At 36.2% G+C, this 72,089-nt stretch overlaps 3 protein-coding genes across 3 annotated transcripts; all 3 read right to left on the reverse strand.

The window, feature by feature from the left end:
• Positions 1-9,781: 9,781 nt before the first annotated feature.
• On the reverse strand, positions 9,782-35,428 carry LOC142342290 (retinol dehydrogenase 12-like). Its single transcript, XM_075393576.1, has 3 exons — positions 35,109-35,428; positions 10,449-11,195; positions 9,782-10,125 (listed from the first exon to the last, which is right to left on the reverse strand). Exons 1-3 carry the CDS (start codon positions 35,227-35,229, stop codon positions 9,947-9,949), a joined length of 1,047 nt encoding a protein of 348 aa, XP_075249691.1. The 5' UTR covers positions 35,230-35,428; the 3' UTR covers positions 9,782-9,946.
• Positions 35,429-38,557: 3,129 nt separating this feature from the next.
• On the reverse strand, positions 38,558-40,254 carry LOC142342291 (uncharacterized). The gene has a single exon (XM_075393577.1). It carries the CDS (start codon positions 40,146-40,148, stop codon positions 38,571-38,573), a length of 1,578 nt encoding a protein of 525 aa, XP_075249692.1. The 5' UTR covers positions 40,149-40,254; the 3' UTR covers positions 38,558-38,570.
• An 18,211-nt stretch (positions 40,255-58,465) lies between these two features.
• LOC142342872 (protein Wnt-7b-like) lies at positions 58,466-64,262 on the reverse strand. Its single transcript, XM_075394509.1, has one exon. The coding sequence runs from the start codon at positions 60,918-60,920 to the stop codon at positions 59,643-59,645; it is 1,278 nt and encodes a 425-aa protein (XP_075250624.1). The 5' UTR covers positions 60,921-64,262; the 3' UTR covers positions 58,466-59,642.
• Between the last annotated feature and the right edge of the window lie 7,827 nt (positions 64,263-72,089).

Consider the following 72,089-nt stretch of genomic DNA (forward strand, 5'->3'; position numbering starts at 1 on the left):
GCGTCGGTTCAGCGTCGGTACGTACTCTTTGATCCAACGGGACCAGATCGCGTTAGCGTACGACTGCGCACGGGCGTAACGTTTACAATGGTCGAACTCATTATTGCCGACAACAGGCGGAATACCGGTAGAGTGTTCTCCTAAAAGAAAGTGGTTGGGCGTTAAAGCGTTCAAATCGCAAGGATCAGCGCTTACGGGTGTTAAAGGACGCGAATTGAGAGCATTCTCCACGAGACAAAAGGTAGTATGCAGTACCTCATCCGTGAGGCGACGCGTGCCAAGAATAGTATACAACACGCGCTTGAAGCTGCGTACCAACCTCTCCCAGATACCACCTTGATGTGGTGCGCTGGGTGGATTGAATCTCCACTTAATACCTTTGTGAGCGAGCTCAGCTGCAATGTTGACAACGTTCCACTTTTCAATACTTTCTCGGAGTTCTTTCTCTGCTCCAATAAAGTTAGTGCCATTGTCCGACCAAATCATGGCAGGTGTACCCCTACGTGACACAAACCGCTCAACTCCCATAACACAAGAACTGGTGTCCATGGATGTAACTATCTCGACATGGACAGCGCGAGTAGTGAGACAGGTGAAGAGGAAGCCCCACCTTTTCTCAGTAGTACGGCGGACAGTAACATAGAATGGCCCAAAGTAGTCAACGCCAGTGTTCGTGAAGGGAGGAGACTGGTAAGCAAGTCTCTCCTTAGGTAAGTCAGACATGATTGGTTGCATAGTTACAGCTTGGAATTCTCGGCATCTCAGGCAGTGTGCTTTGATGGAACGCAAAGATGATCTTAGTTTCAGTACTGTGTAGTGTTCCTGCACAATTGATCTTAGGTATTCAACGCCCTGATGATAATGCTTTACGTGCGTGTGTTCAAGGAACAGTTTTACAAACGGATGACGTGCATCTAAAATGATTGGGTACTTTACATTAAACCCAACTTCAGTTAACCGCTTGATGCGGCCCGTGGAACGGATTAGCCCATTTGGACTAATAAACGGTGAGTGTGGAGCAATTCGGCTACTCCGTTTAACGAAATTATTGTCAAGAAGATCTTTTCTTTCGGCTTCAAAAGACTCTCCTTGCACCAAGTACTGTAGATGACGCTCGGCTTCGTCAAGCTCAGTAGGGTCAGTAATGCTACCATCGGGGTTACGGTAGCCGGCATGTTTCGGCAGAAGCCGGAGAACGTATGCGGCAATGCGCAAGTACTTTTGGTAAGAACTAAACTTATCAAATGGGAATAACGACGGAACGGGAATTGTCTGTTTTTCAACAGATGTAGCGAGAGAGACAGTGTCTTCTATGATGACTGCTTGGTTGACGCCAAGTTTGATGTTATTAATGACGTCTTTGTTCGGTACGAACGGGAAACTTGAGTTAGATAAGAAATGTGGACCATTGACCCAACTGCTTAGTTGCAAAACCTCAGCGGACATTCCACGCGTGCCAGCGTCAGCTGGATTATCCTTAGTTAAGACGTGGTTCCATTGGTCAACGCTGGTATACTCCAAAATTTCACAAACGCGGTTTGCAACAAAGATTGGTTGCTTTTCATTAGAGTTTATCCACTGAAGAACGGTCGTGCTGTCTGTCCACATGAATACTTGGTTAACAGTTACAGTAAGTGCCTGAATAATTTCGTTCTTCAGCCGAGCGGCAAGTAGAGCTGCTTGCAATTCCAGTTTAGGGACAGTCATTACTTTCATTGGCGCCACGCGCGCTTTCCCCAAAACAAACGCAAGCTCTGTTTTTATCTTGCCCGTAGGGGTTGTTACTCGGGCTCGAAGAAATGCGACGGCACTAAAAATATCCTGGGAACTGTCACCGAACATATGCAACTCTGTATTATCAAAGGGTCCACTAAAGTAACTTCGAGGAATTTTGATGTTTTCAAGCTTTGGTAAGTCCGCACTCCAGACCAAAAATCTTTGAACCATGTCCTGTGGGAGCTCGTCATCCCATTGTTGTCCTGTGACACGCCAGATGTCTTTTAAGAGCATTCGCGCACCGACGGTAAACGGTGCGACAAGACCAATGGGGTCAAAGACTTTCGAGACAAGACTTAGGACCAAGCGTTGCGTGAGGGACTTGGTGATAGCGCAGCTTGTACCCCGACTCACAACTAAAGTGTCATTAGTGTGATCCCACTTTAACCCAAGCACATGCGATGAATCCTCCTGACATGAAACAATAACCTTGGGCTCAGTAGATTGAGGAGAACCATCAATTCGATCAGCTAGATCTGGCACATTGCTTACAAACTTTGTAAGCTTGAACCCACCGAGATGGAGAAGATGTACCAATTCCTTCGATCTATTGATGGCTTTCTCAGGAGACTCCACCGAGTCAAGGTAATCGTCCATGTAAAAGTTTTCAAGGACGGCTTTTGCAGCTTCGGGGTAAAACTTAGCATTGTCTCTCGCAGTGCGTTGTAATGCATAGTTGGCGCATGTGGGCGAGTCTTTAGCCCCGAATATATGGCGCGTATATTGATACACTACAACGTTAGTTGTGGGGTCCTCCCGCCACAGAAAGCGAAGTGATGGTTGATCTGATGGTAATACACCAACCTGTAGAAACATTCCCTCGATGTCGGCAGAGACGGCATATGGATGTTGTCGGAAGCGAAGAAGTACGTAGATAAGGTTTTGGAGCAGATCAGGGCCAGTGAGCAAAGATTTATTCAGTGAGGCGCCATGAAATTTTGCTGCTCCATTGAGCACCCTACGCACCTTACCCGGTTTGTTCGGGTTTAAAACCGGATGGTGGGGTAGGTACCACTCTTTATCGGACCGCTTCTCAACCTTGTGAGCGTCCGGAACCTCAATTACATACCCCTTGTTTAGGTCTTCCTTGATGGTACTAGTATACTTCTCTCTAAGGTCTTCATCCTTAGCCAATCGTTTTTCGAGAGATTTTAGTTGCACAAGGGATGAGAAGTAATTATTTGGGAGCTTGGTGTTATCTGCTGCCCACAGCATTCCGACATCGTATCTCAGGCCATTGTGTATGGTGGTACTCTCAAGGATTTCGTGAGCCCTTGCGTCTGCTGCAGATCTTGAGTCGACCTGCTTGTTTGCCCCGAATGATTCAATGTCGTACCATGACTTTACTTGACTTGCTAACTCATTGTCTTGTTCGATATTCACTTTAAAGCACGTTGAGGTAATAGACGAACTTGATGGTAACGGACCGCTTAAGACCCAACCTATGGGCAAGCGTACGGCAACGGGTGAACGCTTCTCATCGGCAGAGAAGTATTCTAACGGGCGGATGGCATGATAGACATCTTGTCCGAGTATCATCTCAATGTCTTTATAGGAATATGTTACGGGATCAAGGACTGCTAAGTGTGGGTAAGTCTCTTGCAGGGCCTGTACATTAATTATATCTGAGCCGACGTTCAGACTCTCTTTAACGAAAGGGTTGACGGTGAATTGTTCGAAATCTTGTTGTTCTCTTGGTTTCAAAGTAACTTCAACAACCCTAGTATCAACTACTTCTTCGGTATTAATACCCTTGACAGTTAGCTTTAGTGCTTTACCGTGCAAACCGAGTCTATCTGCGAGACTACCGGCCACCCAAGAGTTACTGCAGGCGGTATCACACAAAACTAAAGCCTTGGTATCTAAACCGGACGAATTGACCAACTGCAATTCAGTCACCTGAAGGAGCCCCTTAACATCAGTAACAGATGACATTGTTGTGGTCTTATTAGGCTGGAGTTGACTAGAAGTTGCTTTACTTTGACCTGTGTTGCCAGAAGGTTGAATGGTATTGGAATTTGTCGACTGTTTTGTTGGGAAAACCCTATCTGCTCCATGCAATAGTGAGTTATGCGAACTATTACACCCTTCTGCTCGGCACTTTCTTGGTTGAGGACACTGGCGGAATGTGTGCTTATCACGTAAGCACGAAAAGCAAAGTTTATTATCGGCCACCAACTTAGCTCTCTGGGTTGGGGTCTTTTCTTTGAAAACTCGACACTCCCATAGCCGGTGGTTACTTTTGCATACAATGCACCGAGAGTAATTGTTTGTGAAAGAAGATGGCATTTGCTTCTTTGTTTCCCTTTGTTGCGAATTCGATGCAAACACTTTTGAGGCTGTTTTGGTCTTTGTTACTGAAGTGATGTTCTCTTCAGGTTTGGCCTTGGTTGCGCTTTGTTTCATAAGATCATGGGCCTCAGCCTTTTCTTTAAGCCAATCGTTAAAATCAAGGAGGGTAGGCTTAACCCAGTGCTTCTTAACCGTAAAGAGTGACCATGACTCTTTCATGTTTGGTGGTAACTTCTGTACCGCTTGGTTAAGTAGGGAAGCGCTCTTCAAATCAGCATCATATGATAGTGACTTGAAAACCCCAACGAGGCTGGATATGGCTGCAGAATAGTTAATAATGTTATCACTATTGTGCATTTTAAGAGGTGGAAAATTGCTTAGTTTATCCAAGTGTGCACTTACGACTGCCTGTGGCTGGCCAAATTTACGTTCCAAAGTCCTTAGTGCATCCTTGTACATTAAACCACAGTAAGCAAACTCGGCGATTGCAATCTTTGCTTTACCGGTGACGAGGGTTTTGAGGTATGTCAATTTAACGTCATCAGTTAGCGATTGCGAGTCAATCGCGCTTTTGAATTGACCATACCACTCGTGCCATTGTAATGGATCGCCATTATACTGAGCAAGTTTCCATTCTGGCAAGGGGTCATTTTTCTTGCTGGTTATTGCATCAGCTAATTCCCTAATCAATGACGCATTGTCCGGTATCGGAGGGGCAGGTGCAGACACCTGCGGACCACTCCAACTCAACGGGGTGGGCCCAACATAAGGGTATGTTGGCTGAAAGACCGGAGTGGCCAGACCAGGTACAATATTACTTGTAGTTGCAATCGGGTTTTCCTGATGTGTGCCGGATGGTGATTGCATATCAATCAAAATGGGCGAATTCGAATATATTTGTTGTGGAAAATTCGTAACTGATGGTGCGATGTGTGCCTGTACATTTGGAGCAACATTATTTACGGTGGTAGCGTCTTGGTTGACTAATGACGGTCTGTGCTGTGGAAAACGCCAATGATTCATGTTTGGCACAAAACTTTGGCCGAGAGGGATATTGGGCATATTTGGGACAGGAGCAGCAACGGAACGTACAGCTTTGTGTACTGGGTTATTATTATTCTGGAAAGTGTTGTTGACAAGAGGAGGATTAATCAAAGGGGCGCGTGGGATGGGAGCAGTGAGGTTAGGTGCGAAGACTGGGTTGAATGGGAAGGACGTTAGGATGAGTGGGTTCGGAGTTGTGCTGTTGAATGTTCGGACTTGGTGGGGCGCTTGGGTGCAGGGGAACGTTTATTGCGGGGGCTGGATGATTTGTTGTCGGAAAAGGAGGAAGAGTGGCGTTTGGCGCTCGGGGTACAAAATTAATTTGTTGTCGGGAGCATATTTGCTGGGCCGAATTATTCTTGGGCAGACTTGATGTTTCAGGTCCCCTGGATTGTGTAATTAGAAGTTGTGCGTTTGGAAATAACTCTGTTGCATTATTCTGATTTTCTTGCGGTGCGAACGGCTGTGGTGGAATGGGCTGTTGAATGGGTGGTGAAGAAGCCCCTGGGGCGTGTACAGAAGGCGGCTGACTATCCGCGGTTCCTTGATTAGTTATGCTTGGATGCGCCATGCCTTGCTGGCCTGTTTGATCCATTTGCGCTCTTAGGTGCGCCTGGTACAACGCCTGTGTGTTAGCAGCAGCCAAAAAATTTTCAGGTGGAGTATAATAGGGGTCGAGTTGCTGCAAGGTCTCATTGCTTAAAATGTAATTGCCTCGACAATTTTTTGGAATAGAATGCCTTGAAATTTCAGTGTTCTGATCTTCCACTGTTTTGCCGTTGTTGTGAATAGGACATTCTGGAGGGTCAATCGTAACCTCTGGTTCACAAGTTTTCTCCTCACTGTGAAAACTTAAAGCAAGTGAGGTGTTGATCCAGTCTTGGACAGCCTTTTCACTTCTCATTGAGCTTCTAGCACTTGCAGTTGTTTCAGATTGGCTACCTTTAGAAACGGCGTCCAGCAATTCAAATTCTTGCAGAGTTGCCTCTGCCAACCGTTTTCTGTTGTTTTTCTCCAGTTCATCTAATTCCATTTGCTTTTTCTGTTTAGCAAGGCGAATGGCTGCCTCATTCTGTTTTTCAATTTCTTCACGCTTCATCTTAGCAATTACATAATCATGTTTACGCTGACTGGATGTTTTTGACGATGTCATAATTGAGGGAAGTCTAGAACGAATGGAAGCCCTTGGTTCCTGGAACTCACTCACTTTATCATCAGCAGAGTTGATGTAGTTTCGTGCTGAAGCGAGGATCTTGTCGTTCTTAGTTGTCATTGCCTCCAAGTAAGACTCTAAGGAAGGAACAAGTGCACTTGGATCCTCCGTTTTTCCAGCAAGTGCAATCAGGTCCTCATTTTTGTCTACAACAGTCATAAATGCTTCGTTGCTCTTTGTTACTAGGCGTTCAACTTTCACTCGCCTACTCTGAATATTTATACAATGAAGGATATCTTCATGTATAGCATGCAAATCAGCTTGACGCTTTGACCTGGCAGCGTACAACTTTTTGACTTTTTGATCAAGACTATTAGACATCACGATGTTATTATTTCCAAAGACCAGCAAACCTACCACTGCACACTGTTAATTATTATATGCACACTCCAAATAAATCGAACCCACGCAAAACAAACCCAACGAAAAAGACACCAAACGCAGCACACTGTTGACAGTCTGTAAAACAAACCGCCCAAAGAGCAAAGAAGGTCGTCGAGCACACTGTGCCCGACAAAACAGAAGTGGAGCGCTGAACGCTATGCGCTCAACGCGGAGGGAGGCAAAGGACACACGGGAAGTCGAGCGAACAACGCGCGACGAAACGGAGACGTTACGAACGGGAAGTCGAGCGAGCAACGCGCGACGTGACGGAAACGGGACAGACGAGAAGTCGGGCGAGCAGTGCGCGACGGAACGGAAACGGGACGTGCGGGAAAGCGGGTGGAAAACGCGCTACGCAACGAAACGGGACGGTGGGAGAGAACGGGCGGGAATGAGGTTGGATAGAACTATGTTAGCAGACCACAGCAAAAACTCAAGCAAACAACCTAGCCGTAACTCCAGAACAAACTTAAGTCACACCCTAGGAAGAAGGAGAGAAGCTACTGCAAGACAATCTAATATAGTTCATAATGGGTCTATAACGACAAATTTAACGACAAACTAATTTAAGGCAATGCAGTAGTACACTAAAAGGATGTAAAGGTCAAGAAACTTACTAGCCGTAACTCCAGAATAAACTTAAGTCACATCCTAGCAAACCCCAACCACAACAAACAATCAGCATACTAACGGTATTAAACAAACTACAGCAAAAGTGAATAAACTACAATAGTGTGTTTGTAGACTAAGACAGTTGGAAAAGTCAAGAGACAACCCAGCCGTAACTCGAGAATAAACTTAAGTCACACCCTAGCATGCAACAAGACCAAACCAACTAGCAATCATACAGTTACACACAAACATACAACAGCAAAATCAATATACTACAACAGGGAGGCCTGTAAACTAGTAAAGTTGAAAAGTCAAAGGACAATCCAGCCTTAACTCGAGAATAAACTTAAGTCACACCCTAGAAAGCTATAAGACTTAAACAACAAACCAGCATACTAGCATACTCAAAATACTACAGCAAAACAACAACATACTTTATCACATATGACATACTACACTGAAATTCAGAAAAGTAGACGGAGAAAACGAAAAGCGAAGTTTTGGGAGAGCGACGTTATTGAAAACGGGAATACGGAGAACTGAAAATTTAAAGGACAAAAAGGACGCGCACGAAACGGTACATAAACGAGCGACGAGAAAAATTATAGGGATTCAATCGTTTTTTTTTGTGGGCCGGAGGTTGTGAAAATTTTCACAACTTTTTCTGTGTTAATTGAGTTTCACTCAATTATCGAGCCTTCTTGTTGGAGAAATTGATTTTTTGACGACCTTGTCAAAATTTTATGCTTTTGTCCAATTTTTTCTATTTTTGGTCAATTTTTTGCAATTTTTTGAATACGGAACGGTAAACCAGTAAATTGGACGGTTTCATGCCTGAAAGTACGGTTTTTTCAATATTCCATATTGATATTCTATGTTTTTTTTTGCCTCAAAATTGACCAAAAATTTTCAAAATTGGACAAATTAGCATAATGTTTTCTCGATTTTCTCTATATCAGAGGTAATTTTTTGATATACGATCCGACTTGGTCACTTTTTACCAATTTTCCACAGTTCGACCAAAAATTTTCAAAATCGATGTTTTTCGTCTCAAAAATTATGTTTTTCAAGGTTAATGGTGACCGATTATCTATAAATTACCCACCGTGAAGCCTGTCTAGTGTTAAAGCAATTGTTGGTGAAGGAAAAAAACCGTTGGGAATTTTGTTAGGGTTGGGTCCTTGCCGTCTAATTTAGTTTTTTTAAATCAATTTACTGCAAAAAATTAATTTTAAAATTTCGGTTCTGTCTTACAGTTTTTTGAAAATCCTTGTTCGAGTTCGTCAGAAGCTGATTTTGTGGCCAACTTCCGAACAACTGAGCAGCTGGAGGTCCGCTCTCGAAACCGGATTCCTCTGAAGTTGGAGCAGTCAGATCCTCGGACGGTTTGGTCTGCTGATAACTTCTCCCTCTTCTCAAAGCCCAAAACCAGCACATGGTGTCTCCTGCTTCCGGCCACCATCTCGTGTGCCAGATACAATGTGGAGGATCCGGTTGTTTAATTTTTGTTCACATTCATAGTTGTACGAGTAGTCAATCCCAGTTGTTAGAGACTCCTTGCACGTAGCAGGATCCATAACAGTATCCCCAAATGCCCTTCGTGATTGTGATTGGACCCTGTTCGTTACTTTTTCAGTATAATCAAAATAAGAACATTCAGAGACAAGAATAATGATCGCGGTAGACAAATTGGGAATGCAATCGAGACGGCGAATTATCTGTTTAACCAGTGTATCACAGCAATTAGTAACAGTGTTCGTTAAACGGGCGCGGCATCAATATTAACTCTGATAAAGAACAATCAGTAGTTCGAGGATTCAATTCGCTATAGTCAGTCTATAAGCTCTAAAACGTACAAATCATAGCATATAAAGCCACGTGTAAGCATTAAGACGTACAAAGCAACAAGTGAAAGCTTAGACGGCAAGGTTTTTTCGATGCTCTTTTACTGGTTTTTTGTCTGATGTTATTGACGTCAAATCCATTCGTATTCAATCGGCAATTGTCTAGAAAACCTAAAAATATTAAGCCGAAAACCAGCTTAATCGATACGTATAGTGGTTATATTTACTTAAAATTAGGTTAAATGAACTTTTTCGGAACTTTCTATGTATATTAGAACGTTTTACACGCATTTAAATTCAAATCTAAATACTCAATTCTGATTGGTTAATATTCTTTCATTTACTACGTAACAATAATTTCAGATTTTTGTTAAGCATCCACCTGGCTTTTGGAAACAAATATTGGGACAAGCTCAACTATTTTCAATTTGCAATTTCAAACTTCTGCAACCAGAAACTTTTTTCCACGTTTGGATAATAAAAATTATCGCTCTTCAAACTGACGAACGTTTCAGTAAAACTTTAAGAATTTAACTTCAATAAAGGTTTATCGATCAAAATCTCGCCATATAGCTCAATATCAATCTTCGTAGCTCAGCTAATGAACCAAAAAGTATCAATTTTTAACATTAACTTTTGAAAAAAATTATGGACTTTAAATATAGGGCGAAATATAATCTGATAATAAAAAGGGGGAAAATTCCGAGCAAGTTAGGATAAGCAATTCATTCAGCACCGGAAGCGATGAAGTATAGCGAGTCAAAAATATCTTGAAGTTTTTTCACCCATCAACTTTCCACTCAATTTCGAGTAACTCGGAGCTGATTTTCCACAACTTCTCCGCGGCTTTGGAGTCTTTGGCGACGTCTCCGGGTTCTACAGCCCTGCAATCTGCATAGTACAGGCCAGACTCTGTTCGGGTTCTGTCACTTGCAGCACAATAGATGGTTGTGAATGCACCTGTTAATGTATGAAAATCTATGGAGTCATATAGCATCTACGATATTGAAGGGATATTTATCAATTGTTATTTTAATTATTTATAATTATTTAAAGGTGCTTAACTTAAAACCACTTCCACTATGGAAACTTTCAGAATCCCTATTACTCAATTGAGCAGAACAATTTTTATCAGAGGTTACTTTTTGATGGTTAATACAAAAAACTATGATGATATCCTTCCATTAAAGAATACAAAATTAAAACCCCCATAATTCGTATATCAAGAACCCAAATGGAGACAGCTGATAGCCTGCTCCAAGTAGATACCGAAAGCAGTTTACCTTGACGCTCATTGATTAATATTGGAATCCAGGAGAACCATTTCACTCCAAAATAAAGGAAGGAATCATTTCTCACAATATCAGTGGCGATCAAACCGGGATGAACCGCATATGTGTTCAAACGACCGCGATATAACTCGTTCAGTTGTTTCGTGAACAAAACATTTGCTAACTTTGACTGTGCATAAGCTTTAAAGCCACCGTAGTTGTTGCAACCGTTCAAGTCGTTCCAATCCATTTCAGCACCAGCGTGTGCAACAGAGGAAATGTTGATAATCTTAGGCCCTCTTTCGGACGCCAAAACATTGTTAATAATCAAGCTAGTCAGTAAAAAATGACCCAGATGATTTGTCTGAAATGTTATTTCAAAGCCATCTTTTGTGAATTGCTGCGTCCCACCATAGTAAGCATATCCAGCATTGTTAATCAGAATATCAATTACAGGGAATTCTTTGCAAACTGTTTTAGCAAATGCTCTCACGCTTTCGAAGTCGACTAGATCCAAGCGGCGGATTTTGAACCTATCCTCCGGAAGTTTATCTTCGCCTTCTTCTAGGCGAAGTTGGGCTACAACTCTTTCTGATTTTTTGAGGTCTCGATTGGCCATAATGATGGTAGCCCCTCTCAGTGCAAGATCTCTAGCTGTCTCTTTTCCAATTCCTGAACTGGATCCAGTAATTAGAACTATGTAGCCATCAAGACGGAACTTCTCCCGGTCCAAAAATTCGGGATGTGGTCCAGACCTCTCTAAGCATTGTTACTAATAAGACACGACTTTTAAAAGTTATTCAAAGGGTTGGCTGTCATCTTTATCGAAAACTAATGCCGTAGTAAATCAAAAATATCAAGCGAATTAGTGCAACAGATGCCACTAAGTACAAAAGGAGGATCTGTTTATCTGCAGTAGTTATTTCTCCGACCCCTCTCACTTAATATTTGTCGGATTTATCTGGTCGAGTATAAAAAGAATTCCCAGATATCAAATCTCAACTGATTTTTTTTTATATTTCAGGTGCTTCGCAAATTTCATCAACCTAATTGACATAGCTTCAAAACGTCATGACACCATCTCAGGTAGTCAAATATTTTCTCTTCATCAAGATCAACTTCTCCATTTTCACGAGAAAAATTACTACTGTTTCCAACTCATGCATCGAAGTTGACGTTATAATCAAATAAATAAATTATTTTTTTTACAGATTTCCCAAAACCAGCTTGGATTTTTGGGGAAAAAAGAGTGACTCGTGAAAAATATTTTAGTTGCCATGAATTCTCAAATTGTGGATACTCTACACAATCTACAGTCTTGAACAATTCAGTCTTCAAGCAGTTTTGAAAACAAATTTCCATACCTTACAATTCTCATATTTTAAGGAAAAACAGCTCGATATATACCACATTGACAAGTTAATACACAAACGCTCTTGAAATTAATGAAATCTAAAAATTGAAATTCGATGCAATTTCCTTAAATTTGAAATCAACGGAAAACGAAGCAAAGAAAACAGCACAAGAGAGCCTGATTAAAGAGTCTCAGAAATAAGCATCCGAACTTAATCTTCCGAACCCGCTTATTCGAAAGTTTGGCTTAATTGCCTACCAAATGAGGAAAGCTTTCAAAACATCTCATTATTGATCAAAAATCATTGATGTATAAAAATAAAAAAAATGCTTCCAACTAAAATAAACTTTGTAAAGTAAATAATGCCAAATTAGTGGGCCGGTGACCCCAGCCATTATTAGGACTAAGCGACAAGACAAACAAAAATCAAATTACAAACATTTACATCCAAAACTCACTGTAATTTAAAAAAACAGTAAAAGAAAGAGTGTCAAGAAAAACCTACACTAAACAATCAATTTTGGTTTTTCACTAAAAAAACCTAAGACCAGTTCTTGGTGAGACCCGGTAAAAGGTAGACAAAAAAAACACAAAGTCGAAAGTATACGTTTTCTTTAAAACAAAAAATTTCCAATAATGAACATCATTAGATGTCAATCGGAACCTATGAATAGGTTTCTGTTCATTCATACTGCGAAATGAATGATTCGAGACAAGCTATTATCCATAACATGTCGTACGTCTACAAAATTAAAGACAAATGCAACATCCGTTAGTTAAAACCAAAACCTAATCCGGAAAAAATAATATTTTCAACAGCGGCATCTTTGAACACAAATAATGAGATATTATACTTCTGAATAAACAGACTAGGTAACACGTACTTTAATACATTTTTGGTCTAAAGAAGCTCATTCTGTGCCATTTTTGATGAAAAAAGGGCTCAATTGTCAAAAATTTAGCATAGATTTTAGCCAAAAAAATTGAATCAAACAGTTCAACAACAGTCTTTTGTCCTTAGAGGTAAAATCAACAAAACTAATTTTTACCAATTTTAATATATTTTTGGCAAACAAAATGCGTAAAACTAGGAAAATCTGAACACTCAGAATAAAATCAGTCAAATGTTCACAAAACTTTAAACCTCGATAACTCTGTGGAAAACACGAAATTCAATAAAACCTTTGTTACTTATATATTCTATGCTGAACGGGCTTTCTAATGGTACCACTCACACGTCTCTACAGTGAATATATAGATCGGCGAAAGTTGACGGAACAAAAAAACCGAGTATATAGTTTCTCCCCCACTGAAGAGGATCGAAACAAAAATCTACTCATTAATGTGAACATTATTTGCTTAGGTTCAAATTTCGTTTTCATTCAGGAGAGCAAAACGCAATTTTTGTATTGTAAGAGTCTTTGAGCAGTTCACTTAAAAAAATTGAATTTTAATCAGACAAAGATTCGCTAAGCAAGCACTGTTCGGAAAACTTTTAATTGCTGACTTCATATTGCAATGAAAGTGACATCTTTTTCTGATCACTCAACAAACATTATGTCCGGTTCAAGTAGTTGACTGACGGAAAATTAAAATAAGACCTCAAAGACAACAAAGTCCAATCATGTTTTGATGCGTGCACGTCGGATCAAAACACGACGCAGATTAAAAATGCTTTTTGAGAAATAAAAGAAACCCCCCCCCCCCAACAGCCAAAGAGTCCCCGATTTCAAGAAAATTCTCATATACCAAAAACAAAAAACCCAAAACAAAAAACTAACTATCCTAAAGCAAATAAGGAGCCATCCCTCCAATTCACAATAATTTTGTTGAAATTCAATATATACGATGAATTTTGAGAACCTGAAAACTCCTTAAAAAACCAGTTAGAGCGCTGAACTGTATAAGAAAGCACTTGAATTGTCAGGTAACTAGAGCATGAAGAAGATATCCCTTCTGTAACGCAAACTTTGAAGTTTAGTAGAGTTTCCTTAAAGCTCATTTTTAGCAATGCGAAAACAAAAAATCAGTCTAGCAAAAACCCTATGACTATACAAATTAAAAGAACCCAATCAAATCTTAGTACAGCTACCAATTCATTTTAAGTAACTTCCCTGGGCGACACTGGATGGTTATCTTGTAAGATCTTTCAAGATTCTTGCAATAAAATGTACATCTTATAAATTCTCCTAAGACGAATGTTTGTCTTGTAAGATTTTGTAAGACGACTGTTTATCTTGCAAGAATGTTGCAAATTTAAAGGACTGAGGAACTACTGTTTCTTAGTATCTAAGAAGGGCACCAATACCCTCAGAGTAGGACGGCACGCACGCACAAAAAGTGACGCACTAGAAACGACCGTTTTGCTACAGAAACCGAAATTCAAATACCAATCAGTCTTTTTTGCTTTATCAAGAAACATTCTTATTTAAATAGAAACATGCAAGCTCAAATGAGTTCTATCAGGAACAAATTGAATATGGAGTACACTTCGCTGCGCTACAAGCAAATATAATTGTGTTGAGTTCTTTCAGGAACAATTTGGATAAATAGTAAAATTCATTGAGATACAAGAAAACAATTTTATCTTCGATTAGAATTTCGTGGAAAAAATTTACAAAACCTTGTGGGTAGCTTCATCACAGCTCTGCCGTCGCCTATAAAATCAACACTAAACTACAACTTGCTTGGCATTGAACCTGGAAAGACACAAAATTTGGTATTTGGACAAACAGTAAAAGTAAAGCATGTGATCGAAGATGCATTTGCAAAATTAGTCTTATTTGAAAAAAAACAACAGCAATATTTTTCTTTATTTATCGTTATTTCTTTTAAATCTTCTGTTCTATCTCTTACCTCAGGGACAAAACTACCGTACTTAAGGGGTAAACACTTCTTCTGACTGATTCATTCTGCTTTTTGCCGACATTTTTTCTATCAATTGAATGATTTTTTCGCTTTAAACTTATCATCATTCTTATAAACTATATTGCCAGTTTCAACTGAATAGTAATTCATATAAATACTGTTTATTAGCATCATCAAACAAGGGCGTCAATACTCTCCGAGTACCACGGTACATTTGCACAAAAGCGATGGAAACCAAACCATTAGTCACTGATCTTACGTACAAAGATACGTGCACTGATACAGAAACCGCAATTCAAATACCAACCTTTGTTTTCTTGGTTTTTCAAGAAATCGGCCCATTGAAATAGAAAAAGCACGCACAATTGAGTTCATTCGGGAACAAATTGAATATATAGTAATATTCTCTGCGTTACAAGTAAAGATTAGATTTTCGTGGACAAAATTTGCAAAGCCATGTGGTTAGCCCTTTCACAGCTTTGCAGTTGCCTGGAAAGTCAACAATTACTTAGAAGTTGCTGTATTGAATTTGGAAAGTCATGAAAAGATTGCTATTTGGGCCAACGGTAAAAAATAAAGCATGTGGTCGAAGGTGCATTTATACAATCAGTTTTTTATTTGAAAAACTAACAGCAATATGTCTTCTGATCGCTTTTCTTTTTAATCAAAACAACTGGTCTATCTCTTACCTCTGCGATAAAACTACCGCACTTAGGGTATAAACACTTCTTCTGACTGACATGTTCTCAGCTGTTTGCTAATATTTTTTCAATCAATTTAATGATACTTTTTTGTATTAGATTTATCATCGTTCATATAATCTACTTTGCCATTTTCAGTTAATTAGTTTTTCAAATAAATGATGTTTCTTAGCTTCTAAGAAGGGCATCAAAACCCTGAGAAGTGGAGGGCACACACGCACAAAATGTGACGAAAGCGCACAGAAAGTGACGAAGTCCTTAGTCACTGATCTTAGGGACAGTTATCAAAATGCCGTTTTGCTACAGAAAACGAAATTCGACCACCAATCTTTCTTTTTCTTTGCTTTTTCAAGAAAATTTCTCATTGAAGAAGAAACAAGCAAGCAGGGTTGAGTTCTTTCAGGAGCAAATTGGTTAAATAGTAAACTTCACTGAGATACAAAAAGAATAATTAGAAATCCGTGGACAAAAATTACCAAGACTTGTGGTTAGCTCCTTGATTTTTGCCGTAGCACAAAAAATCAACAATAACTAACAACCTACTTTATATTGAACTAGGATAGACATGAAAAAGTTGCGATTTCGGCCAAAAGCAAAACCAAAGCATGTGATCGAAGATGGTCATAAAACTATTAAACTATTTAAAACAAATGCAAAATGTTCTCTGATCTTTTTCCGTTTCAATAAATAACAACTGCTCTGTCTCCTGCAAATGGGACAAAACTACCGCACTAAAAGTAAAAACACTTCTGTTTTTATCTGCTTTTTGCCGACATTTTTCAAATCGATTGAATGTTTTTTTAGTCTTTGATTTATCATCGTTCTAATAATCCATATTGCCAGTTTCAATTAAACAGTAATTCACATAAATACTGTTTGGTATTATCAAACAAGGGCGTCAATACTCACAGAGAAGCACGGTACATTTGCACAAAAGCGACGGAAACCAAACCATTAGTCACTGATCTTACGTACAGTGATACGTGCACTGATACAGAAACCGCAATTCAAATACCAACCTATGTTTTCTTGGTATCTCAAGAAACCTGCCCATTGAAATAGAAAAAGCACGCACAATTGAGTTCATTCGGGAACAAATTGAATATATAGTAATATTCTCTGCGTTACAAGTAAAGATTAGATTTTCGTGGACAAAATTTGCAAAGCCATGTGGTTAGCTCTTTCACAGCTTTGCCGTTGTCTGTAAAGTCAACAATTACTTAAAACTTGCTGTATTGAATTTGGAAAGTCATGAAAAGATTGCTATTTGGGCCAACGGTAAAAATAAAGCATGTGGTCGAAGGTGCATTTATACAATCAGTTTTTTATTTGAAAAACTAACAGCAATATGTCTTCTGATCGCTTTTCTTTTTAATCAAAACAACTGGTCTATCTCTTACCTCTGGGATAAAACTACCGCACTTAAGGTATAAACACTTCTTCTGACTGACATGTTCTCAGCTTTTTGCTAATATTTTTTCAATCAATTTAATGATACTTTTTCGTATTAGATTTATCATCGTTCATATAATCTACGTTGCCATTTTCAGTTAATTAGTTTTTCAAGTAAATGATGTTTCTTAGCTTCTAAGAAGGGCATCAAAACCCTGAGAAGTGGAGGGCACACACGCACAAAATGTGACGAAAGCGCACAGAAAGTGACGAAGTCCTTAGTCACTGAATTTACGGAAAGTTCTCAAAAGGCCGTTTTGCTACAGAAAATGAAATTCGAACACCAATCTTTCTTTTTCTTTGCATTTTCAAGAGAAATTCTCATTGAAGAAGAAACAAGCAAGCAGAGTTGAGTTCTTTCAGGAGCAAATTGGATAAATAGTAAACTCCACTGAGATAAAAAAAATTAGAAATCCGTGGACAAAAATTACCAAGACTTGTGGTTAGCTCCTTGATTTTTGCCGTAGCAAAAAAAATCAACAATAACTAACAACCTACTTTATTGAACTGGGATAGACATGAAAAAGTTGCGATTTCGGCCAAAAGCAAAACCAAAGCATGTCATCGAAGATGGTTATAAAACTATTAAACTATTTAAAACAAATGCAAAATGTTCTCTGATCTTTTTCCGTTTCCATTAATAACAACTGCTCTGCCTCCTGCAAATTGGACAAAACTACCGCTCTGAAATTAAAAACACTTCTGTTTTTATCTGCTTTTGCCGACATTTTTCAAATCGATTGAATGTTTTTTTAGTCTTTGGTTTATCACCGTTCTTATAATCCATATTGCCAGTTTCAACTAAACAGTAATTCATATAAACACTGTTTGGTATTATCAAACAAGGGCGTCACTACTCTCAGAGTAGCACCGTACACTTGCACAAAAGCGGAGGAAACCAAAATCATTAGTCATTGATCTTATGTAGTGATACCTGCACTGATAGAGAAACCACAATTCAAACACCAACCTGTGTTTTCTTGGTTTCTCAAGAAACCTGCCCATTGAAATAGAAAAGGCAAACACAATTGAGTTCATTCGGGAACAAATTGAATATATAGTAATATTCTCTGCGTTACAAGTAAAGATTAGATTTTCGTGGACAAAATTTGCAAAGCCATGTGGTTAGCTCTTTCACAGCTTTGCCGTTGCCTGTAAAGTCAACAATTACTTAAAACTTGTTGTATTGAATTTGGAAAGTCATGAAAAGATTGCTATTTGGGCCAACGGTAAAAATAAAACATGTGGTAAAAGGTGCATTTATACAATTAGTTTTTTGAAAAACTAACAGCAATATGTCTTCTGATCGCTTTTCTTTATAATCAAAACAACTGGTCTATCTCTTACCTCTGGGATAAAACTACTGCACTTAAGGTATAAACACTTCTTCTGACTGACATTTTCTCAAATTTTTGCTAATACTTTTCAATCAATTTAATGATACTTTTTCGTATTAGATTTATCATCGTTCATATAATCTATTTTGCCATTTTCAGTTAATTAGTTTTTCAAATAAATGATGTTTCTTAGCCTCTAAGAAGGGCATCAAATCCCTGAGAAGTGGAGGGCACACACGCACAAAATGTGACGAAAGCGCACAGAAAGTGACGAAGTCCTTAGTCACTGAATTTACGGACAGTTCTCAAAAGGCCGTTTTGCTACAGAAAACGAAATTCGAACACCAATCTTTCTTTTTCTTTGCATTTTCAAGAGAAATTCTCATTGAAGAAGAAACAAGCAAGCAGAGTTGAGTTCTTTCAGGAGCAAACTGGATAAATAGTAAACTCCACTGAGATACAAAAGAAATAATTAGAAATCCGTGGACAAAAATTACCAAGACTTGTGGTTAGCTCCTTGATTTTTGCCGTAGCAAATAAAATCAACAATAACTAACAACCTACTTTATATTGAACTAGGATAGATATGAAAAAGTTGCGATTTCGGCCCAAAGCAAAACCAAAGCATGTGATCGAAGATGGTTATAAAACTATTAAACTATTTAAAACAAATGCAAAATGTTCTCTGATCTTTTTCCGTTTCCATAAATAACAACTGCTCTGTCTCCTGCAAATGGGACAAAACTACCGCACTAAAAATAAAAACACTTCTGTTTTTATCTGCTTTTTGCCGACATTTTTCAAATCGATTGAATGTTTTTTGAGTCTTTGATTTATCATCGTTCTAATAATCCATATTGCCAGTTTCAATTAAACAGTCATTCACATAAATACTGTTTGGTATTATCAAACAAGGGCGTCAATACTCACAGAGAAGCACGGTACATTTGCACAAAAGCGACCGAAACCAAACCATTAGCCACTGATCTTACGTACAGTGATACGTGCACTGATACAGAAACCGCAATTCAAATACCAACCTATGTTTTCTTGGTATCTCAAGAAACCTGCCCATTGAAATAGAAAAAGCACGCACAATTGAGTTCATTCGGGAACAAATTGAATATATAGTAATATTCTCTGCGTTACAAGTAAAGATTAGATTTTCGTGGACCAAAATTTGCAAAGCCATGTGGTTAGCTCTTTCACAGCTTTGCCGTTGCCTATTAAGCCAACAATTACTTAAAACTTGCTGTATTGAATTTGAAAAGTCATGAAAAGATTGCTATTTGGGCCAACGGTAAAAATAAAGCATGTGGTCGAAGGTGCATTTATACAATCAGTTTTTTATTTGAAAAACTAACAGCAATATGCTTCTGATCGCTTTTCTTTTTAATCAAAGCAACTGGTCTATCTCTTACCTCTGGGATAAAACTACCGCACTTAAGGTATAAACACTTCTTCCGACTGACATTTTCTCAGCTTTTTGCTAATATTTTTTCAATCAATTTAATGATACTTTTTCGTATTAGATTTATCATCGTTCATATAATCTATTTTGCCATTTTCAGTTAATTAGTTTTTCAAATAAATGATGTTTCTTAGCATCTAAGAAGGGCATCAAAACCCTGAGAATTGGAGGGCACACACGCACAAAATGTGACGAAAGCGCAGAGAAAGTGACGAAGTCCTTAATCACTGATCTTACGGACAGTTATCAAAAAGCCATTTTGCTACAGAAAACGAAATTCGAACATCAATCTTTCTTTTTCTTTGCTTTTTCAAGAAAAATTCTCATTGAAGGAGAAACAAGCAAGCAGAGTTGAGTTCTTTCAGGAGCAAATTGGATAAATAGTAAACTTCACTGAGACACAAAAAAGTGGTTAGCTGAGACTTGTAGTTAGCTCCTTGATTTTTGCCGTAGCAAATAAAATCAACAATAACTAACAACCTACTTTATATTGATCTAGGATAGACCTGAAAAAGTTGCGATTTCGGCCAAAAGCAAAACTAAAGCATGTGATCGAAGATGGTTATAAAACTATTAAACTATTTAAAACAAATGCAAAATGTTCTCTGATCTTTTTCCGTTTCCATAAATAACAACTGCTCTGTCTCCTGCAAATGGGACAAAACTACCGCACTAAAAATAAAAACACTTCTGTTTTTATCTGCTTTTTGCCGACATTTTGAAAATCAATTGAATGATTTTTTAATCTTAGATTTATTATCGTTCTTATAATCTATATCGCCAGTTTTAACTAAACAGTAATTCATAAAAATACTGTTTGGTATTATCAAACAAGGGCGTCAATACTCACAGAGAAGCACGGTACATTTGCACAAAAGCGACGGAAACCAAACCATTAGCCACTGATCTTACGTACAGTGATACGTGCACTGATACGAAACCGCAATTCAAGTACCAACCTTTGTTTTCTTGGTTTCTCAAGAAACCTGCGCATTGAAATAGAAAAAGCACGCACAATTGAGTTCATTCGTGAACAAATTGAATATATAGTAATATTCTCTGCATTACAAGTAAAGATTAGATTTTCGTGGGTAAAATTTGCAAAGCCATGTGGTGAGCTCTTTCACAGCTTTGCCGTTGCCTGTAAAGTCAACAATTACTTCAAACTTGCTGTATTGAATTTGGAAAGCCATGAAAAGATTGCTATTTGGGCCAACGGTAAAAATAAAGCATGTGGTCAAAGGTGCATTTATACAATCAGTTTTTTTATTTGAAAAACTAACAGCAATATGTCTTCTGATCGCTTTTCTTTTTAATCAAAACAACTGGTCTATCTCTTACCTCTGGAATAAAACTACCGCACTTAAGGTATAAACACTTCTTCTCACTGACTTTTTCTCAGCTTTATGCTAATATTTTTCCAATCAATTTTTTCTTCACCTGCCGATAGTCAGTAAAACAGATTTCGACAATGCAAGCTTTTCTTGTGCTAATATAAAAACTCAAATTCAAAAAACACTTCTAAAAAGTACAAAATATGTATCGGCTTCCTGCAATAGTGAAGTCTCATTGAAAACAAATTGGGACTGTTTTTTTTTCAGGAAGTTCAGTTGGTTCTAAATATTGACAGTGCGCCTTCAAGTCACGTAAGTTCTGCCTGAGGCCAATTTCGGTTCAAGTTTTCAATCTACCACCTAAATTATGAGATGCCTTTTGTAATTTGGCCCTTTTAGGACTCTGGCATGATAAATCAAAACCGGATTTTGCAAAATTTACACCGCTGATGATTTTCAATCAAGAGTCTCTACGTGAATCAAAATTAAAAGATAAAAAGTTAAGAATATTGTGAATTCATGTCCGTTCCATTGTTGCTGTCATGACTGCAACTACTCAGCATGGTTCCATTTAAAGAAAACTCCTGTCCGCGCAGTCTAATGAAGGGGTTTGCTAAAAATCGGAGAATTTTTTCCCTTTCAAGAAATAACTGAAGTTGCGTGAAGCGAACAATTTTCAAGTTCTCTCTCTCCTTCCAATCTCTCTCCATCCCCGTTCCCTCTCTCTCCCTCTTTCTCGCTCGCTCGCTCGCTCCCTCCCTCCCTCTCTCTCTCCACTTTCTCTTTCCCCTCTTTCTTTGACTGATTTGTTTCTTCTGTTATAGCCAAATTCCACTTTCTGGACTGAAACTACATCAACTTTCATTATTGACTTCACCCCTCAGCAGAAAAATAAAACCAAGAGAATCAACTACATCAACGTTCATCATTGACTTCACCCCACAGCAGAAAAAATAAAATCAAGAGAATAACTTTAGAAATTTAGAAAATTTCGATTCAGATTGGGAGCTGAGCTCTGAAAGTTTGGGCTCTGCGGACTAGGAAATTGACAATTCTACTCCTCCTAAGGCTCGACGTTTTCGAAGATGAGATGTGAAATAATCCATTGGAACTCAATGATGATGATATTGCCAGGAAAACTCTATTTCAGGACAACGAAACACCGCTGTACGCTGGATCTTATTTCTCAACCGAGTCTTTCATGCATGAAATTAATTGCATTTATTTCAGACCAACATAAACTTTTAAGTTGCGCGTTGAATTTTTGAAATTTTTTGCAAAATTTTTATCTGTCTCCAATTATCAATTCGAAAATTATCAATTCTTCACCTGCCGATAGTCATTGGAAAAGAAGATTTCGACAATGCAAGCTTTTGTTGTGTTAGTATAAAAACTAAAATCCAAAAAACACTTTTAAAAAGTATAAAATATGTATCGGCTTCCTGCAATAGTGGAGTCTCATTGAAAACAAATTGGGACTGTTTTTTGTCAGGAAGTTCAGTTGGTTCTTAATATTGACAGTGCGCCTGTTTTCAAGTCACGTAAGTTCTGCCTGAGGCCAATTTTGGCTCACGTTTTTAATCTACCACCTAAATTATGAGATGCCTTTTGTAATTTGGCTCTTTTAGGACTCTGACATGATAAATCAAAACCGGAGTTTGCAAAATTACACCGCTGATGATTTTCAAACTAGAGTCTCTAATTAAATTATATATCAAAATTAAAAGATAAAAATTTAAGAATACTGTGATTTCGTGTCCGTTCCATTGTTGCTGTCATGACTGCAACTGCAAGTGTACTCAGCATGGTTCAATTTAATGAACACTCCTGTCCGCGCTGTCTAACGAAGGGGTTTGCCAAAAACGGGAGAATTTTTTTCCCTGTCAAGAAATAACTGAAGTTGCGTGACGCTAACGATTTTCAAGTTCTCTCTCTCCCTCTTTCTCGCTCGCTCGCTCCCTCCCTCTCTCCACTTTCTCTCTCCCCTCTTTCTTTGACTGATTTGTTTCTTCTGTTATAGCCAAATTCCACCTTCTGGACTGAAACCACATCAACTTTCATTATTGATTTCAACCCTCAGCAGAAAAAATAAAACCAAGAGAATCAACAACATCAACGTTCATCATTTGAATCACCCCACAGCAGAAAAAATAACATCAAGAGAATAACTACAATCAAGAGGACCAATTTCTTCTCACGAAATAGTCGTTTCTGAGGAGAGACGATAGAAGCCACGATTTACGATGTGGTTTCTTGCATGAATTTCTTGACGGTAAATATGGTATGAGTGAATGGATGAAGCTATGTACGAGCAGCCTACCACACTGAAAGTTAATTACTTTTATGTAATTTTCATGAAGTTGGATTGTTTACGAAGCAGAACATAGAAAAGGGTGAAACAACAAACGGCCTAATTGATTTTCTCGATGAAATAACTGATAATGAACTGTGAACCCATCTTGTAAATCAATCGTTGGATAAAACCAAAAACAAGACTCGTTTATTGTTTGACATAATGGAATATTAGGGTAGGAGAGGAACTGAGGGTTTTATTAAAAGCAATTTTTTGAAAAATTCAATGTTGACTGCTTGAGCCCATAATAAAACGGGCACAGTGACCCCACCCCTCGTGACCCGGAGCCATTAAAAAGCAAGCAACAGCATAATTTAGGCAACTTTTCAATTCCTCAAAGTAATGGAGAGATTTCTTGATGTCCCGGACTCCGGTAAGACTTTCCAGAACGCCTGCTCACAATGATGAAAATGATGCAGGACTGCTTCTGTCCTACGAGACAGCCTTTGGCGATATCAAACCAAATTGCTGTCCGCAGCGGGGAAATGTTTCGCAAAATTTAGAAAATTTCGATTCAGATTGGGAGCTGAGCTCTGAAAGTTTGGGCTCTGCGGACTAGGAAATTGACGATTCTACTCCTCCTAAGGCTCGATGTTTTCGCAGATGAGATGTGAAATAATCGATTGGAACTCAATGATGCTGATATTGCCAGGAAAACTCTATTTCAGGACAAAGAAACACCGCTGTACGCTGGATCTTATTCCTCAACCGAGTCTTTCATGCATGAAATTAATTGCATTTATTTCAGACCAGCATAAACTTTTAAGTTGCGTGTTGAATTTTTGAAATTTTTTGCAAAATTTTTATCTGTCCCCAATTATCTATTCGAAAATTATCAATTCTTCACCTGCCGATAGTCAGTAAAACAGATTTTGACACTGCAAGCTTTTGTTGTGTTAATATAAAAACTCAAATTCAAAAAACACTTTTAAAAGTACAAAATATGTATCGGCTTCCTGCAATAGTGAAGTCTCATTGAAAACAAATTGCGACTGACAGAGCGTAAGTTATGCCTGAGGCCAATTTCGGTTCAAGTTTTCAATCTACCACCTAAATTATGAGATGCCTTTTGTAATTTGGCTCTTTTAGGACTCTGACATGATAAATCAAAACCGGAGTTTGCAAAATTTACACCGCTGATGATTTTCAAACTAGAGTCTCTAATTGAATCAAAATTAAAAGATAAAAATTTAAGAACATTGTGATTTCGTGTCCGTTCCATTGTTGCTGTCATGACTGCAACTGCAAGTGTACTCAGCATGGTTCAATTTAATGAAAACTCCTGTCCGCGCTGTCTGATTAAGGGGTTTGCCAAAAACGGGAGAATTTTTTTTCCTGTCAAGAAAAAAACTGAACTTGCGTGAAGCGAACGATTTTCAAGTTCTCTCTATCCTTCTCTCCTCTCTCTCTCTCTCCATCCCCGTTCTCTCTTTCTCTCTCCCCACTCTCTGTCTCTATCCCTCTCTCTCTCTCTCTCTCTCTCTCTCTCTCTCTCTCTTTCTCGCTCGCTCGCTCCCTCCCTCTCTCCACGTTCTCTCTCCCCTCTTTCTTTGACTGATTTTTTCTTCTGTCAGAGCCAAGTTCCACCTTCTGGACTGAAACTACATCAACTTTCATCATTGACTTCACCCCTCAGCAGACACAATAAAATCAAGAGAATAACTACAATCAAGAGAGGACCAATTTCTTCTCACAAAATAGTCGTTTCTGATGAGAGAGACGATAGAAGCCACGATTTACGATGTGCTTTTTTGAATGATTTTCTTGACGGTAAATATGGTATGAGTAAGCTATTGATGAAGCTATGTACGAGTAGGCTGCCACACTGACAGTTACTCACCTTTAGGTAATTTTCATGACGTTGGATTGTTTGCGAAGCAGAACACAGAAAAGGGTGAAACTACAAACGGCCTAATTGCTCTTCTTGATGAAATAACTGATAACGATTTGTGAACCCATCTTGTAAATCAATCGTTGGATATAAGCAAAAAAATACTGGTTTATTGTGTGGCGTAAAGGAATATTAGGGTAGGAGAGGAACTGAGGGTTTTTTGAAAGCAATTCTTTGAAAAATTCAATGTTGACTGCTTGTGTCCACAAGAAAACCGGCACGGTGACCCCTTCCCTGCTGACCCTGGAGCCATTAAAAAGCAAGCAACAGCATAATTTTGGCAAATTTTCAACTGGTGCAGTAACTTTTCAAAGTAATGGAGAGCTTTCTTGACGTCCCGGACTTCGGTAAGACTCTCCGGAACGCCTGCTGACACTGATGAAAATTATACAGGACTGCTTCTGTCCTACGAACCAGCTTTTGGCGATATCGAACCAAATTGCTGTCGGCAGTTGGGAAACGTTTCGCAAAATTTAGAAAATTTCGATTCAGATTGGGAGCTGAGCTCTAAAAAATTGGGCTCTGCGGACTAGGAAATTGACGATTCTACTCCTCCTAAGGCTCGATGTTTTCGCAGATGAGATGTGAAATAATCGATTGGAACTCAATGATGCTGATATTGCCAGGAAAACTCTATTTCAGGACAACGAAAAACCGCTGTACGCTGGATCTTATTTCTCAACCGAGTCTTTCATGCTTAAACATTTAAGTTGCGTGTTGAATTTTTGAAATTTTCTAGCAAATTTTTATCTGTCCCCGATTATCTATTCGAAAATTATCAATTCTTCACCTGCCGATAGTCATTGGAAAAGATTTCGACAATGCAAGCTTTTGTTGTGTTAGTATAAAAACTAAAATTCAGAAAACACTTTTAAAAAGTACAAAATATGTATCGGCTTTCTGCAATAGTGAAGTCTCATTGAAAACAAATTGGGACTGTTTTTTGTCAGGAAGTTCAGTTGGTTCTAAATATTGACAGTGCGCCTGTTTTCAAGACGCGTAAGTTCTGCCTGAGGCCAATTTTGGCTCAAGTTTTCAATCTACCACCTAAATTATGAGATGCCTTTTGTAATTTGGCTCTTTTAGGACTCTGATATGATAAATCAAAACCGTAGTTTGCAAAATTTACACCGCTGATATTTTCAAACTAAAGTCTCTAATTGAATCAAAATTAAAAGAAAAATTTAAGAATATTGTGATTTCGTGTCCGTTCCATTGTTGCTGTCATGACTGCAACTGCAAGTGTACTCAACATGGTTCAATTTAATGAAAACTCCTGTCCGCGCTGTCTAATAAAGGGGTTTGTCAAAAATCGGGAGAATGTTTTCCCTGTCAGGAAATATAACTGAAGTTGCGTGAAGCCAACGATTTTCAAGTTCTCTCTATCCTTCTCTCCTCTCTCTCTCTCTCCAACCCCGTTCTCTCTCTCTCCCCACTCTCTCTCTCTCATTCTTTCTCGCTCGCTCCCTCCCTCCTTCTCTCCCCTTTCTCTCTCCTCTCTTTCTTCGACTGATTCTTTTCTTCTGTTATAGCCACGATCCACATTCTGGACTGAAACTACATCAACTTTCATCATTGACTTCACCCCTAAGCAGAAAAAATAAAACCAAGAGAATCACTACATCAACCTCCAACCTCGACTTCAACCCTCTGAGCAGAAAGGAAAAAATCAAGAAAAACTTTGAAAATCAACGAATAAAGATTGAAGATGGGAGGACTAATAAATAATTAAATTTGTATTTTTTTAAAAATTAATAATAATAATAATAATTTCAATTCAATATTTGAATAAGGATTGAAATATTGCGACCTATAGTTGTTTTTTCTCAAATCGAGGTCTTAAGTATAGCTTTCTAGGATTTAAGACGAACGGATACCTTATAAAATTCTTTTAAAAACGAAGAGTTATCTTGTAAGATTCTTTTAAGACAAACAGTTGTCTTGTAAGCTTCTTCTAAGACAAACGGTGATCTTGTAAGATTCGTTTAAGACAAATGGTGATCCTATAAGGTCTTGTTGTGCCAATGGCTATCTTCTAAGATTCTTGTAACACAAATTTTCATCTTGTAAGATTGTCCGAAAACCTTGTAAGACTATGCATCCTCTTGTAAGATTCTGTCAGAATCTTGCAAGATCTTATGAGATAATTATTCGGAGTTGTCCCGGGTTCATCTGATATTTGTAGTGTTTAACAAAAGCAAGAGGCTTCGCTTTCTCGCTGATCATGAGTTTGTGAAAATAATTTTTGATAGCTACGCTTGCTTTTTTGTTTCATGTAAAACTTATCTTATCGCTGCATTAAAAACATCCGATTTAGATAGAAAGAGCATTTTAATTGTTTTTGCCAAATATTTTTGTGGAGCTAATTGGTTCACTATCATGAGCAATTTTAACATTAGTCTTTGCGCCTTCTGCGGTTCCACTGTTTATAGCATTTGTTATGCAAAAAAATCAGTGGAAATTCAATTTTATTGTTCCGACCACATTTTAGTGGGGAAGGAGGAACTATATACTCCAATAGGTTTTTTTTGTTCAGCCAAATTGGGCCGATCAATATATTCATCTGAGAGTTGTGAGTGGTATCATTAAAAAGCACGTATTTCCTAGAATATGGAGATCAAACGAGATTTTCGAATTTCGTTTCCTACAGAGTTATCGAGGTTTGAACTATTGTGAATATTGGACAGTTTTTATTCACATTTCCCGTAATTTTTGCTGAAATTTGGCTCAAATTTGCTTGTATAAATCAAATTAAAATTGTCAACCGTAGAGTGTTATTGCTCCCCTTAGAGATAGATGAACGTTGTTGAAATGTTTGATTGAAGATTTTTTGGCTAAAAATTCTGAAAACAATTACAATATTCAGACTTCTTTCATTAAAAATTGCACAAAATATGCTTTTTTGGTACCATTTGTTTACGTTTGCCGAAAGTAGAGACCTACCAACAGCTAAACGATCTCCGTAAACTCCAAAAAAGAGCTTGCTGAAATCGGGCATCCGATAAAAGTCTTCTCGAGTTAAAATCTTGCCGTATTTTTTACAAATTTAACTCGACAATTATACAAAAAAATGTTTTTTGTTTTGAGATATGTCACTAAGCAATTGGTCAAATTCGCATTGATTTGAAACTCTTGTGTGGTTTGCTGGACGCGGGACAAAATCAGGGATAGGATTGGTACCATCATGGATTGTTATAATCAGATAGTTTTTAATTTTCATTTTGGTGCTGCCTTTTTTCAAATTATTTTGATTTTAGTTGTTTTTAATGTTAATTACTAACAAAAATTTCAATTCACGGGTCCATTAATGGCAGCTCCCATATATGCAAAACTGAGGCCAGTTGTAGATAGTATGTTTCAGCGAACCTAATGGTTTTTACGGCTTTGAAGAAGAGTTTTAGTTTGAGTTTCTTGTTTAGAAGAGTTTCTTGTTTTGCCTTCAATTGTTAATCTTTTTGCAGTCTGATTGCAGAGTCTAACCAATCAAAGATCCAAAAGACTTCTTCGAGGGTTTTAACTGAACCTGTACAAAGGCTTTTGGTTGTTATCTTATGTCTCTTATGACATTGAATATATTTGTTTTCAAAATAAATTTCAGTCATTTTTTGAACTTTCAATTTTTCTTCTCACTTCTGTCATCTTTTAGCTTATTCTCAGTAAATACAGGTCAAACTTTCTTTCATATAAGATTAAAACTAATCTTTGTGTCAGACTTCTTAATATCCTCGTTGCTTTTGGTGCTAAAAGTTTTAATACAAAAACTTGTAATTTTTGTGCATAACTGCCCGTTTTTGCTGTTCTTTTTGTTTCTATGGTAAAATATCACATTACTAAAAAATCTAACAACAAAAGCGTTGCGAAATTCGTATTTGAACATATTTATTGTGTTCATGACATAAGCTGTTAAGTGCGTTCTCTTGCCAAATTTGAGCTTCTATCTTCCTTTTTCTTTACATGACAAATTATCACATTAATGAGAGCTCCAAATGTTGTCTAAAGAAACAGGAATAGAACATATTTAATGCCCTTGGTGTTTTTTATTTCAACGGCTGCGACATCGTTCTCTCGCAAAACTTAGATTTTTTCCCAGTTAAAATTTTCCCAAGTATTTGTCGTCCTCTTGTAGTTGTTCAACATAATCAGTATAATGAAATATTGCCACGCCTTCCTCTAGTTGTATAGGGAAACCAATTTAATGAATTCAGTTGATTGTTAAAGGTTTCAAAGACTTAAGTTAAATAAAAGGATTTTTGAAACCACTCTTTTGGTTCTTGACTTTGTCATCATGCCATTTAGTCTTATTTTTGAGAAGTCTGATCGACTTTTTGCTAAGCCATGCCACAATTTTCTAATGGTTATGTTTCTTTGATAATGTAGTTGTCAAAGTCTCATAGTTTTCATGGTTTCAATGATGTAGTTTCGTAAAATTGTTTGTGAACTTATGAGGTCCGTCCGCATTTCTTTGCCCTTATGAGTTAGCTTCACTAATTACAAACCAGGTTGGCTTCCTAAGGAGTTGCAAGGTGATCCGTTTTTCACAGTTGAAAGCGTTCATTTTTTACGAATTCGAAGAAAATCTCTTGAAAAATCAATGAATATTTGAATTTTTCATCTTACTTCTGCCAATATTTAGCAAGTATTTGTAAAGACAGATCACATCCTCTTTCTAGCCAGCTAAAAGTCAACCTCCATAAGAGTTTTGTTTTCATATAATGATGTGTTGGCTTCCGTACTACGCATTTTCTTTTAAAAAAATGAAAATTCATTTAAAGCAATTTCTGGATATCCGCCCATTTGTGAGGTTGGTTTTTAGTTTCCTTGCAACAATATCACTCCAATGGGAAAGCCTTTTTGCGTTGAAAAAAGGAACTCGCAACTGAACCTAATCATTGTTCTCAGTGAATTGTTTATGGTTTTAACGGCTGCGACACCGTTTTGTTAAAAAATTTGATTTTTTAAATTCTAATGACTTTTTCGTTCTTTTCGTAGTCGTATGACATTTTGTTTATAATGAGATTTGACAATCGCTTCCTCAACAGGTATAAATGAAGAGCTCTCTATCGCTCCCGCAACTATACCTCAGGCGGAATAAATGAACATTTTTAATGATTTCAGTTGATACCTAACCGTTTTAATCACTCAATCACTTAGTAAATAATGACTTTCAATTATGGAACTTTTCTCGGGATGTTGATTTTTCTGCTGTTTTTCCCGAATTGTTACGGAGTCTCATTAAGGACAGGTCTCATGACTTTTTTGTGCAGCACAACTTAATTTGTATTGTATCCGTTTTATCTGATACCATTTTGATTTTGTTGTGTATTTTTTTAAATATAGACATCGATAGACTTCTGGGAGCAATTATGCCATGGTGCTATTCACATCATGCTATTTAGTCTTATTTTTGACACGTCTTATTGACTTTGTGCTAAGCCATGCAACAGTTTTCTAATGGTTATGTTTTTTGACAATGTGAGTTGCATTGTCTCATAGTTTTCATGGTTTCAATGCTGTAGTTTCGTGAAATTGTTTGTGAACTTATGGGGTCCGTCTACATTTTTTACCCTTATGAGTTAGCTTCACTAATTACAAACCAGGTTGGCTTCCTAAGGAGTTGCAAGGTGATCCGTTTTTCACAGTTGAAAGCGTTCATTTCTTACGAATTCGAAGAAAATCTCTTGAAAAATCAATGAATATTTGAATTTTTCATCTTACTTCTGCCAATATTTAGCAAGTATTTGTAAAGACAGATCACATCCTCTTTCTAGCCAGCTAAAAGTCAACCTCCATAAGAGTTTTGTTTTCATATAATGATGTGTTGGCTTCCGTACTACGCATTTTCTTTTAAAAAAATGAAAATTCATTTAAAGCAATTTCTGGATATCCGCCCATTTGTGAGGTTGGTTTTTAGTTTCCTTGCAACAATATCACTCCAATGGGAAAGCCTTTTTGCGTTGAAAAAAGGAACTCGCAACTGAACCTAATCATTGTTCTCAGTGAATTGTTTATGGTTTTAACGGCTGCGACACCGTTTTGTTAAAAAATTTGATTTTTTAAATTCTAATGACTTTTTCGTTCTTTTCGTAGTCGTATGACATTTTGTTTATAATGAGATTTGACAATCGCTTCCTCAACAGGTATAAATGAAGAGCTCTCTATCGCTCCCGCAACTATACCTCAGGCGGAATAAATGAACATTTTTAATGATTTCAGTTGATACCTAACCGTTTTAATCACTCAATCACTTAGTAAATAATGACTTTCAATTATGGAACTTTTCTCGGGATGTTGATTTTTCTGCTGTTTTTCCCGAATTGTTACGGAGTCTCATTAAGGACAGGTCTCATGACTTTTTTGTGCAGCACAACTTAATTTGTATTGTATCCGTTTTATCTGATACCATTTTGATTTTGTTGTGTATTTTTTTAAATATAGACATCGATAGACTTCTGGGAGCAATTATGCCATGGTGCTATTCACATCATGCTATTTAGTCTTATTTTTGACACGTCTTATTGACTTTGTGCTAAGCCATGCAACAGTTTTCTAATGGTTATGTTTTTTGACAATGTGAGTTGCATTGTCTCATAGTTTTCATGGTTTCAATGCTGTAGTTTCGTGAAATTGTTTGTGAACTTATGGGGTCCGTCTACATTTTTTACCCTTATGAGTTAGCTTCACTAATTACAAACCAGGTTGGCTTCCTAAGGAGTTGCAAGGTGATCCGTTTTTCACAGTTGAAAGCGTTCATTTCTTACGAATTCGAAGAAAATCTCTTGAAAAATCAATGAATATTTGAATTTTTCATCTTACTTCTGCCAATATTTAGCAAGTATTTGTAAAGACAGATCACATCCTCTTTCTAGCCAGCTAAAAGTCAACCTCCATAAGAGTTTTGTTTTCAACTAATGATGTGTTGGCTTCCGTACTACGCATTTTCTTTTAAAAAAATGAAAATTCATTTAAAGCAATTTCTGGATATCCGCCCATTTGTGAGGTTGGTTTTTAGTTTCCTTGCAACAATATCACTCCAATGGGAAAGCCTTTTTGCGTTGAAAAAAGGAACTCGCAACTGAACCTAATCATTGTTCTCAGTGAATTGTTTATGGTTTTAACGGCTGCGACACCGTTTTGTTAAAAAATTTGATTTTTTAAATTCTAATGACTTTTTCGTTCTTTTCGTAGTCGTATGACATTTTGTTTATAATGAGATTTGACAATCGCTTCCTCAACAGGTATAAATGAAGAGCTCTCTATCGCTCCCGCAACTATACCTCAGGCGGAATAAATGAACATTTTTAATGATTTCAGTTGATACCTAACCGTTTTAATCACTCAATCACTTAGTAAATAATGACTTTCAATTATGGAACTTTTTTCGGGATGTTGATTTTTCTGCTGTTTTTCCCGACTTGTTACGGAGTCTCAATAAGGACAGGTCTCATGACTTTTTTGTGCAGCACAACCTAATTTGTATTGTATCCGTTTTATCTGATACCATTTTAATTTTGTTGTGTATTTTTTTAAATATAGACATCGATAGACTTCTGGGAGCAATTATGCCATGATGCTATTGATATCATGCTATTTAGTCTGACTTTTGACACGTCTTATTGATTTTGTGCTAAGCCATACAACAGTTTTCTAATGGTTATGGTTTTTGACAATGTGAGTTGCAATGTCTCATAGTTTTCATGGTTTCAATGCTGTAGTTACGTAAAATCGTTTGTGAACTTATGGGGTCCGTCTACATTTTTTACCCTTATGAGTTAGCTTCACTAATTACAAACCAGGTTGGCTTCCTAAGGAGTTGCAAGGTGATCCGTTTTTCACAGTTGAAAGCGTTCATTTCTTACGAATTCGAAGAAAATCTCTTGAAAAATCAATGAATATTTGAATTTTTCATCTTACTTCTGCCAATATTTAGCAAGTATTTGTAAAGACAGATCACATCATCTTTCTAGCCAGCTAAAAGTCAACCTCTATAAGAGTTTTGTTTTCAACTACTGATGTGTTGGCTTCGGTACTACGCATTTTCTTTTAAAAAAATGAAAATTCATTTAAAGCAATTTCTGGATATCCGCCCATTTGTGAGGTTGGTTTTTCGTTTCCTTTCAACAATATCACTCTAATGGGAGAGTCTTTATGCGTTGAAATTATAGGAACTCGCAACTGAACCTAATCAATGTTCTCAGTGAATTTCTTATGGTTTTAACGGCTGCGACACCCTTTTGTTAAATAAATTGATTTTTTAAATTCGAATGACTTTTTCGTTCTTTTTGTAGTCGTATGACATTTTGTGGATAATGAGATTTGTCAATCGCTTCCTCAATAGGCATAAATGAAGAGCTCTCTATCGCTCCAACAACTATACCTCAGGAGGAATAAATGAACAATTTTGATGATTTCAGTTGATACCTAATGGTTTTAATCACTCAATCACTTAGTAAATAATGATTTCCAAACATGGAACTTTTTTCTGGATTTTGCTCTTTCTGCTGTTTTTCCCGACTTTTTACGGAATCTCAATAAGGACAGGTCTCACGACTATTTTGTGCAGCACAACTTAATTTGTATTGTATCCCTTTTATCTGATGCCATTTTGATTTTGTTGTTGTGTATTTTTATTAAATATAGACGTCGATAGACTTCCGGGAGCAATTAATGTTTGTTATTATTTGAAATCTAGTCTCAGATTCTCGTCCATATATCGGCCATCTAATGAGGCATTATTTTAATCCTTTAGCGGTTTGCCGAACAATATGTGAGTTTTGAAAGTTTTCTAAGTATTCCCTATTGGATGGACAATTAGGTCAAAAATGTGGATGAGCGAGGTCGGAAGTTTATGTGTAAGCGCACATTACCGAGCCTCCTCGTTTTAAAGTTTATAATTGGTTAGCACCTTTCCAGTGTTGTGACATAGTGAATTAATGATTAAACGATTCAAAATTCTAACAAAAAATTTAAAATGATCAAATATTATCTCTCAAAAGTTGCGTAAACAATACAAACCGAGGTATGCAGCTCTCAGTAGCTCATTTGTAGCCATAAAAACCTGAATTTTGTGTGCAAAGCTATTTTAAGTTAAGTAAGACACGTATACCGAAATAATGAATTAGAAATATTTTGTTAAAAACCTAAGCTGTTTTCACGTAAGCAAGTTATTGAAGTCATAGTACGGAAGTTTCTTTTTCAACTATTGTGCGATAAATTATTCAGAACGAAAAATTAACGCGATACAACAAAAAAAGCAAACTAAAGACAGCCGCAGTGCAGTATATAGCAAACTTCAAAATTAAGTTAACACCCTCAAAATCAATTTCTGATTTAATACTGTACCAACCTGCAACCGAATTTTGAAAATAATTGGTATGCCATCAATAGCTTACTCTCGTGGTATTGCCTTGCCTGCCTATGATATTGGGATAATACGCAATGGAATTTTACTAGATACCCCAATGTAAAGTATGATGAATCCCATACAAGTTTAACACTAAAAAAGTTGCCACCAAGTGTTATTTAACTCACATCTTTTCTCAATTCGATGTTTGAAACAAATGAATACTCACTAATAGCTCAACAAACAAAAACAAATCACATATTCTAAAACCACTTTCTTTTTACTGTACTGTTACTTTTAAAAAGTTCATCAACTTAACACTGGTGTATGGGGTAAGTTACGAATGCACTTTATCGCAATTTCATAATTGGGCAATACGACTAGTGCAGGGATTGATTGTAAACATTATTTCGAAATGGGATCAAAAGTCTCTATTCAATCAATATCGGGTCATAAAATGAAATTTTATTCCGTAAAACTGGAGGGCGCTAACTTACTGTTGACGTGCGGTATAGTAGCGCTCATTTTACAACTTCACAGCTATAAAAAAAGTGTGTTCAAATTGCCTTACCACCAAACAGAAGACTTTTCACTCCGATGGAAGCCACAGTGTCAAACATTGACCGAACGAACGCCATGTTGATCTTTACAAGAAAGTGCCAGAAATTCACAATACTGGATATAACTGTCATTTTGGCCAGTTTATCTTCACGGTCAAATTATTGTCTGCTCGACAAACAATGAGCTACCATAGCGTGGAACTATTCAGAAATGATCAAAATGCAACATTCCGATTCTTGAAGATCCAGAAATTTGAGCTAACTACAGCTTGCCAGTCAGAATTGCGCACCCAGAATGTTGATAACTAATTGATCTGAAAACGACGACATATTCAAGAATTAAACGCGCAATAAAAAGAGGCACTGAGTTCCATGCCGTTTCGCCATTTAATAAATTTTTTATTCAACAAACGTTTTAAACAAAATTCCGTTAGGATTTTACATGCAATAGCCAAAAAACAAGATAATTTGACTTAAATTTGTCTCAGCTAAAGTCTAACCGAACAAACTTGGAAATTCAAAGAAAGAATTAAAATTAAAGAACTCATTAATCGCAAAACACTAAAATTTAATAGCTGTATTCATACCGTAAGAGAGCTCTGGTTCTCACAAAATGAAAGAAACGATCAAACGAATGGTTAGATATCACAACTTTTGAAATTCATCTGATATTATTTGTATTCAACAACGCCAAATTTCAGTTCCGATTGAATTTGTTGCTTCTCATCAATCTTCTGGTTTCAGTCTTGCCCATTCAATATATGAAATGTCTTCATCTCGCTCATTAAATGATTACCCATTGTTCAAAAAATTTCTTAGGAACGCCAAAAAATTGAGTTTTTACTCATGGAACACCAATGGGCCCCGGAAAACCATCAAACAAGTTCAAAGAACTGAAAAGCTCCTTCTATTATTACTATATCTCTGAACAACACTTTTCGAAAAGACTATTTTGTAATTTGAGGTTTTGAGGGGCCTTTTGTGGACTAGTGCTAATACTTCGTCAGATTTTCATTTAACCTTCGTGTTGTCCAAGTTAAAAAAAACCGATACACTAAGAGTAGACAACAGTGACTTAAAAAGCAGGGATTTCGTCACTCGACCATTGTCCGCGATTTTGAGGATTTTATACTTCATAGTACTGCAACAAATTCGTAGCCTAACAATTTATTGCTCGAATTTATTTAGTGATTACTTGAGGCCCAAATATGTCCCGCGACTTTATTTTACCCATGGGCCGTGCTGGTTTATCGGTAGTCGAAAAACTACTAATTGCCTTCTTAATCCAAAATAAAGAAAAAATTAATGGGAAATTAGTAACTTTTTACTGCGGTGAACTTTTTCTGAAATTTCCCTCTAATTGACATGTTGTTAACTGTCGTGGAAATTAGATACTGTAACGGTCGACTACATTGACACAATGTTGTCACTATTGTCAGCGCCCGCTCAAAATAGTAATCCTGGAGAAATGTGAAAGACATTTCCATTTTTGAAGCAAATCACCCCAAAAACAAACCAGCTCAATGACAAGAACAGCCTCGTTTGTGACAATAGCAATAAAAATAGAATGATCAGAAATGAAAAAAAAATGGCATCAGATGTCGAATGAAAACTCTTGTAAGATCTCTGTAATTGAACTTGTCGATTATTCAGCAATAACTTGGAAACACTTACAGCATCAGATGACCAAACGCCTGCTGCAACTGGAATCAGTAAAAGGCAGAAAGACAATATAAACCATTGAGAGAAGAGAAACAATAACTTCTTCAGAAATTTTTAAAATAAAAAAAAGACTCAAAATGAATCGGACTAGTGTTAAACGAATTAAAATTAATAATTACAATTTTAATAATGAATGAAACTTGTCAAATTTTGATAGAATCAGCCAAAATTGGGGACAAATATGAAGGCATGCATCATCATTTTGACCCATTAAACTTATATCTTTTTATTCAGCTGAATTTTTTTGTATGCAAAAGAATCTGAGGCAGAAACAACATTCGTCTAGGTGATAATTCGGAGCGTTTTCTGATATTTAGAAACTTCTATTTAGGGAGGGTTTCGAACCCATGACCTCCAGGATAAAAGACCCGAGCAGCATCCACTTCCCTACACGGGCTATGCAGGGTCTCCTCTCACAATCGCGTTTAGATTAGCAACAGACTTTATTTCTGAATGCTCGCAATTAAAATCACTCAGAAAGAAAAATCAAGCGTGAAGACGTCACTCGAAAAGTGAAATCGAAAGAATGTTCGGATCTTTTCCGTTTGCCCCCCCCCCCCCCCAGTACGTTATGCGCCCCCAAGTTACAGAGCACGTGCCATTACATAATAAATCACTATGTAAAAATATGTCACCTGCGTCTGGGGGTGCAAATGATATGCACCCACTAAGCTGGGGGAGGAAAGGGGCACAAACGGAAAAGATCCGAATGTTCTAAAAGAACACAAGCAAGCAAAATTTTTCATGGAAAAGACACACACGCTTACAATAATTGCTTCAAATTTCGTTCGAGAGCAATTGAACATAACCGACTAAACGTCGGAAGAATTGCTCTCGGACGACTAGTGGGAGCTCTAATCAATTGCAGCCTGCTTCAGTCGGGGGGGGGGGGGCTAATGGGACTAAGAAGTTCAATAGTGGGCATCAAATCACCCAATTAGAGGTTAAATATTGCGGTTAAAATATACCACTATAAAGATTTAAAGTGAAAAATGGCACTAGTTTCGGCGCACTTTTCATTTGACTATTAGTATTAAATTGCCGCTAATTGAGTTCAGCTGCTTGAAATTGTGATTGAGAGAGAATTTTAGATCACGCGAAACGCAAAAAGTCACGGGCCTAAAAGTCACTCGAAAAGTCAAAACCGTCAAGCAAAAATTTTGCATAAAAAAGACACACACGTTTACAATAATTGCTATGAACTTCGTTCAAGAGCAACTAAACACGACAAACGATGATAAATTTATAGTAACATGCTGTTACAAGCTGAGTCCAATTTCTTAACATTTTGAATAAGATTAATTAATGTTATAAAAGAACTAAGAAGTCAAGGGCGAGAAAGTCAAACCCGCTAGACTAAAGACGATTGGACAAAAAAATGCAAGTAGGAGAGCGTGACTAAAAACGCTAAATTTTGTTCGAGAGCAATCAAAAAGCTAATTTGAGTTTCAGATAATCTTTATTTCAGTCAACTTCCTGCTTTTTTTTTAGCTGTTTTGATTATAATGCAAAGACCCATCTCAACGTGGCGTCCCGGATATCTCCAGATTGAGATGAAAATAGTTAACAAAATTAAGTCTGCTTTCTTTTTATCGTGTATATACTTAAAACTATTCCAAATGCAGCAATAGGTAATCAAAAATCGGTCAAAGTATTTGGTATAGAGCTTTCTTATAGTGGTGGGAGACCAAAATGTGTAGGTCCTGTGTGGGCAGCTACTTGTAGCTTTTAAAAAACATGTTTTCGAAATGTCAACTATTAAATACAGACAATGTCAAAGCATCAATAGCATCATCTCTCCAATCTGTTGCCACAGAGCGAGGGGCCGTAAAGCCAACAAGTTTAGCATGGATATCATAAACAATAGACTTATGCTTTCTAACAAGCTGAGTAGTTATAGATTTCACACTTTTCAACCTCAAAGCCGCATCAGAGTTCGTTAAATATTGACCTGTTACAGCTGATTTACTGCTTATTAAATCTTTGATCAAACTCTGATAAAAGTCATATTCGTCATAAATTTCCCCATCTGAAATATCTGACGCTGGAGTTGAGCTTTTATATTCGACTCTAGGCGTCCGGGTACGTTTTAACAGTCGTTGTCGGTCAGCTAAAACGCCTTCAATTTGTGCCGTCATTGCATTCTTACTGGAAGTTGAAAAAGTAGCCGCACTCTGCGAGTGCTTTCCCATAGAAAGCATGATCTTATCATGCCAAAATTGCATCAAATCTGGACCTTCGGTCATCAAAATCGAACTCATTTCAGCTAATTGCTCTTCAAAACTCAGCGAGCTGATATCGCTCAGTGATGTGTTGAATTGCAAAGAGTTCAAACTTTGTTCAGCAATAGCAAGAAACTTTTCAGACACTAAGCGCAATTTTTCAATTGTTTCCTCATAATCAGGACAATCATTAGCCATATTTTCCACAGACGAAGGGTGAATTTCATTGGCTGATTGCAGCGCTGTTTGTAACATAACTCTGAGCTGAAAATACTTTTCCCACATTGACAATTGTTTCTTAAGAGCTGCACCTTTTTCGGCATCTGTTACTTGGTTGGAGCCTTGCTGCTTATTTGATGCATCTGAGAAGAACGATATGGAAGACGACTGAGGTTGACTTTTTCGAACCTTGGAATTCTTCATATTTTTCTTAATTCTATCTTTTCCTGATGGTATTAATTCATTTTCACTTTCAATATCTTCCCAATTTCCCGAGTCGTCAGCGGATATATCTAAATTATCAACATCAACTTCATCATCTTCGCGTTCAGAATCTTCGCTTTGTAAATCGTCAGTTTCCTCTCCATTTTCTGAGTCTAACTCATCTTCTGCCAGGTTTTCACTGTCGCTTGAACCAAGTTTTTTCTCTATGTCAATGTTGGTCTTCATAAGCTTGCATTTTTTCTTTGGCTTGGGTTCGACGCCTTCATCTATCTCGTCATCCCATTCTAAACCAGGTTCCTCTATTTTTTTACCAGCTCTTTTTCTTTTAACTTTTTGGCCTTCAGCTTCAACTGTTCCGACTTCAGAGTCTACATCTGAGAAGTTACCCTCAGAACCTGCAAACGTCCGCAAACTAACTTTTGATGTTGGTATTTCACTTAGTTTTTCCAACTTTTTTCTCGATGTTCGTTTTCCCCAATACTTTTTGTCATGTGTCGGGTTCGTAGAGGGTTTCACTCGATTCTGCTTACAAATCTCAAAGCCTTGACGGTCAAAGCTGTCGGAAGTTCTAGTCTCCTGAGAGTTCAACTGTGGATCTTGACTGTCGTGCGCAGCGAGGGTCGAGTAGAACTCGTCACGTACGATGTCGTCATCAGATTCCATAACAGTTAGAACAAATCGTACAGCCAAATAGTAAAAAAATAGTTACGTTACGTTACTTTTCCATATTCGTAAAGTTTAAAAATATTGAACTTTCAGATCATTATTCATTCCTGAAAAAAGGCTAACATTTAATAGTTACTGTACGATCGTAATCACCATTGAAATCTTGTACTCGAGGAGCATTGTACAGTATGCACACCTCAACAGGTCAGCTCCTCGTCTCTAAGACTTGATAACAATCTAAACCAATCCCCAAAGCATTAATGATCCGAAATTTATCAAAAAGCTGCGAGCCACATCAATAAACCAATGACATCTTAGTCTCAAAACTCGTATCTGCTACGCGGTTTCCATAACAAGATGTGTAATGCGTAGCCCAGGAACCGAACATACTTTCCATGCGTCTCAAAAAAATTCCAGTATATAGGTTTGCCCGGATTATCCTTCAGCAACTATGAAGTTTTTCAGATTTGAGTACTCTGTAATTTATGAAATTCAATTCCTTCAGAGAAGTACACGGACAATTTTCTTTCGTGGAAAAAAGTTAATCAAAAATACTAATTATCTGGAGAACATCGTAATTTTGCTAGTCCAGAAATTCGCAAATTCGAAGCAAATTTAACTGAAAGTTCCATAGCGATCTCGTGCGTGCCGCAAATTTTAGTTGCGTCTAATATTTGCTAGAAAATTTCTTTTTCGTTATGTAAATTTTCATATTATTGAGGCTAAGTTCATCAAAAAAATTCTCGTTTTTGAAATTAAAGTAAGTTGAACAAAAAGGCTCGCATGATGCTGTGCATAGCACAGAAGTTCCCATATTCATGTTTACACACATTGCATTAAATCAGTTCGTGAGGGGTTTTCATCCATCCAAAATTTTTTTTAACAAGCTGTGAGAAAAAAATATCATTGAAAATATGACATGAAAAATAATTTTAATGATTATGTGCAATTTCATATTTGTTTTATGCAGGTATGGTTAAAGATCACTTATAGTAATGGATGACATACTCAAATCCAGTTTTGAAAATAATTCGCTTAATGTTATTGGATGCTCTCATCATTCATCATGTTTTTGCATTTCGATTTCGTCAAATTATTATATGCACTGAAAGTCTTAAAAGCTTGCATAATGAACAGCAGATGAAAAACAGCCCTAGAAACGCAAAAAAAAAAACATTTTTCACTTACGAAACATTTGCTCTTGTTTTTTAAAAGCAAAAACCACCACGGTTCAAAAAGAATTGCCAGAAAATTTCTGCCCGCTTCCCAGTGTAGCCGTACCAGCTTAATTCCAAGATATGAAAAAAGATTTTGCAAGGGCTGTGGCCGGAATGTACGTTGACTTACGTATATATGTCAATATATATGTCAATTTTTTAAATCTGTTTTTAAATGTTTTAAAATATTATATATGTTTCAATTGATTATTGAAAGAGAACTATGCTTCCCATAAGGATCTCAAACACTTGAAAGCATTTGAGCAGAAAAAAATGTCAAATAAAGCTGGCTTGCGGACGCAAGTCAAAACATACCCGGCAGATTGCCGGAGAATAGCCGCCGTTGATTCCAATAAGCATGATTGGGATTGAACGAATAGAATATATTGAAAAAAAAAAGATTTTTGTACAAAATTATTTTTTAAGTCCGATTTATTTTGATGGCATTTCGTAGTTGAACATACTTCTGTTTCTTAGAGAGAGGCTACAGGGGCTACTATCAACACCAATAAGCATTAGAGGTGGTAACTAAGACTTATAGGAACGACGTTCAAATAGCGGGCATCTAAAATTGGGCTTTATGGGTTTATCCCGTTTCTATTTCTGACTTCAATTTTTGACACCGACTCTAATCATTTTGAATTGCTTTGCTTAGCAACTGATGTTCAAATTCACTTTTAGCAGAATGAGAGAAGAGAGAAACTAGCCTAGAGAAGTAAAAAAGATTTCACGCAAAATGTCGAAAAAGCGGCAAAATGGTAAAGCGAAAAAAAGTTTGACGAAGTAAAAAAACATAGCAGGACAAGTCCTGACGTACAATTCAAAGAATTTTCATTGACTAAACAGAAAACTATACCTAGAACGGACTATGAATGGATTGGAAAAACCATTTAGAAAAAATCCGATCCCAAAAATCGAAAAAACAGTAAAAATCAAATTGAAATTGCCGCATGTGAACAAAAAACCACTAGCGAGAAAGCGAATTTTTGTTCAAACACCGTTTTCTCACTCTACTTCAAATTTAGAGCGAAAAAATTTCACGCCTCAAAACCACTTGCTTTTTCGCTCCACTTCCTGTTTCGGCGTGACCAAAATCACTACTCCAATTTGACTTCAAAAATCATGAAAATGTGTGAACAGATCTTAAAAAAAAGACAGCGCCCCAATACAATTGAAATTCTTTGAATTGTAAAAAAAAATACGAGCGCAATAATAGCCGGCTGAGAAGATGAGGGCGGCTATTAAACAGTTAATTTAAAATTTGGAACACCAAAAAAACTTAAACCAAGTTACTTGAAAGTCTCTCCATCAGACATTTCTGCTTGTAGTAATTTACCAATGCACATTGCAATAGGCTTCTGAAATTCTAGGAACACTTTGAATTGGGAAAATATTTTCATGTCTTATTATAAAGAAACTCTTATTCACTTTTCAAAATTGTTTTTTGGTCCGGGAAAAAATTCTAAATTTTCGCATACGACACAAAGATTTCGCGAGAGGAACATTTGTAAGAAATTAGCTTTTTAAGTGCAGATTAAAATATTAATTGCGAAAAGACATCAAGAAAATTAAGATCAAAATAAAAAGCAACCTTATAACATTTTCATTATCGACTTATCAATTTAAAAAAGCATATATTTCTGCACGAAAAATTACTGGTCATTTGTATTTTGTCTTGATTTAATCTCTCAGCTGAAAATATAGTAATCTAGAAACAAAGCTAACAAATTTTCAAAAAAAAACGTCTTATTGAGCATCAAGGATCAAACCAATTTTCTTAGGCTACTTGATCAACAGTAAAAGAAAGCCTTTTGTGATAACCAAAACTGTGACATCAAACTAAATGAAACCATACAAAATTTTCAAAAACGAAACTTTTTTGTAAAAAAATTGATCAATGGATTATACCAAACAAATTGTATTGATAAAAAATTCACAAACAGTGCATTAGTTGAATTGCAGAGCAAATCAAAATGAGCACCCAGCAGTTCTCACATAGTAACTATTGCACACTCAAATATATGAGATTGAAAATTTCAGCATTTCAAATTTTTATTCTATCAGGAAAGTGAACAAGTTAAAATTGAAACCGATAGCCCTTAAAAGTGCATCAACAAAATTGTTACGGCGTTCCATTTTGAAAAGCGTATTTTGTATAAGCGTTTAGCAAAAATCAATAAATGAGTTGAAATTGACAATTGCGTTGAGAAATCAGCCAAAGCTATTTGTCTCTAAATTGATTCAAAACACCAAAGTTCTAGGTTAATGCTGATGGAAACAGGCAATTGTTTTACTGCAAACCCTCGATTGAAAAAGGGTCGAATTAAATTCTCTGAAAAAAAAACTGTAAATTGGAAACTTTAAGCTCATATACTACTATTTTTTGCCAAAAAAGAACATTGATAAAATATAAAAAATCAATGGCCACCACTCGAATCATCTACTTTACGGAATCTGGAAAAATTAGTCATGTTATTCAAGGGAGAAGCTAAATAATCAGAAAATAGCTAATTCAACAAAATTTTAGCCAAATTAGCCTAAAGAAGGGACAAAAATTGACTTGTAACAATTTTTTAAATCGAAAACAGAACTTTTCATTTCTTCGTGAATCTGAATTCTAGATTCACGGACAACTAAAAATACAAATTTTCATGAAAAAAAATCTCAAATTCGGCCTAAACTGGCCGAAATCATGTCTTCTTCAAATTGAGAAATGTTCTTCAAATTGAGAAATGTTCTTCAAATTGAGTAAATCTTCCTCAAAAATTGAGAAAATTAGTCAGAGATATTGGCATAATTAACTGGGACTCTGAAGGAAATGATGATTGTTCAAGTGTGGGCTCTGAGATAGCGTTGATATGAACAACACAATCTTCCGAAAAGCCCTCAAAAAAGTCTGAAAAGATTACAGACGAAAAGGTTGCATTACGTTCAAATGAATTTAACTGGTTTCTCTCAGTAGTCCAGATGGAGGTAAATAAAATTAGACAAAATGATAGAATATTGCCAAAGATATTCAATTGCTCGAGAACGGTCAAAAATGAGACAAAAATGTTCGCAATTATATAGCTCACTTACTTTATATAGCTCACAGACGCAGTAAATTTTAAGAGATACAAATATAAGTTAGTCTGGGATGTGTGGGAAATGTGGGAAAAAAGTGCAGTACGCCAGCTTCTTATAGGTCAGTAGGTCAGGTCAATTGTTTTCAAATTCTTTTTTATCTTTCAGAGGGCCTCGTCTGCATATTAACATAATTTTTGGGTCAAAGAAAATTCTAGTCAACGTTAGCGTACTTGCAAGTTTAAACAAAAGCTCCAAACACCAAGACAGAAATTTAATACGTGCTAAATATATATTTCATATCATATGTAACTTCATTTTTAACAAATTTTTATGTCTTTTCAGCTTCCAACGTAATAGATTATTAATTGCGGGTGCGCGCTTAGTTAAAAAAAACAAGTAAACTGTTGGTCAAAGGTCAGATTTGCTTTACAGCAAACTTTTATGTACTCTTTCAACTGTTTTCAAAAGCGTAAAAAACCAAGTTCTACGGACTTTTCAAAATGTGTTTTTTTGTAACGATGCTCTGAAACAATTGAACAGTTGTCTTAAGAAAGAAGCAGGCCTGGAATAATTATTTCATCCCTCTGCAGAAGACATGAAAGTAGTAGTTTGTGCTCAACAAACAGAACTTCAAGCAGGTAACATAAGATACAGCAATTTTATTACAGTTAAAATAAATTTCTGTCTAAAATTTCTGCCGAAAGCACACCGTTTAAAAACTATTGACAATGGAGATAATTTTCAGAAAAGATCTCATATGGAATAGCAATTAACAGAGTTGATAATGACACATTCTAAATTGTTCCAACATAAATATTCGAATTCAAAGTTTTCAAGCCAAACTCCTATTACTAACTCTAACTTTGCTAGTTGAAAGTTTAAAGTTTCAACAAGCAAGCTCGAGTGTTACGGTACGAACATAACCAACTCTGATCACGGGTTCTCATAAACAAGTACAACTGCAACACATCGACTTAGCTATCGCATCACAGTTAAAATGAAATATGCTTCACTCTTTCACGAGGGTAGAGCACTAATCGTATGTTCACCTTTCTCTGCTTTTTATTGCGGATCTGTATTTTATCCCGTACAATACTTAATAATAGAATGCTTTTGATAACTCGCCAGTTTTAAGTGTGAAGAACTTCGTGGCGTCCCGAATGACGTCAGGAAAGTCCGGTCATCGATCGACGTGAGTTATGGGAGAACTCATTCAGAAGGCTGGGTGATCTGAGCCTGTAAATTGACACACCCAACCTCTAAGCTATCGGGCTATTCAGTTTGAGACAACACACATGACTTGATGATCCTCTTGAAGCATTGCTGTCTTCCCATAACTTAACAGGACCTCATTGGACGGCTCCAGAAGCATGGATCAATCTACTGTTACTTTCAGAGACGGCCCAGAAGGGAATCGAACTTGAAGGCGGTTCCCTTACGCACTTTTACGTGAACAGGTGGGGCTGTTGTTCCCCCTTTCAAGTTTTCCAATTTAGACAGACTTGCGGTATCTAAACGGACGTCGAGAACACATCAAAGGAACCATGAAATTTTAAATTTCGAGCATTGGCTTGATCCAATAACTCAATTTCGCAATCCTACCAGCGAATTTAATAATCTCATACTTGAAATACCTAATGCAACATTTAATGCTAGAACCAAGCGCAATGCCTTGAGAAGTTCATACAAGCTATTTAATTGCCGCTATAAAATCTGAGGGGCTATTTTGACGGACAGGCTGGATTTTCCCAAAACTGGAAAGCGGTAACTTCTACCTGGGCTTGATTGGCTACTTTTGAAACGGTTTGATCACAGTCCGACAAAAAGTACAAAGGGTTGATTAGCCGCTTTTAATTGAAACAGCTCGATACGGAAATCTCACAAAACACATGAAAGCGAAACCAAAACAAAGTGCTTTTATATGCCGAAACATTATACCGCCTTAAGCGAATTGCGCAAAGGTAAGGTAACTTACTTCTAACATAACGTACAAATGTTCTCAAAAAAAGAACTTAGTATTTTTGCGAAAAATGATCTTGAATAATAAATTTGACACAGATATTTAGACTTAACTTTTACTATGGTTAGTTAAGTTCTCCAAACCGCAAGGAAAGTGTGTGTCAAATAGGCAACTGAGATAATAAAAAGTTAACTGCGCCATTTGTTAGTAACTGAGACCACAACAACAAACTTACTTCGATCGTGAACTTGATCCATTTTGAAACACGTGAAACTGAGAAGGAGCCATGCTAAAATAGCAAACGTTGCGATAGTGCATGAATGAACTGCAATTGGTGTAGCATTAAATTAAGCTGAAATATGGGAGGCAGTCCCGCTTACTCTTCCACGAAATGGAGTGAACAGATCGAAGACAGAAAGAGAGTAAGGGAGAGAGAGGGGCGAAGCCTTTGGGCGTTACCCAATAAATCACGGCTCTCTTCACTCGAAGAGAAGCAGGGGAAAACTTCAATACAGACGCACGGCAGCGTGACTTTGAGCTACCTGGGGTGGTTATCAAATTAGGGGCGCTCGCTTGCCTTCTTTCTCACGGATGAAATTAATACCCTTTCAAACAATACGCTATCATTTATCCTTTAACGACACAGGAGGTAGTAGACTAAGGTTGCTTAATAGCTGGGCTTAAAGCAACAGACAAATATATCAAACAGCAGGGATCTTCGAATATGAGAAGAGAAAAGAGAAAGAGCTGGCTGGCTGACTGAAAGAGGCTCTGCCCCTGAGCTAATATAATACTTTATCTTAACACGCCACCATTTACCCAATAAATCAAACTCCACCCGTCCACGCCAACTAACCACCTATAGTAGTCGAAATCGCCCTTCCATAGAGAAATAATAAAAACATCAACCAATGGGTTATCAACTGAAATCGGCAACCAAAGTTCACTTCAAAAAGTTATCGCATCTTGTAAACAATCAATATTCTCGCAGAAAAAGCAGAAATTTCAAAGTTTAATAAAAAGATCGACTTCTTATACAATACGCGAATTATTTTAAATCCTTGGGGCAGTATCGTAAAGAATTTTGGCGAACAAAAATAATGACAGGACACCCTTTCATGAATTGCATGATCAATTTTAAAATAATTCATTGTTTTATGGCCAACAGTAATTACAGAAGACTAGGGTGATAACTCTCCAAAAAAAGTTTTCAAGGAACTTTATCCTCCAAAAAATTTGCCTCCACTATGTAGAAAAAGATGCGCCAAGGTTTACACTAAGTGAGTTTTTTCAAAACTATGGCTCGCACATAAAAAAACTGCGCATTCTTTTAAGGACTTATAATTGGAAAAATAAATGTCATTCGAACCTCGGTTAATTTTTTGAAATTCAGACCCCATTCATTCAGAGACATTCACACATACATCATCAGGACTTTCATAAGTGAAAACTCGTCATTAATAAAAATGCAGCTCAACTCCACAAAATGGCTAACAAGGATATGACGAAAGTACCCGTAATGTAAGGCTCACAGCAACAACAAAAAAGTAGTTCTTAGAAATTGCATCAGAAAACTGCAAACTTTAACTGAAAACTTGCCCTCTGAGACAGAACATAACCGACTAAACTTCGGAAGAATTGCTCTCGAACGACTTGTGGGAGCTCTAACCAATTGCAGCTTGCTTCAGTCGGGGGGGGGGGGGGGGGCTTAAATGGGAGCTTAAAGAAGTTCAATAGTGGGCTTCAAATACCCACAGAGGTTAAATATTGTGGTTAAAATATACCACTATTAAGATTTAAAGTGAAAAATGGCACCAGTTTCGGCGCACTTTTCATTTAACCGTTAGCATTAAATTGCTGCCAATTGAGTTCAGCTGCTTGAAATTGTGATTGAGAATTTTAGATCACGCGAAACGCAAAAAGTCAAGGGCGTAAAAGTCACTGGAAAAGTCAAAATTGTCAAGCAAAAATTTTGCATAAAAAAAGACACACGTTTACAATAATTGCTATGAACTTCGTTCAAGAGCAATTAATAAAGTTGTCTTTAGGCTGTCAAAATTCCCTTTTTGTTTAAAACAGGAGCTCTTAAAAAGAGGGCGGAGTCGGAGGGCGGATAATGTACAAAATGTTGTGCAATTACAACAGAAAATGAGACCGATTTTCCCGAAGCACAAAGAATCGAGATGGGTGAAAACAAACGACTCTTCAAAATTTTTGTTCACTACACCCCCTCGTACCAATAAAATTGATTTCATTGAAATTAAGGACGAGATGTTATAAAATGTCAGAAAAACTCGCAAAGCAGAGCAGTTATTATATGCTGTGATATGAGTTCGTATATTTCAAATGACAAATTGTTAACTAACAATCACCTAAATATAACTATCGAATATGGGGCAGCATTTCGTCTCTTGAAACTACCCCATAATACTGACCTAGCAGATAAGCTTTATAAGTGATAAAGAAATTCGCTTCATAAGTCAAAAAGCTAATAAAACGCTAACAAATTCATTCAAAACTCATCTTGAAAAAAAATAAAGATCTTATTTTCAAAAGTAAAAATCCTTTTCCTCATTTTTCAACATAATTTTCTCCGAGTAATAGATGAATTTGAACCTATTAAACCAACATATTATTCAACAACAAACATAAAAAACCACAATGGTTTATTAACAACCCAAAAATCTTACGAGGAAAAAGAAACCAAGCGTATTGCCATTATAAGGACAAAAACAATCTATACTTTTAATTAAAACCTAGTATTGTGGGAAAAAGTTGCAACAAAAAATAAACAAATGCAAAATGCGTTTTTATACGCACACACTAGTTAAATGAATGTGAAATAGCACACAAATTTCTCAATGATATTAAGGAGATAAAGTAGCCAAATCCCGAAAAAATGTAGATAAAATCAATAAACTCTTTATCCAGTGGCTGTGATGTTAGTGAGCACTTCACTTGGGCAACAGTTTGCAACCTAAAATTCGTACTCAGCAAAACTATGCTGCTGCAAAAATCTGTGAAAGAAATTGAAAGGCAGTTTTGACAATAAATCACAATCCGGCGTTGATGATATTTGTAATAAAAAAGTTATAGGTACCTCAAAAATCAATTTTCTGTAATTAGAGCTCCCGATCAACTTTTTTTGTTTTTAAACGATGCGATCTTTCGACTCAGACAGCAAAAGTTCTGCCGTGATATAAGAAAGGCTTTAAACTTGATAAAATTGGTCGACATCACTTCTAGACGTTCGGAGCAAAATTTTTGTCAGTTATGCATAACTGATTGTATCATTTTGAGTTTTCTGTATTCTAAGAAAAACAATTTGGATTCAGAAATAAGAATGTTACAATCGATGCCCTTGCTGAACTAGGGGAACCAGTCCGAATTCAACCACAGAATAAAAACAGTTAAATTTTCTCAGATCTAGAACTTATTTAAAAAAGAATTAGAAAAATATGAAAATCACTGTTCGTCCATTAAAAACACTCAATTGTTTCGAATGTTATAGATCTAGATAATTTGTTTGTTAAAAGATCAAAATGCTGCGTTTTTGATCATCATAGAGTAAAGTTAGCAAAAAACGGCAAAATTTTAATTCCAGACTACTTTCAATGGAAGTGAAAGTAGGAATAGCTCCAATTGTAGTTGACAAAGATCGTGTTACTTGTTTTGGGTGTTTAAAGCGGGCAAATTTAATCAAAGAGGACTAAAGAAGCCTATTTCGGGCAATTTTGGATGAAAAAGGCTGAATTTTGAAAGTTTTAGCCAAAAAAAAATAAATCAAATAAAACAACAATACCTTTTTCTCTTAACAAATAAAATCAACTGTACTATTGTTTACAATTATAACATATCTTAGCAAAATTGACGAAATCTTAGGCGAAAATTCCGAAAAAAAATAACGCAAATCGGTTTAATATTTAAAATTGAAACCACGATAAATCGCTCTAGAAAACGAAATTCAAAAAAAAATCTATTTAATTCCACATTTTACGCTGGGCGGGTTTTTTAATGATACCACTCACAACTCTCTACAATAAATATATCGACCGGTCAAAATTGACTGACAAAAAAATCCCATTTGAGTATATAGTTCCTCCCCCCTCAACAGTTGTCGGAACAACAATGCTACTCAGCCTTATATAAATGTATAGGTCGAAAATACGTAGCTGCTATATTTCTGCAACTAAATGAAATGAATTTTTGATCTCATTCGGGCAAAATGAATTAGACCATGATCTCGTTACTTGTCCACGTGATTTGCATGTAAACGTTTATACATCAACGAAAATAACCTTCTTTCTCGATTCGAGCTGTTATTACTTGAATTTGCTTGTTCACTTCAGGCAGCTCGAAAGACGTCTAGAGATCTCTTTGCTGCCATTTCTTAGAGCTCAATTATGAACCCGGTGGCTAAATAGATGACTTCAAAGTTGGTCAGCTGAACGTTTTTCAGCAATGTTACGAGAAAGCGGGTACAGCTTCAACGCCCGAGCAAGCGCACGTTTTTTACCCCGAACATTGCACTAATCTAATGTCAAGAGTTTGATGACTGTGTAAAAGACCCAACTACCTGGTTAAAGCGAAAATAAGATAAAGCTTTAAAATATTGCAAAGCCGGTGTGTTTAACATGACAGTGCCAACTGATATCGTAGATCAATTGTTCGTTGTTGGCTTACACAGGTTTGAGTATGGGTTCAAAGCGGGACACCGTAGTTTGTAGATTTTACTAGAAACAATCTGCGATGTGCAACTTATCGAGCAAAAAACTACGTACAAAATTGTTCCTACCGTTCTGTTTTAAGATTTTTACCTTCACAGCACGAAAATTGCAATTTTGCATCTGCAGTAGCATTTAGTAGAAACGAATGTTGTTCGATTCTAATGTACCTTGTACAATAAAAAAGATCTAGCCGGAATCAAGATTTTCAATGCTTCTTTGGTTTGGTACTAAATCTAACTGCTAGTTTAAAAGAAGCCATGAAAAAGCCGCAAAGAGTCACCTAGGATCCAAACCTCCCAAAGGACTGATAAATTCGAGAGCCCATAAAAGGAATTTGAGCACAACTTTGTTTCGATAAACAGAAATATGAATTCTACGTGAGGAAATCTATTGTAAGAGATCTTTGCTACCATTGAGGTAACATTATTCAGAACAGTTTTTAGCTAGGCTTTAGTCAGTTGAAATGCACCCAGCAACTTTTAAAAGTTTTTTAGTAAATTAAAAAAATTTTTCCACTTGTCACTTCAATCTTCTGAAGAACGAATGAATACTTACAATTTACCCGATGTAATTTCGATAAGTCAGAGATCAAAACAATTGAAAAACCATTGACTTCGACTTCAATTTCATCAAAATTCTATCAATATTTTCAACAGACCACTGAGAGTCCGATTCTTATTTTGAAAGTTAATTCATACCACTGAGTTCAACTACTCTATTAACATAGGCTATTGAGTCAAAGCTTTAATTTGTTCATTTGCCAAAGAGCAATTCTGCCAATCATTTGATCTCTCTATTACGAGGGTAGGCAGTCAGCTTTTACAATCTAATAGCCATCTGAGAAGGCGCATTAAGAGTTTAAATGATCAGCTGATTAAATCTAAACAGCTGTAACCACTTCAGCTAATAATAGGCACTGCTGTCAATTAACAGAACCGCCCTTACTAGCCGACGAAAAGTGAAATTACCGCAGCGAAAACTGAAAGCAAAAAACAGCAGAAAATTGTCAATGCTTTCGTAAAGCAACAAATAACTTCGAAGCTGGTAACAAAAAAGTTTTGGGCTTGGTGAGCGTTCGTTGATTCTTCAGGTTGTTGACGAAATCGGTTAGGTGGAGCAATGCTGTATAGTCAAGCCCTTCGTTCATTCATTCACTCATTCACTGATGTAAAGAAGTCAATTATAAATAGCAAACACTCACTAGTTTGAGCTAGACTGTCGAGAGCCATCGATCAAATGGTAGCAAAGACCTCGAGTGTTGTAATGCATATAATACACCATTATTTACACCACCACCCAAATCAGCTCAAGAGATCGCAAATTAGAAATCGTAAATCAATATTTCCAGATTCATTCAATGTAACTTAACTCTGACAGCTGACAAAACTAATGATTAAAAGTAATTAGTAATTTCTGAAACCTAAGGGCTCTACACTTCAGCACCATGCAATGCTCTAAGAGCTTTTGCGAGGTCAATGTCAGAAAAAAATTAATGAAAAAGGAGTGAAAAATGAAAATTTAGTCAGTCCAACAAGAGTAGAGACGTTAGAAATTATAGAATGATAATTCCAGCCATAACGACACACCAGTATCGCAGTCATTACCTTGGGAAAGCATGAATAGCTTCCATCAACGGATTTTTGCATAGATTGGCTAGCATCACTGGGAAGAGTTTTCATCTAAGATTGCTCTAATCGCTGCTAAATGGGTTCTCAACAGCTCGACAAGTATTCCGAATTTAGAAACACTCAATTATAGTTTTAAGGCCTCATCATCCAACTTACTTCTAGAACAAATGGCTCATGGTTCCAAAAAATCTTCCCAGGGGGAGATTCCCAAGTCAGTTAACGCAATCAAGGCGAAAAAAATTTTTCAACATCAATTCTGAAATATGGATGAGAAAAAAGAACAAAACAAGCAACAAGCGTATCAACAGACATAAATTCACTAACAGACTCTATCTGTGAGGACTTTTTCGAATCTTGTTCTAGATAAACGTCTAAAAAGTAACAAACAAACTAAACTTAGTTTGCGAAAACGGCCTGGGCGTTAAAAAAATCAAATGGTGAAAATAGGTTTGACAAATGCAAATGTTCCATGCTGAAAAAATCAATAGGGAAATTTCCAGAAAAGCGGGAAGGTTGAAAATATAATTAGCTTTCTGCTCATTAGACGAAGACAACACAACATAGAAACTTGGAAATTTTCGTCGTAAGGAGAACACTTCGAGGAAAAACAAGATGGATCTGATTATCAGAGGAATCACTTTAATTAACCAGTTTAGATATGTCAGTTAACGCCACTTTTGACATTCTAAACAATTAAAACACTAAAAACAAATGGATCCATTGCTCATTCGAGTCACCATGACCTCTTAGTAAAAAAATTAAATCAGTTTACAGATCTCATCCCATACATTTCCATAAAAACAAAATGTTACGTTTTAGCGAAATGCTAAAATCTTATTTAGGAAATTAAAATCCAAAATAAAATTAAGACCCAACTTTTTATAGAAAATTAAAAATCAAAGAACAAAATAGAACACAAAAATGTCAACAACTGTTCTGTATTAGAGAGAACGTTATATAAGTAAATAATTTTTCCGAATGGCGGTCGGTATAAATGTAATTTGATCACACAACAATCACAAATGCAGAAAAAAATGAACTTGTTTTACTATATTATCTGGTATTAAGTCATATAGATTAGTCCATTATACCAAACTCAGTGTTAAGCAAATCAATTTAATTAACCTAGAGATCTAATGCTACCACTCGTCAATAAAAAGACTCATAGTACCGCTGACTTTAAAACAAAAGGTGTCGACAATCCAGAGATCTACCTATGTAGCAGCTGAAACTATCCAATTTTGTCTGCGAAGAAAGGAAATAACAAAACATTCAAACACAGAAAAGCAAGAAAACTCAAGACAGTAATTTCAAAAAGAGATGTAACGTGTTGTCGATAAAAAATTTAAAGAGAGAGCCTGGGAAAAAAACAGTCAAACATTTCAGGTACGAAGGAAGCGAAGGTTACAGAAGCAAATTGTCAATTGAAGTCTATAAAGTTTTCTCATGTACGCTGTGTTTTAAAGCTTTTCTGTTAAAAAATGTTTATTGTAGACTTCTTTCTCTTTAACTTTGAACTCACTTTTAGTTTACAAGTGTATAAAATTTTTTAATCAATTCCACTCTTATAATTATTGTAGTTCTAATAAAGCATGGCCATTTTAGTTATGTTGTATGTTGATAGTTCATACCAAAACCATTCTTGTTCAAAAGATTTTTTCAAAATGTGGAATAAATATGCAAGGCTGGCTTTTTTCTTCAATCAAATTTTCACTTTTTGTTTACGCGTCGTGGAGAAAAAAGAAAACTACCGTACTGTAGCCCTCAGAATGTAATTTTGATGTATATAAAAATTACCAAAAATTTGAAAAGGGAGTGACAGATCGCGTTGAAATTTAATATAAAAACAAACCGAACAGTTTGTTGTAAAAATAATTTGGTTATTAAAACTAACAATTTTAACTATTTGACCAAATATTTCGAAAACATAGCGATCTAACCTCCTCCGGTATAAAGCAAAACAGAAGAAATTGAGAGTTAGAGCTTATTGATCGCCACGTTGAATACAAATATTAGAAAATCAGAAGGAATCTATTTTTCCGTTTCTCTGTATTTTGAAATTGCTTCTCGAATCGATCTTTTCCAGACTGCGGGCGCTTCTGTAAATTGGAAAACTAAAAATTTTATTGATTGTAAAAATCCTCTATAAAAACAAAAATTCTTGAAATATGAAGAACAAAGTTCACAAAAACAACAAAATTTCTTTCCTGAAAAAAAATAATAGGAAGATTAAAACGAAAACGTAAGAAATAACTTGTGACCAATTTTCTTCAATACTACTATATAATAGCTTTTATGGACATCTCTATCATAATTTCTTAGATGTTAGTCACAAGTAGAGTGCAAATACTGTCTGAAAAATTACAAATTAAAAATTATTTAATTCTTGCTACAAACTGCACTTTTCAATATGTTCCAAACCAAAAATAAGTTCATTAAACTGTGTGTGGTTTGGGTGTGTAAGCCAGACAGCAAAACAATCGTTCTGAGAGAGATGGAGCCATCAAATGTTGGGCACAAAACGCAGAGTGCAGAAACCGTCAGAAAAATTTTAAAGTACACATTTGCTACAAAATGCAGTTTTAAATATGTTCAAAACAAGAGCTGTGTTCATTAAACCTACGAGACTTTAAAAAACGAATTGGCCCATTACGCTCATGAAACAACAAAAATGACAAATTTTAGAAAAAATTTCAAGAAAGCTGATTTTCAAACTTTTAGTGTCAATTTTACAATAACCGATACAATTGCCTAATGAAGTCCACGACTAGTTTTCCGTATAAAACAAACAAGAGATCAGTTGCCAATAAAAATTAAGTTTTTGTAGGGTTTTATTTATGTTTGTGGGTGTGCGCGAGCTTGTTTGGGTTTATGCATGTGAGTGCGAGGTTGTCGTGTGAGTGCAATGTTTGTGATATATATGTGTAGTAGAGATAGAGAAAGATTTAGTCTGAGAGAGACAGTTCATTTAAATCATAGGGACAAATAGAGACAGAGTACAAAAAGAGTCTAAAATCATAATAGGAAAAATTTTTCTGACAGCAGTTACTGGTTGTTTTTGCATCCTCGAGAGTTACGTTGGAACATATTGTCCTACGCAGAGAGTCTCACAAGCCATCTTGTTAATTCTTTTCGATTAAAAAGAGCAACAACTCAAATGAAGAAACAACACAACCTGAAAATTTTCAATTCAGTTACATGCAATTTTACACGTTAGACGACAATGTTTATCTAAATTAAAAATCGCAACGAACGCACAACCAAAATTAGCCCTCTAAAGTATATAAAAGAACAAAATGAGCAAATTGTCAAAAACAAAATAAAAAAGGCAGTCATATTTGCAAAACTTAGTCAACAGTAAAACTAAACCTGCCACATGTGTACGAATCAGTTAAACAATTGATCATCACCCCAACCATTCGTTCAATAATTGGCGTTATAATGACCTCTTAGCGCGTTCTTCTTACAGTTTCCTGCTTTATTCTCAACTGTAAGCAAGACAGTGGATCTAATTTGAGAAGATGGATCATTGCATGCACCTTTCAGAGAAATTATGAACGATGTTTATTTAAAACTGTTGGAACAACCCGTTTTTGAAATCGGGTTGTTCCAACAGTTGGAACAACCCAATTATCGTCGCGTATCGTACGATAATTGGGCTATCGATAATTGGGTTAAGCGCAATTATCGTCGCGCTGCTTCCAGTAGCTAAGGGAAATCGCGATTGCTTCTCAAACGCAATTAACACTCGGAAAAAAACGCTTGTTTTAAAAAAAATTCTAAGGAGAACAAGCAAGCAGGAGGCACTATATTGGTGCTTTTGTTGTAGAGAACTCAAGTTAGAGCTGTTTTGCTGTATCTAATAGTAGTTGTGTAATGATATGTGGTGTGGTTGAATTCTAATTGCCAAATTGAGTTTCACTTTCAACTTGGCACACATTAACCACTCTCGACGCCACCTCTTGAAAGCTTCAAACCAGCAAAGAGGTAAACGTTTAAACGGGGTAGCTCTTTAATACTCGCAGCTGGAGCCTTTTTAGACCATTCTTGGTCAACTCGTTCCGAAAGCCTCACCAAGTTGTGAAAATGCTTTTAGCACCAAGGTGCGAAAAGGTTTCTGCTTTCAAACAAACCAATTACATGCCCGAGGGCTAATTAAACTAGCGATTGAGCTAAACTAGCGAGACAATACAACTTGCTATTTAATTCTAGAGATTATAATTTTGATTAATACATTTTGCCAACCTGCACAAGTCACAATGTTCTGTTCAATACTCATACATTATATATGACAGTCTAAATTTAAAGTTTCTCTCGTTCTAATTAAAAACTATTTCACGCTCGGGTGATTTTTACGATTCCTCACATTTTGCACAATGCACGAACTCGTGCGATTAAAAACAACACAAAGCTCGACCATTGTAATTGACTACTCAAGAACAATTTTAAAAATGAAAGAAATTTGAAAACTTTATCAAGTTTTGAACAGCTCCAAGTCAAATTTTGAGCTGAGAATTTTAAAAAATGGGCTGGAAAGTTGTTCATGTCATCTTGGAGATCACAATTTTGACCAACTTTGACAAGATGACTGCTCTCTGATTTATGACACCGATCGATCAGGTCAACAGCCACACCATTGAACCTGCCCAGAAAATTCACGTATTGATATTTTTTGTCAATTTATGATACGGTCACCAAGACCATCTTGCACCTATGAAACGTATGCAATGCAAAGTCAAATCCACTAGAAGTTTTATATAATGTTTGCACAACATTTGAAAAGGAAAAAATGTCTTTTCCGCTTTGCTAGTTGACAACACTCTTTAGATCACATCCCACAAATCAAAAACCAACCCTATTTAAGTTTAATGGTACACGAAGAGTTCAGACTACGTATGGTAGAAAGTTCTTTAGCTATGCCCATTAGAGATGCTTTGTGTATCATTTATGAATGTCCTCAAAATACGTCAGGCATATAAATTGCAACTACAAACTGAACTCCAGCATATTTCTGCAAGAGCTTTAACATAGTTGCCATCTGTGTTTAGGACTACAATTTAACAATTTGTGATCTTCTTTAGAGGTCCATACATCGCTACGTTATGCTTTGATTGGAGCTTAAAATTTAAGGAAGCTATCGAGCTGAATCAGATGTTTATATTTTCAAAATCTTTTCCACCTGAAGGCAGGATTCTGTTTTTCCTTGTTTCTTGCTTTACGCAAATAAAAGCACATGTGATCTTATTTTTGCTTCTATTGGCGAATTTACTGAAAAGGCTGCGTCCAACTATTTGCTTCAAAACAAAACTGCAATATGTACATTAATTTCGGGAACTTTCCACCAAGTTTCGAGTCTTACAGAAAGTGCATAGCCATTCCATTACATATTCAAGGCATAACAAAACACCCGTTTTTTAAAAACTGAATTTGAAAAGTATGTATTCATGCCTTTGATAGGATCACAATGATCAAAAGATGATACAGTTTACATCCTGTAGTCATTCTCCTGGAGCAAAAACAGGAATAAAAAATGGTTTCTCAACCACCATTAAAAATTGTTTCGAAACCTTGTAAACAAAAAAACTGCGGAAACAAAAATCATCTTACAAACTTAACACACTAATATCTGATAGTAGCTAGATGCGTAAGCTCTCCGCCTTGATACAGTTTTGTGTACTCTTTTACCTATTCTTGTGTTTGTAAGTAGAAACAGAAGTAGTAACAAAATCTAAATTTGGAAATGAAAATTAAATTCATGCTACAGTTGCTGAACTATTTACAAATTTCATCGAACCACCACCACTCACTCGTAGGGGGAAACTTAAGCTGTTCACTTCTGCAGATAGCTGCTCATTAACAGGGTACACACAATCACCACGCACGTTTATTCTCCTCCTTAAGCATTAGGCCATTCAAATTGAGTTAGAGCCAGGAGGAAAATTGGGAGAGCGAGTTTGGTGACATTTTTGATCTTCAATGCACAGTTTCTGATGTTTCTCATTATTTAGGAATAAAGTGAGCTCAAGATTTGACGCTTCATTTGGGTGCGGGGTAATACTCGGAACGAAATCTGGACATTTAGACATAGAATGAGAGAGAGAGACGCTGCTTTGGGCTACAAAATATAAGGAAACAAAATTAGTACAAAAATATATACTCGAGACTTTAAAAACAAAACTGTACTTTTTGTATCAACATTTATGTCTGTACCCGTTCCTCCAATCACGGTTCCCTGTATTATGGCTCACTTTCAATAACAATGTCCATAGTTGAGGAAATATTCATAACAATGACACAGTTGGGTTGGGACATTGTAGCCCACTTTAGAGCCATAATTGACCACAACGGAGTGACCAAGGTACATAAGGGGGAGTTGTGACCTCCTTTGAAGAAGAAGAAGAAGAGGAAAGTTAATCAGCTAAGAGCAAACATCATCATTGTACATCTACTAATTTAATTACTCTGCCAATGGACATATGAACTACATTACACCATCGTCTAATCTTGAACCGACACTATTACTATGGCATGATCAGGTCACAAAATACTGTTCATTCCTTTATTTGGAACCAGCCTTCATTCAAATTATAAATCTTCTGCTTTAGAACTAGCCATTTAAAGTCATGATTCTCGATGTTATCAAATTTCTCCTTTAAAATGCACATAACTATCAGCAAAAACTTAATTTTCTCAACATCAGTTCAAAAGACGATGTTTCAACTTGCAGAATTAGGGAGGAAAGCTATTGAATTAAGAGCATTTTAAGATTTTGGTTTGTAACAGTTTATCTACTGCAGGTTTAGATGCATTGTATATGTTGGGGTAATTTGCAATTCTTCAAAGAATCGTCGATTTGCGCGAAGAATTCCTTCACTCATTTGCGTAATAAATGATCACTTTGAATTGCTCTGAGGGAAGAGAGGTGTTAGAGGGAGATTTCTCTTGCAAGAATGCAACGTTTGGTCCACCTCGCAACTTGAACAGTTAACTGTACAACACCAATGAAACACGCATTCGCATTCGGTATTAAGATATTTGACTTGCTCTTCGTGCACATCATAACCACATTCGAGGCATAAATTATCGCACGATTTCAGCAACCTCGCCCGATGCTCCACTTCCCACTCCGCGACATTGTCCTGATCATAATGAGGGGGTATAATTTTAGAACAATTCCTCTTGTCCATATAATCGCAGTAATCGGGGCTGTCCTCGATAAAGACAAGTGCATTCTTAGACGGAACCATTCTTGAATCTATCGTTAGGAGCTTTTTCTTCAGACCAGAATGCATCAACGTTTTCACATTGTTCCTTTCATTGTTGTATACACTCTTTAAAACTGCACTTATGTGCCTCATCTGGGGAAGTTCCTCCCAACATGTTTTGGAGCTGCAAGACCCAGACAGTCCGTTGCATGAACACTTTTCAAATTTCCTTTTGATCAAACTTCGACGACCAGTTTCCGAATTGTGCAGGATCATCAGATCTTCGGGCTCTGTTTTGCCGGAAAGCCACTGTTGCCGGAACTTGCCAAAAACTCGGTTGGCGTACTTGATGTAATGCTCGCTGCACTTTACGAAGGTGTTCGTTTCATCGCCCGTATTAACAGTGCCGTATCTGTTTTCATTTTCATCTTCACAGTCACAATCAACGCCTTCGGTTCCGTCGAAACAAAGCTTTAAGGAAGTGTGGATAATGCTGGCGGCTGTTAGGGCCTGAACGAATGCCGCCTCTTTAGTGCCCTGAAGAAGGGAAGAGTTGCTGCCCGAAATGATGTCCTCGTGATCTTGTTTGTCACAGGGCCACCTCTCATACTCGAACCTGTGTTGACACTCGCTCTCCGAATTGAAAATCCATTCATCCGCACCCTCGACAAACATTTTGTGCTTCCTGTGTGCGTGTTCCTCAAAGGTCTGTGCAGTGAAAGCTGATACCGAGGTTGGAAAAATCGAAGAAAGTATTAAAAAAGAACAAATGAATGTGGTGTAATAATACATAGGTGGTGACAGACGCTGGCTGTTACTGTACAAATTCCGAGAACTTGTGTCGTTTTTGCGTCTTTTGTGACAATCTGATTCAAAATTAATTCTGGATGAGGCGTTTTTGGCTGAGCTGTGACAGTTAATGGGCGGTAAAAAGGAAGAGTACATTTCTGATGGTTCAAAATACATTTTGTAAATAGTAATTTTTGTTGTAAATAAAGCGTAGTACAGTAATTCGTGCAGAAGATTATAACAATGTTTTTCTGCTTAAAAAGCGGCAGATTTTTTGACTGCTTCGCTGATCAATTTAATTGGCTGTGTAATACAAAAGCGACAAAACTAAATTAACGCAATGATTTTTGAACAACAAATCATACAATGTTTGTACAAATTGTTTCGAGAGGTATTGATTACAGAATTATTTGTGTAAAACAAAATGATTGCTTTGCTTTAGTTTAAATCAATCTTTTCTCTTTCACTTAGATTGATAATTTCAGGTGTACAAGCAGGGCATATAACTATAGATACAGGGGATGTATGGATAGATATAGAATGCCGGTTTTTATAATGAATGCTTAGTTATAAACCAAATAATCAATTCCGTTTGATGCTTTGTATTGGCGGCAATTTCTCTAACAACTCCTTTGTTGTGTGACGCTTGAAAGGCGTGGGATCTAAGACTGCGATGAACAAATATTTCTGTTCACAGGACAGGCGAAAAAACAAGATTTGATGAAATGAAGACCGTGGTTGTTGTTACGTAAAAACGATATTATCCAACAATCAGCACGCTTTTAAAGCTTATTTGTTACGTAATAACCAGGGATTCAAAGGCTTTGCTGACTCTGACGTGAATCAACGAGATTATCGGATAAAGGGGAACAAAAATAATAATTTCTACCCCAGTAAAATCACTGTATTTGAAAGTAAAAGTGTGGCACCGATGTGGTTCTTTTTCTCTATCTTCCCTCAGTAACAAATTTGGAAATAATTTTTCATAACATTTCACAAATTTGGGGAATAAATTTGGGGGAGGTAGGTCCCATAAATTGATCTTTGATGCTCGGAAGAATGAATTCTTTCAAGTGACGAAGCACAAACTCGGCTGCGATTCCATAGGGAGCTATTGAGGTGAGTTTATAATGGAAATGAGGCCAGAATATCCCGGATTTCTGGAACTAAAAGCGACTTCTCTTTTAATCTATTGATTGAGGGCAAAAGAAAGATGAAAGGAGTTGGTTCAGCCTTCCTTTTATAATCGCACAATTGAAATCAACGCACAATCAACCTCAATAAACTATCCTGCCGAGATGAAATAAATTTCACCGAAATTGAGTCTAATGTTGCAAAACAAACAATTTTTATGAAACAAAATTAATTACCTAAGCAGCAATTTTAGATGTAATCAACCAAGCTTAAAACCTGTAATTACAAATACAAGCTTGTCTAATATTTCTGATAATCTCCGAATTCAACAAAGCTTTTCAAGCTTTAAGGCTGGCTACAAATACTACGTACAGAAGGCTTGATTGTTTGGCTTAGGAGTTATTGAATTATATAATCTGGTAATGGTTTAAAGTGGCAAAACTGTGAATAAGATAAGACTATTTAGATGGTTATGTCTTGTAATAGTAAACTTAATCGGCTAAACTTCAGTAATGTTTGCCTTCGCTTTAATAATAGACCGATAGCTGCTAATGACGACAAACTCAACTTCAAGAGCTTTCAACTTTTACAGATGTCGTAATTCAGTGAGAAATATCTTATTGTAAGCCTAAGTAAGCAACTTTAACTTTTGGGGGGTAGAATCTTTTAAATTCGAGATAAATTCCAACGCAAATATTAGGTATTGTAATCAAACTTCCTTATTATTTCACTCGACCAAGCGTAAGAGGAAACGTTGGCCCAGTTTACAAGTGTGGATGAACTTTCGGTATAAGTTGAGTTTGCTAAATTACGTTTCCAAAAGCTGAAAATTTTGGACTGAATTGGAAGTCAACGTCAACTAGTGTTTGTTCAAATTTCTTCACGTCAATTGAATCCAGTTGTTGAACGACTCTGGCTCGCAATGTTGACAAAAGTTATGTCGATAGGGCGAAGCAGGCGAGATTTATGCCCAATTTTGGACTTCCCGCGATCGATTGATTCAAGTCAGGCGTAGTGGAGAAAGATTGAGAGTTGGTAACACATTCAAAGAGAGAGACAGTAACTTTCCAAGAGGGCTGTAACTCTTAAGTCAAAGTGAGCTAAGAGGAATATTAATAGAAGTTAGGTAAGAAGGAGCGATCGAGAGAGAAAAGGGAGAGAAAAGTTTGACAAGAGAAAATAAACTTGCTTGGGCTGAAATTGTTTTACGAGCCACAAAAAATAAACAGCCTCGGGGCACTTTGAGGAACAATTAGCCGTATTTTATAATTCAAAGGGTTTGGCAAACAGTATATTTTACAGGTGGCGACAAAACTCGCCTTTCAAATGACAGAAGCGAACTGTAAACACAACCAGGGATCTACAGTTTCAACAACCTTCTCCCCCCCTTAGTTATAACTCATAACTAGCTATTACGATTCTTTTATAACAGCACAGTTAACCAACACATAACACAGCCCACCGTGCTCACCACAATTTAAGCGGATATGGAGGCCTATAAATCAATAGGGGCTACCGGTAGCACAGGGGCAAAATTGGGTTTTGATCTAAATTCTCCGAAATAATTAGCAGAGAATAAATGTAAATGCGATCAAGTATTTTTGAAATAACGCAGCAAACTTAGTCAAAATTCTGACTGAATTAAGCAGCACCAGTACCAAATCAAGCCAAATGTTCTGGGCAGGCGACTTACCTGCGCTTATTGACCAATGAGCGTTGAGAATGCGAATTAGAAGATTTACTTGGCAGGTCTAAATTTCAGTTTCTAATTTTTGAAATTGGCCAAACCAAAACTGGCGAAATGAAGGCTTGGAGTGAAAATAATGTTGACAATTTCAAAACAATAAATCAGCTGTAGCTACAAGCAATCAGCCGGAAATTCAAGGTGTGGACCCAATCAACAATCAGATAGGACGTACTCGATACGTAGCGAGCATGTTTAACTACGTCAGGATAGCCGGCCCATGCAGCACGTGAACTAACTTGGAATGGCGGGTATTGGGGCTCTCCTAATGTAAACAGCGGGGGTTGCTCTAATCGAGGATAAACAATTTGGGATTGGCTGTTTCCTTATAGCTAACTAAGTACCAACCTTCTGCTCCCAAAACAATATAATCTCTAGCTACCATAACAACACACTTAATGCATTATGATTAACATGACAGTCTTGAAGCGTCACTATTTTCAATCAAAACTTACAGAAAAAATACTCTAGATGTCACCACATGCAGCGATCTATTCAGACACTGTTACGCAATTATTGTACAGCAGTAATGATCTGCACTGTAGTATTCACGTTCTTCTCAGACAATTGTTGCGTAATACCTCAACATCAAAGAACTAGACGCACAAATTCCGCAAAAGGCACAACGATGATGTCACGCAACTTTTACATGACCGAAAAACAGACGTTCGACCTAAACAGCATGCGCAAGTTTTTCGAGTGGCATACCGTGGAATACCGTTCAATTCTAAAGAATGAAAATATGCATAAGTCTAAGGGTACAAACAGAAAGTATTCAACATTAATTTGAACTATTATCAATTTGAAGTTCTACGTTTCGGCTGAACTACAGAAATTCTGAACAGATTGCAATATAATTCATTCATTTAAAAGATCTCATTACACGTTTTAAAACTAACGTCAACACACTGTAATGGCTTTTTACCGACTGTTCACTTATCTTTCTGCCATCTTATCGTTCCTTTGCAGCTTTAACATTAAGCTCCCTTTAACATTCAAACAATAGAAACAATTTTTAATCTATGGATTATTATTTTACAAACATTTCAAAGAAAAACCGAAGTATTAGCATGGAGAAACCTATTTGTATCTCAAAAATTAAGGCCCAATCAGAGTATCCTAGGTAGCCAATTATTGACAAAAATTTTTGAAACCAGTTTTTTGGGGTGAAATGAATGACATCATAGATCTGCCATATTTTTTATGAGCCTTTTCTTTTTCAAAGGTTAATCCCCTTTACGCAAAAGCCGGCTAATGCTTAAGCTAAAGTTTGTAGTTAGCTCTCGAGACACCACTAGAAGGACAATTCGTCTGCATAAGTTTCTCTATAAAATGGTTGTAAATTAAACAACCAACTAACATTGGGCAAATTATTCTCATACAACTGGCGAGCCGTTGGTTAATTAGCTAGCCGCGTTTTAGGAATGCTAGCTTTAGCTTGGGGGGTGTGAATGCGATTTGAGAGCAGTTAATTACTCTGCGGTTTTTTCCATACATTGTGGAAATTTATCACTATTATACTATTAAACAATTAGATGGTTTTGTTTATACAGACAGTAGGTCGAGATAATTGCCCCAACACCATCCAATGTAATGGAGTCTAGGAAAAATATACCAGCCCTACTTTTTGTCAAGCCAATTTTGGCCGACGGATACCTTTTCCGGAGAGATATAAATGCGGTACTATTAGAAATCCTTTGATAAAGAATCAACTGTTGAAAAGCCATTTTCAATTTATTGATTTTCTCGAGAACATCCTGAGGTTTAAATTTTTCACAATTTTGTTCAATTTTCTCGCTATTTCACGTTTCAAAGGGGGTTATCAGGTACCTAAAGTAGTAAAATTTATAGATTTACAGTTATTTAAAAACTATATCAAACAATTGATCTCTATATAGAGTTGTTATGACACTCCATTTTTGCGGCTAGAATTTTTTGCTAACCTAGCTTTTTCAACTCAATTTTAGCCGACCGATATATTTTTCCAATACGTACAATGGAGGTAAAGATGGAAGACAAAAACTCGCATAAAACAGCCTCGATCTGCGAAGTAATTCTTTCTTAGTTACTCGAGGATAAAATTAGGCTCACATATTTCAAAATTTGTAAATGTTATTACCTTTTACGTCACTAAAATACATGAAAAAGTTTAAACTTTAACTAATTTAGTCTGCCATTCGTTTGATGCATTATTTAGATGATTTTGCTGGTATATTACACTTCTTTCTGTGAAAACTTGAATAGAAAATGTCAATCGTGACGTTTCATATAAGAGAGAATTGCTAAAAGCATGTTTGTGATTAAAAACAACAAGGAGGCTTGGTAATGTGCGTTCGCAAATAAAGTTCCGACACCGCTCATATATATTTCTCACCTAATTGTCTACCAAATGAGGAAGAGATTAAAGAGAAAAAATTAGCATATAACATATAGTTCAACAAGCTACTAAATGAATAAAACAATCTAGATAAGACGGCTCATGACACCTCCAACTACCATAATATGAATACCAGAACAAAAGGCGATTAAATACAAATTAATTTTTTTTAAATGTTGCTCTTTTGATTTTTAATGTCAAACTGATTAGAAACATTAGGCATCAATTGAAATCAGCCATTCTATACAGCCATAGATCGCGATGAAATCCTGTCATTATCCAGGATATGTCATACGACTACAAAAAGAACGACAACATGCAAAAAATTGCACAAAATGTGCACGAGAAAACTGGCACGAAAACGATGTCCCAGGTAATTAAACATTAAGCTGTTCGCTAAAACTATTAAAAAATCTAGGTCGCTTTTTTTCAAATAACCAGAGGTGATACTTTGAAAAAAAACCAAAACTTACAAAAATGGGCGATATGCAAAAATTACGAATATTTTATTAAATATGGTTGTACCAAAAACAAAAACTTCAGGACAAAAAACCGTTATAATGAACAAATTTTTGTGCAATAGATAAGGGATGTGACTTGTCTAAAGAGATGCTAAGCTACAAGTTAACAGAAATGAGATTGGCAAATCTCAGAAATCTGTTGTCTTTTTTAAAAAGCAAAGGACTTCAAAAGTCATAGCCAACACCAACTTTTCACTAAAAGAGTGGACAGTTTATCTTGCAACTTCTTCGAAAACTAATTGCGCCTGTTATTAGTGAGACTAAGTCATAAGACTATAAAACAACATCAATTACAAGCAGAACTAAATAACTTCACAAACAACTTAACAAAACCAGCGTTGAAACCATTAAAATTACCCAAAAGGGAGTTAAATCTTCATTTGCATCTCTTTTGAACATCATAAATTCGTTTTTTGTAAAGCGACTATCTCTAAATGACAGCAGAAAGAACCACAAATATTGAAAAGTATCTAAAAATCACAAAATTCGTCTGAAAAAAAAATTTCGAAGTCCTGAAAACATCAGTCAAAACGTTCAACCAACAGAAAAAAATTGCTTGGTTGAACAAAATATTAAAGAGATAACTCAATAATGAGGCTACGTGACAAAACATACAGCCTTGTAAAATACCAAAGAAAATGCAAACCAGGACAAAGTTATTTTTTGGAAAAATTTAATTTGAAAATCAATAAAACCATTAGCTAAATACCGATTTCAGCTATTAAGTTCATTTATATCTCTACCATTGCCCACTTAGAGATTTAATTTCCAAATATTTGGCATACAACAAAAGTTAACAAATACAGTGCAAACATATCAATCTCTTCCAAATTCTGAAAGAGAACGGTGTCGCAACGCTTAAATCCGTATGTTAAAATAATAAATCTGTTAAATTATAAAACTGTTAGAGCTTTTTCAGACAGATTGTGAAGTATTGTGGCAATATACAAATGCGACAAAAACAACAGCAAAAATGGGCAATTATGAACAAAAATCACAAAATTTTGTATGGAAACTCGTAGTACCAAAACAAAGAAGCCCATTTAAAGAATTCGCCATCAAGATTACCTTGTATCTTATATGAAAGAAAGTTCGACCTGTATTTACTGAGAATAAGCTAAAAGTTGACAGAAAAAACTAAACAAAAATTGACAAGTTCAAAAAATCACTGAAATTTCCTTAAAAGAAACACATTCAAGGACATAAGACCTTAGCTAACAACTGAATACCTCTTTCAGGTTAACTTACACTTCTTGAAGAAGCCATTTTGATTTTTGAACGGATAGAATTAATAATCAGACTACAAAAAGAATGAAAATTGAAGGCAAAACAAGAAATCAGTTAACTAAAACTCCTCAAAGCCATAAATCCCTGAAGTTCTCTGAAAACAAACTTCATCTACATTTGGCCTCACGTTTATCTAAACAGACTTGTCCTTTGCGAATAAGAAATTTTGACAGTAATTACCATTAAAAAACAGAAGCAAATTATTTTCAAAAAAGGCAGCACCAAAATAAAAAAATGAAAAATTTCTGATAGTAAGAGTCCATGATAATATTAAACCTATCCCCGATTTTGCCGCGCACCCAACAATCCTCCCAAGTGTTCCAAGTTCTTGCGAATTAGACCAATTGTTGAGTGAAAGAATTCGAACAAAAAAAAGCAATGATGAATTTTGAATAGTTATTGAGTCAAATTTACAAAAAACGGCAACATTTTCATTCCAGAAGACCTTTATAGGGCGCCGAGATCCAATTAGCCTTATTAATGAAATTAATGAGTTATGTCAGCAAGTTCGAAGTCTCCACTTTCGGCAAACTTAAACCAAGTGGACCCAAAAATCATATGTGCAACTTTAGACGAAAAAAGTAAGAAGTTTGGAAATTCCATCAAAATTTTTAGCCGAAGTAACTCCAATCAACCCTTTCAGCAACACTCCTCTATCTCCTACGGTAACAATAACACTCTACCGTTAGACATTTTAACTTAATCTAAGTTGTTTTGACAAAATGGTTCCAAATTTCAGCAAAAAATTACTGAAAATTTGAATAAAAACTGTCGAATATTCATAAAACTTTAAACCTCGATAACTCCATGTACAAGAAGTTCAAAAATATCTTTTTAATTCCATATTCTACAATGTACGTGCTTTTTAATGGTACCACTCACAACTCTGTACGTTGAAAATATCGATCAGCCAAAACTCAATGAACAAAAAAAACCCATTTGAGTATGTATTCCTCCCTCCCTCCCTCCCTCCCCACTAATGTGGTGGTCGGAACAAAAAAGTGTGTTTTATTTCTAGTTTACTATGGCATACGAGGGTAGGGTATCGATTTCAATCTAATTTATTTAATAAACAAGTCTTAGCAAAATTGAAGAAAATTTGGTCAAAAATGACGAAAAATGTGAATAAAAACAACGGAATTCACTCTAGTTTTCTCAAAAGTTTAAACCTCCATAACTTCCTGTAGAAAACAAGAACCAAAAAAATCTTTTTAATACCATATTCTACGCCGGAGGAGCTTTCTAATGATACCAGTCTCAACTGTCTACGATGAATATATCGATCGGCCAAAATTGTCTAAACAAAAAAACCCATTTGAGTATATAGTTCCTCCCCACAAGTGGGTCGGAACAATTAAGTTTATATAAAATTCATCAAAATCTTTGTGAAATAAAAATAAGGATCCTGATAAAATTTGAGCAAAAGATAAAAAACTGCCACAATCACTTCCAGGTTTTTAAAAGCAACCGTTGTCTCTTATTAGACATAAAAACATCAGCAAACTTTAAGTTAAATACTTTTTTCTTCATTAATTCTGTTAATTATAAATTGTCTCGAGAGCAAAAGATTACAAAGTAGTTTATCACGTTCATCAGGTCGTTTTCAACACGTCAAAACAAAATGGAGAGCTGCAGTTACAAAATGAAGCAAAAAAAACATTTATTACACTAATCTAAAGTCCTGGAAACTTCAATTCAATCAGACAATCAGTATCTTACATTGGGCTTTCCCGGCAAAATAAAAAAACTGACGAAAATCCTAGGGGACAGAAATAAGGCATATCATTAGCCGTGTTTTTTTCCACTACAATGTTTTGCAAATATGGCAGTTAATTGGGATATTCAGTTTGTATTTATTTTTCCACAGTTTCGGTAGGGATTTTCATAATAATAGACTCTTCAACTTCATTTGCTTCTTGAAAGGAAAAACCAAATGCTAAAATTCCAATATATGTAATTCAGGGCTTCAAAGGAAAGAGTCGGTAAAAAAAGACTACAAATTTCTAAAAAAAATTTAAAAACGAGTGACCGAATGAACCCATTTCAATTAGGATGTAATACATGTTTGCCATTTATATTTCAACCAAAAGAGTTACATTTAGTGAGTGATAGGAAACAAGAAGTAAATAAAGCAATGTCAGTTGAACGTTTCTAACAGAGTTGAACTGCATAACTTCTTCAATTTTCTAAAAATTCCCAATTAAACGTAAACTAGTAGGTCTTTCGCCAACATCAGTTGCAGTTGACAACCATTAAACATAAATTCGAATTAAAATTATTAAACAATTCAAATTTACCAAAATTTTCTAACTTGCTATTTTGAAACTTTCTGTGATGTTATAGGAGATTGCGAGTTAACAGTTGTCATCTGAAAGTGGCCACCACAGAGTAACTAACTCTGTAAATCAAAGGAATGCGAGCTATTTGAATATAGCAAGAAACATATTTCTCATTAGTTAACTGCTCCAAAAAATGATACAATCATCGTCTTCAAAAAGCACTGTTAACAGTAGTGATCTGAACATCATCCAAAAAGAATATACTTTTCACTTTCGCAATGTAATTTAACCATTAAAAAAGATTCTATATTACCGACCGAACATAACCAACATCTTCAGTTGATGGCTCAAAGAAAAATTAACTTCAAATTTGAATTAATTTTTTAAAAACAAATTTGAGGGAATTGTTGTTTTTTTTAAATAATCAAAAATAATTCAAATTAAATATCAAATTTCTTATCAAAAAAGAATTCAATTGCTTGGCTGACTGCGTATGTGAAATCATCGGCATTTTGTTAGATATTAAAATTGTAAATTGAAAAATGTAGACTGATTTTTTCTCCTTAGCTTCGACAAAATATTGAACTTCATTGTCATTTCCAAATCAAATGGAGGTAGCTAACCGGTTTAATCGCAATTTTTTTAAAAATCGCTTTACTGATCGATTTTTTATCAAGATCTAAAGTGATGACTCAGCTATTTAAACATTTTATTTCTCGACGTTATTGATAATTTTTGCTCATTGTGAACCAGCAATTATAATATGACCGAATGTTAATCATCTTCATTACAATAGAAATAAACCTTCAAATACCAATTAAAAATCCAAGTCTACGTGTTGAAATTAATAAATTAATATAACTAAACAGCATTTTCCAATTAATTTGACAAAGATTTTGAAGGCTTTGAAAAAAGAACATTTAAAGCGTGGTACATCGATTCGGGAAAAAAAATTAAAGACACCCAACAATGAGTGAATATTGGCTGTTTCGAGTCCTCCACAACTCTACATCTACATAAAACATTTTTTTTCTCCAAAAAATGGCTCATGTAAATGAAGTAAACCAAACTTCCTTCCAGAATTTCGTTTATCATTTGTTCTTATAATTGTTCCGACCCACTTTAGTGGTGGAGGAACTATATACTCAAAAGGCATTTTTTTGTTCAGACAATTTTGGCCGATCGATATAATCATCGTATAGAGTTGAGAGTCGTATAATTAAAAAGCCAGTCCAGCGTAGAATATGGAATTAAAAGATTTTTCCAATTTTCGCTTTTTATAGGGACTTATCGAGGTTTGAAGTTTTGTGAATATTAGACGTAATTCAGCTATTTTTATTGACACTTTCGGTATTTTTGACCTAATTTTCGTCATTTTTTTGCCAAAAACTTGTTCAAATTATTGATTGTATTGTCATTCATTTTATCTCTAAAGATAAATGAGGGTTGCTGAATCGTTCAATCCGAGTTTTTTTGGCTAGAATTTATGATAAATTTTTCGAAATTCAAGACTTTTCGGGACCAAATTTGCTTTCGTAGCCCACTTACTTTAATTTTGCCGGAAGTAGATATCTTAAAACTGCGGCCCTATTTTTCTAAGCTGAAAAACGAGCTAGCTGTACTCCCGCTGGCTTTGAGAGTCTACTGGAAATATAAATTTGCCAATCTTTTGCAAATATAAACTCGATAATTATACAAAAAGCATTTTTATTTTTGACAAACTGAAAAATTTTGTTAAACATTGATCCAATTCGCAACCATTTAAACAAACGAGTATTTTGTTAGACGTACAGAAATGTCTGGGTTTATCTTGATCCCACCATAGATACTTACGATAAAAAATATCAAGATTTTAAAGGGACGTGACCCTTTTTTCAAAACATTTCCGCTATGTAAATGTTTCTTATTTAAATTACTGACAACAATTTCAAATCAGGGCTCAAATAATGGCAGATACTATTTACGATAAACAAGATTATATTACGGTTTCAGAGTTAAGCTCAT

This window comes from Convolutriloba macropyga, chromosome 7, assembly GCF_964194025.1.
Source record: "Convolutriloba macropyga chromosome 7, txConMacr16.3, whole genome shotgun sequence".
NCBI classification, from domain to species: domain Eukaryota; kingdom Metazoa; phylum Xenacoelomorpha; order Acoela; family Convolutidae; genus Convolutriloba; species Convolutriloba macropyga.

Bases quoted from the DNA above. Each gene is read 5' to 3' on its own strand.
- LOC142342290 (XM_075393576.1), bottom strand. From the start codon at position 35,229: ATGACAGTTATATCCAGTATTGTGAATTTCTGGCACTTTCTTGTAAAG. The intron at 11,196-35,108 runs GTAAGGCAATTT...AACAATGCTTAG, and splicing joins GAAAAGTCTTCTGTTTGGTG to AGAGGTCTGGACCACATCCC. The intron at 10,126-10,448 runs GTAAACTGCTTT...ATACATTAACAG, and splicing joins ATTAATCAATGAGCGTCAAG to GTGCATTCACAACCATCTAT.
- LOC142342291 (XM_075393577.1), bottom strand. From the start codon at position 40,148: ATGGAATCTGATGACGACATCGTACGTGACGAGTTCTACTCGACCCTC.
- LOC142342872 (XM_075394509.1), bottom strand. From the start codon at position 60,920: ATGTATTTTGAACCATCAGAAATGTACTCTTCCTTTTTACCGCCCATT.